This window comes from Humulus lupulus, chromosome 1, assembly GCF_963169125.1.
Source record: "Humulus lupulus chromosome 1, drHumLupu1.1, whole genome shotgun sequence".
In the NCBI taxonomy this organism is placed as follows: Eukaryota; Viridiplantae; Streptophyta; class Magnoliopsida; order Rosales; family Cannabaceae; genus Humulus; species Humulus lupulus.
The window spans coordinates 119,173,467-119,245,555 of NC_084793.1; positions in this window are offsets into that span (position 1 = coordinate 119,173,467).

Consider the following 72,089-nt stretch of genomic DNA (forward strand, 5'->3'; position numbering starts at 1 on the left):
TTTTAGGTTCTCGCTCATGTACAAACCCTCGACTGTGGCGGCCGAGCAGCTGACAATGTACACCCCGCACCCAGAGCTCTCTAACCCGTGGCCAATTCGTCTTACCCTTGCCTTTACCTGCACCACGTAGAACCCGTGATCCAAAGTCCAGCAAGAAAACATAGCATTTAAAAAACAGTCACTAATAATATCCAATTATTTCACCAGACATAACCAGGTACTCAACAGTGCACAATATTCACCCATTCAATGATAACATTCAACAAGCTAACAATCTGCTATTCAATTAACCAGCATATCATAATTATCATAATAATTACAATCAAATTACATGATAATTAGGGCCAACAACTTAGGCCGCACCTTCTGTTTATCCCACTGACTCCGGCCCGCTTAAACCGAGCTCAGTGCATAATAAGCTGTCCTCAGCTACGAGTGGCCGAGCCGCGCCCTGTGCGCATGTGTAAACTCTGGAGCTCTTAGGCCGCTCATTTACTATTTACATGGCGTGATACCATCCATTTACATTATACATGGCATAATACCATTCTTTCAAAGCATACAAAATAGGGAACCCTTAGTCCCATTATAAATCCACAACCGGGTGCAGTTTTCTTACCTTTAGTTCCAAGTGCTATAATTAGGAAAGACGACCCCCGAGCACGATCCTGCCCCGAGCCCAAGCGTACTCCTAGTCACAACTATGATAAAGGATTCCATTAATATTCGAGTAAAGGTTTCCGGATATGGTTATAGCTTCCGAGACATCGAATTCCACCAAACACGGTGGTGAATTCAATCTCGAGCACCCTAGGTTAGGTTCTCGCGCTTAAAACCACCACTTAGCCAAAAATGCCCTTTTAAGCTGCGGCCCTAAGAACTGGCGCTGCGGCCTGCCCCTAAAAATAGAGGCTAAGCCTCTCTAACCACAGACACGCGCTGCGGCCCTTCCCTGTGGCACCGCGGCGCTCTCTTTTTGGCAGAGCCTCCCTGGCTCCTTTGCTCCGTAGGGCCGCGGCATTCTAGAACAGAGCCGCGGCCTAGCCACGCGAACCCAGAAAAACCACCATTTTTAATATTCAAACCTCGCCCAAATCCACCCTAAAACATCCCAATAACCCAATTCAATTATAACAACTCTCTAACATGCTTCCAGCACCAATCTAGCCTAGAAACCCATCAAAACAACATTTCAATCTCTTGAACCCACACACTTAAGAACACTCAAACCAGCCATGAAAACACCAGAATTCAAACATTAAATCATAATTTCGAAGTTACCTTCACTGCAGAACAAATTCTCCAAGTTATTTCTGGGCTAACTCCCAAGTTCCTAACTTCAATCCAATCTTCAGTTTCAAAACCCACAAATCTCTTAGAATTCAAGCAAAGTCACATAATTCTAACCACCATACATAAAACTTAAAACTTACCTTAGACTCTAGTTAGTTCCCTAGCTTCCATCCACTGAGTTAATCCTCCAAATCCTCAGCTCAAATCACTGAATTCCAGCCAAGTCCCATTTGCTTTCAGAAGTTTTCCTTAAGAGAAAAGAAGAGAGAGAGAGAGAAGGGTCGGTTTAGCTTTTGTTCCACTGCTTTCTAAAATTTACTTAGTCTATCCTTAGGTACTTAAGTCAATCCCAAGGCTCAGGGTACCGAAAACGTCCCCGAGGGCAAAATGGAAAAATTCCCCAGTATTTCCACCTAGACTTCCTAACCTCAAATATATCTCCAATTATTTATATCCATAACCCGATAATCCAAATAATCGTCTAATTCCCAAAATACCCCTTGACTTGCCCCAAGTCAAGTACCGGGTCCCGTTGTGACTTTCCAGCTACTTGCTCCCTAGGATCGCCTCCTGCCGAAAGCTGCAAACACATATATCCACATAATAATGTGGTCTCAACATTTTTTTTTCACAAACTCACGTTTATGCCCTAACGGGCCAAAATTATAATTACCCAATACTCATAAACATGCATTTCACATAATCCTGCATAACACATCATTAATTCACATAGCTTCCAATTATGCCCTCCCGGCACACTAATAAAGGCCCTTAAGTCTTAGTAGTAATTTTGGGTCATTACAACTATCCCCTCCTTACACTAATTTCGTCCTCGAAATTTATTTGAACACATCAGACAGTAAACCTCTTACCTCTGACTATAATACCCAAGTTCCAACGCCTTTACTCTTAATCTTCAATAACACTCATGCGTGAGTAACAATCTTGTTCCACAAGATCTTGTCTGATAACTATACTTTCTTTATCTGTAGAAACTCCAGAGTCTGCTTAGTTCACAACAATTGCATCTTTGAATTATTCTCGCGACCAGAAATACTAACGAGTCATCACCCCTACCAGGGTGAGCTCAGCTTATAGGCCCCCGGCCTAAACCTTGGTACAACCTCAGAATTCCTGTCGAATCAGGAGTCAGAAGTCCCCTTTCTTTTACAGAACAACATACTTTCCCTTGTCTGCACTCACTTGGAGAGATACAAATCTCTCATCCTGGAACTTTGTATTCCAAGTTAACAATTTACAAGTTCCTATATCCTTTCAGATAGGTAGATACTCCTGCCTTAAGGATTCCAACAACCCCTTTGATCTTTCCCTGAACCAATACTAAATCGTAGTATCCACTATCTTTCATTTCTCTAGTTTATATAGCACTATTTCTTACCATATCCTATGCCGTGTCACCTTAGTTGTACTCCAGCATCCATCACCGTGACTGTTTCATCAAAGAGTATACTTCCCTTGACATAGATGTTAAGCCCTCAGATTGCTATCCTACTGCAATCAACCAGTAATTTTAGATTCCAACTCGGTTCTCTTCGTTCTCTGATCCCTTTTCAAAACTTGGAAAACTAATGGATCTCAACTTAGCATTAGCAATGCTCTACCCCATTACTAATTATACAAACCAAATTATGCTAACTCATTCAGCTGAATTAAAACTTTTTCCCCTGTTCAATCACCTTATTTATAGTTCAATGTGGTCCATTCCTATGATCCACCACCATATCACTTTACCTCTCCATATTCAAGTACACTGAATTATGTCCCCGCTCAAACCTTCCGGTACAACATACCCTAGGGAGGTAGAATGTTATCCATTCAGAATTCTCATCTCCACGCCAAATTTCTATCGGATCATTCGTCCGATCCTTGTACCCTAACTCATAATACCTTGACATGGTTCTCCCCTGTTTCCTCCTAACCATCACTTTTGATTTCGTTGTCCAAAGGAACACATACCTGCTCATTACCACACACTAAGGCTATACCAATCTCAATCATTACCTTGTCAAGTTCATTATAACCCATGACGTTCTTTTTAGCTGACACATATTTCCCAAATAAAAGATCCTCCTACAATCAAATCTTTCCCTCGTACAGCCGAGGATTCCCAACAACAACCATCTATCCATTATGTTTCACTAAATCTTGGTCTCAATGTTATCTTTCTTACAAATGACCAAATGCTCATTACCTTTCTCTATACATACCCTGCCTACCTACCACTTCTGGTATATCGACCATGTTCCCATTTTACCTACCGTGAGACGCGATCCATCCTCACATCAGCCTGAGTCTGGGCGTGCCCAACCTATGGTGCACCCTCATAGTATAACATCCTTATCATAGGTTAGGTCCTTTATGCTATCCCTCTATATTCAACCATAACACGCATATTCCTGCATCACCAAGTGCTAATCAACTCTTACCCTATCTTCTGAATTTTCAATCTGACATTATCCATTCGGTCTAATCTTCAATTTATACTGTTTCCTCTAATTTCTGGTGTAGCTGCCTGCGAAGTTACTTATGTGGTAGATGACACGCTTACCAGTCTTGTTGTGCTTCCTGTCCTTCAGACGTTCTTTGGTGGCTTCTTTATGACTTCAAACCAAATCTCTTCATACCTGTGGCACTATTCTGAATACCCCTGGCGAGACCAAACTGATACTTCATAGAGCCTTACCTGTGACCTTGCTTCCTTAGTGCTAACGTCTTCAGCGTAACAGTCACTCGCTTCTCACTTTGACTGGAGAGTAATCTGACATACCGCCCGTAAACCTGAAGGAGACTTGTCCATACCGCTCTTATATTTCCTGCTTGAAGAACTTACCTATGTAGCTGAAGCTTGAACCAGTAAAGAACCTTTGCTACCAATTCATCACACCCTCCCGGCACAAGTGGTAATTCCTTAATTGTCTCTTTTTCCTTGATCTCCAACTGGTAATAACCAGGTCGTAGATCAATTCCCAGAAACATTGTCCTGTTTTATAACCGAGCATGTAAAACTCTTCATTCTTAACAGACGATATCGACAATTCCCACAATATGATGCTTTGTCTAATCCGAGATCAAACTTCTTTAACTGCTTCAGTAATTCTTTTTGTCAACCAATACTATTTTTACACAACGTTCCTGATATCAAGCTTACCTGTAGTCCGACCTTGAAGTACACCCAATCTTTCCTTGTATCCCCATCTGGATTTCCTACTAGTCCACTTAATTTCCATCCAACCTAATTAAAGTACTCCAAATGTTACTCCTACAATCCATGGTTGTCTCTTAACAATTTAACTCTCACTACGAACCCCTTTAATACTCATATCCCAATTCCTCTTCAGAGGTTTCTAATTCCTCCTCAACAATACCAATGTCTCCAATCCCTCATATATTACCCTTGAGGCATGATCTCTATATCTGAACCTTTCCTGAAACATTCTCAACATCGAATTCCTCCAGCTCGTTATATAACCAAAAATGTGAACTATCCCGTCAACTGATTATCTCCGAGGAACTATCCTTGGGCTTCTAATGTAACAAGGTATTTCAGTTTTCTGTTCCCTAACCATGGGAAATCCATCCTAACATAGCAAATCACTCCATATAGAAGTCGTGCCCTCACTTAGCATCTTCCTAGGGGCGTCCCCTGTCTCTGGTGTAAACTAAATAACTTCATTGGTTCCCATCACTGTTCTGACATCTATCTTTGCAATCAATTCCCCTTCCTGTCAAGATTAAGTGACGCAGCACTACCTGGGGTTCTTCTACCTCGGTTGCCAAAAGTCGATCCTTACTAAATTCCATCAATGGAAGTATTACTTTTTGCATTTCTTGCCCTACAACATTCATGCTCTAACCTCCTTTCCCCAAATCACAACTATCATGGCCCTCATTTCCGCCTAAACACAGACGAAGATCTCATACATTGGAGCAACCCTGATACTCTGACCCATACCAGAGTTTGACCCTTAACTGAGACGTCATTTCCAACTACCTCCACCCGTACCAACCCTCCAAAATGAGTTACCCAACTCACAAAACTCATTGATATACATTATCGTTACCTTATCATTCCAAATCAAACTTATAAACCTATTAGTCTTCGTAACTCAGACTATGCCTTTATAAGCTCTTTTATCAAATCATCATCTGAGTTCCTTCCAACCCATTATGCCAATATCTCGGTCCGAATACCATTTCCTGGCATCCTTCTGCCACTAGTACTTAGCGCAACTCCTTATTTATGACCTCTCATCTTCATATACCCCAAGGAAGCTTTGCCCATCCAGTAACCAATTCTTAAACAAACCCGAATTTTCCTCCTCAAACCAGAGGTCAACGCCCTTTTTGGCCTTCCATTTAATACTCTTATCTGCATGTATCCTTATATTAAACCCATACCATTTACTCACATGCTAGCGAACATCTATGCGACTTTCAGAGGCAGATGGAGGCTTCCAACCCCAACTATCATCTGCAACCCTCCTGTAATCCAATGCCCAGTCTACTTAACCATTCTGAACGCAAAAAATTTGAATTCATCTGCCATTGCTGACTAAACTCCTCAGCCCTGAGATTCACACCCCGAACCAAACCATATCTAGGTCCAAATAACCACAATATTCATGCACACATAAAGCATAATAAACATTGATTCACAATTCTACGCATTTAGCTACCCAATTTATTACCACCATGTTTATTCACACTCTATCATGCTTCCTACAAGCCAATAAACAAGCAAAACATATAAATTCAATTCACACAATTAATCACATACAACCAGTATGCAAACCATTATCTGAACATTCATTCACATGCAATAGCAATGCTGATCAGCACGCCTCAATCTCATTACACAATAGTCAAGGGCCAAGCCCTATCAGTTCTCATGCTCCCTATGGTCATACAACATAATACATTCATATTTCAATCAAAAGCTTAAGCATATAATCTCATATATTCAATTACAGAACCCTGAGTCGAGCTTGTCTTTAGCAGCAAGTGTACATGTCCAGCCTATCTCCAGGAACCCTTAAACCTAGGACGCTCTGATACCAAGTTGTAACGCCCTGGATAACCAAGAGCGTTACACTGTGTGTTTGAAATAATGCAAGACCTGCTAATCAAGTCAATTGGTTTAAAATGTGAATCTAATGATACAAACAAGTTAGGTTTAAAAGATTTTAGTTATAAACGAACAATTTTCATTAAAATACATATTTGGTACATGGGATCCAAAATCAAGGTTTAAATATCGTAATTACAGAATTTCCAACACTAATAAATAACCAAGCCACTCTAATGGAAAAATACACATTTTAGGTTCTCGTTCTTGTACAAACCCTCGACCGTGGCGGCCGAGCAGCTGGCAATGTACACCCCGCCCCCAGAGCTCTCCAACCCATGGAAAACTCGTCTTACCCTTGCCTTTACCTGCACCACGTAGCACGAATTAGCCAAAGCCCAGCAAGAAAACATAGCATTTAAAACACAATCACTAATAATATCCAATTATTTCACCAGACATAACCAGGTACTCAACAGTGCACAACATTCACCCATTCAACGATAACATTCAACAAGCTAACAATCTGCTATTCAATTAACCAGCATATCATAATTATCATAATAATTACAATTAAATCACATGATAATTAGGGCCAAAATCTTAGGCCGCACCTTCTGTTTATCCCACTGATCAGATCCGCTTAAACCGAGCTTAGTGCATAATAAGTTGTCCTCAGCTACGAGTGGCCGAGCCGCGCCCTGTGCGCATGTGTAAACTCTGGCACTCTTAGGTCGCTCGTTTACTATTTACATGGTGTGATACCATCCATTTACATTATACATGGCATAATACCATTCTTTCAAAGCATACAAAATAGGGAACCCTTAGTCCCATTATAAATCCATAACCAGGTGCAGTTTTCTTACCTTTAGTTCCAAGTACTTTAATTAGGAAAGACGACCCCCGAGCACGATCCTGCCCCGAGCCCAAGCGTACACCTAGTCACAACCATGATAAAGGATTCCATTAATATTCGAGTAAAGGTTTCCGGATATGGTTCTAGCTTCTGAGACATCGAATTCCATCAAACACGGTGGTGAATTCGATCCCAAGCACCCTAGGTTAGGTTCCCGTGCTTAAAACCTCCACTTAGCCAAAAATGCCCTTTTGAGCTGCGGCCCTAAGAACTGGCGGTTCGGCCCGCCCCTAAAAACAGAGGCTAAGCCTCTCTGACCACAGACACGCGCCACGGCCCTTCCCTGTGGCGCCACGGCGCTCCCCTTTTGGCAGAGCCTCCCTGGCTCCTTTGCTCCGTAGGGTCGCGGCACTCTAGAACAGAGCCGCGGCCCAGCCCCGCGAACCCAGAAAAACCACCATTTTTAATATTCAAACCTCACCCAAATTCACCCTAAACCATCCCAATAACCCAATTCAATTATAACAACTCTCTAACATGCTTCCAGCACCAATCTAGCCTAGAAACCCATCAAAACAACATTTCAATCTCTTGAACCCACACACTCAAGAACACTCAAACCAGCCATGAAAACACCAGAATTTAAACATTAAATCATAATTTCGAACTTACCTTCACTGCAGAACAAATTCTCCAAGCTATTTCTGGGCTAACTCCCAAGTTCCTAGCTTCAATCCAATCTTCAGTTTCAAAACCCACAAATCTCTTAGAATTCAAGCAAAGTCACATAATTCTAACCACCATACACAAAACTTACAGCTTACCTTAGATTCTAGTTAGTTCCCTAGCTTCCACTGAGTTAATCCTCCAAATCCTCAGCTCAAATCACTGAATTCCAACCTAATCCACTTTACTTTCAGAAGTTTTCCTTAAGAGAAAATAAGAGAGAGAGAGAGAGAAGGGTCGGTTTAGCTTTTGTTCCACTGCTTTCTAAAATTTACTTAGTCTATCCTTAGGTACTTAAGTCAATCCCAAATCTCGAGGTGCCGAAAACGTCCCCGAGGGAATAATGGTAACATTCCCTAGTATTTCCATCTAGACTTCCTATCCTCAAATATATCTCCAATTATTTATTTCCATAACCTGATAATCCAAATAATCGTCTAATTCCCGTAATACCCCTTGACTTTCCCCAAGTCAAGTACCGGGTCCCGTTGTGACTTTCCCGCTACTTGCTCCCTAGGATCTCCTCCTGCAGAAAGCTGCAAACACATATATCCACATAATAATGTGGTCTCAATAGTTTTTTTTTTTTTTCACAAACTCATGTTTATGCCCTAACAGGCCAAAATTACAATTATTCCCTTACAACCAAACAGGGTATGCATGCTTACCTAATACTCATAAACATGCATTTCACATAATCATGCATAACACATCATTAATTCACATAGCTTCCAATTATTCTCTCCTGGCACACTAATCAAGGCCCTTAAGCCTTATTAGTAATTTTGGGTCATTACATTATGCAATACTATGAAATCATTTCTACCTTTTTTTCTAAAACCATTGCACCATAGATATATTTGCATACTTGAATTGTATAAGAACGCCCTAATCTATTTACTTGGGAAAAACGTCGCTCACCTCATATTTATTAGAAAAATATCATTTTAGAGAAAATGTTCGGTGGGGCCTTGATAAAGTGTGCAATTTTTGCCTATTGGTTTTAAAATAAAAATGTAGTGTCTCTATCTAGTCTTTGAAAAGAAAATAAAAATAATGAGTCTCACTGACATATGTAAAACATAAACCATAATATATAAGTTCATAATCTTTCTTAGCTCTCATCTTGATCATCAATCGCTCATAAGACACCCCGCGCCATACATGCCTAGACATCGGAAGTTCCCACAACATTGTGCATGCCAAGGAGAAGCCCTATTGCCTACCTGAAAGGTGAAAAGTAAGGGGGTGGTCTAAAAGCCCATTAAGAAAGTACAAACAAATGCAACAATTTCAAGAAATAACAAGGAAAACTACATAAGTATCGTAAAACTCATGGCATAACCATACCATATATATTTCATAATGATATCGTATCATATTTATAATCATATCGTATCATATCATATTGATAATCATAATCATACTTCATAATTCATGTGAGCATGGCACCCCTATTGTTTGTGTCACGTCGTAAGGTAACCAGCAAAAGCATAAACCGGTAAGACCTCAAATATGAGGTAAATAGGAACGTTGGTCCTCGAATAACCTCAACGTGTCTACCCTATGAGTAACGGCATATCCTTAGTAACTCATTTGTTGTGTCGTGTTTATTACGCTAATAACCTACTGCTTTTTCATACATCATACAAGCAGACATACAACAATCCATAACATAACATAGTAATTCATACTTTTCATAACACTTTAGCTTACCATAACTCATAATTTCCATAACACTATAACTTTTGCAACACAATAGTTCATACCTTTCATAACATGATTCATAGAAAATTCTAGCTAACGTCCTTACCTCAAGTCCAAGAAAAAATAAAGTGTGGGGTACTTCACAACGAGCCTAAAATCTCAATCAAGCGTTCGTCATAAAATCATCTAAGATTATACATTCCCAACATGCATACCCCACATGTGCATGGCTCATGCACACGTGGCACAAGTTGCACCACAATTCTATTCATACAAAAACGTCACATAAAATCATAAAAGAATAATGTCAATTCTACTAGGTAATTCTCAATGATTTTGAATCAGGAATTATGGATTTGATTAAATAACATATATTTGAATGTAAGAATAAACTTGCATGTAGCATGCATACGTTGGATGGTTCATAAAATTAGCGTTGAAGTTGATAAATTCTACAAGTTCATTTTATTGCCACTTTCTTAAAAATTCAACAAGAATTAGTTTACTAATTGTTAATATTATCATATTACCTCCTTAAGTCATAAGATTTTATTCTAGATTTTATTTCACAAAATTATTTATTTAATTAGCACCTAAGTCACATTTGTTTTTAAATAATAAAATTCCAACTATTATTTTAAATAAAAATAAAATATGACAACTTTTCTATTTCTCACAAAATAATTAATTTAACATAATTAATTAATTCTTAATAATAATAATATATTCTCATTTTCTTTATCAATGTTTCTAATTTAATAAATAGAATAAATAAACAATTTAACCTTTTAACAATTTAAGACTTTGAGGTCACCACATTTTACATCTAAGTTATAAAATTTTAAACAAAGTTGGAAAATCCTAACTATCAACCCATTTACCTAAATAAATTTCTTAGTCCTATTTTAAAAATAGTTTACTTAATTAATTACTTACAATAAAAAAAAACTGCATTAATAAAAATGAGAAATTACATTTTGTTTGAAAGTGTGGAAAAATGTATTTTTTTCATATATAAAGTATAAGACCTAAATTAATCAAACATATATTTTATATCTTTTATTTAAAAGAAACTTTTCTCAAGAAACTAAAGATCTCAGCAAGCATTTTATTACATTAATTCTTCTCCTTCTTTCCCTTCCTCTTTCTTCCTTTCTTCTTCTCTTTCTCTCTCTCTCTCTCTCTCTCTCTCTCTCTAGCCTCACGCCTCCCTTCTCTCTCTCTCTACAGTTGGCAGCCACAAATGGAGCTTTCAAGCTCCAACCTTTTCTATATAATTAACCCTAGAGGTTAACTATTAAGTCAATGGGAAAAAGGTAAGTTTCAAATTCTAATTTCCTTGATTTTTTGTCTTGGAATCAATTATAATAATGGTGACAATTAAAGGAAAGGTGTCAACATAACAAAAAGGGAAACTTCACAACCCTTACCCCATTCACACGCACACACCTCTCACTCTCTCTCCGACCAACACACACACCCACCCATAAATCATCCAAAGTCTACTTACTCAAAATGACTAAAGACAACTCATAGGAAAAATCAAATCTCACATTTCCCTACCATTATCTAATTTTCTAACTTTTAAAATAATAGAAATTGATCTAGGATTAGAAAGGTCATTTCTCTCTTCCTTTCCTGCTCTCTCATGCCACTCCTCTCTATTTCTTTCCTTTTATTTTTCTTCTTAATTAATTAAGTTAAATAAAAGAAAGACTAAAAATTATAAAAAGAAAATAATGCATGAGAAAAACTATTGCATGCTCACCATGCAACCATGCACGTGCACACACATAAGTGCTAGGGTGCATTTCTACTAACAATGCACCATGGTGCACACAACCAAAACTCAAGTACTCATTTACAATAAATTAAATAAATAAATTAACAAAATACAAACCATTTATTTTCTACCAAACAATTCAAATTCAATTAACACTTAACAATTTATAATTCAAACAAAGCACAAAATTTAATAAATAAAAAAAATTAGTGCGCTGCAAATCGTGATGATGGATTTTAGTGAATAGGCTTATGAGTGGAATGTATATGAATTCTATTTTCTCCAAAATGGAATTCAATAGTGAATTTCAAAAAGTTGAAGAAAAATGATTGAAAAAAAAAACTTTTGCAAAAAATACAAGTGTGGGAGAAATAAAAAGAACAAAGAAAAAGAGAAAAGGAAAATTTGTGCTTGGGATTGTTGGGAATATAAATGTAAGGGTCTAAAGTAGAAAAAAATATATGCTATGGTGTGATTTGAGCCTAAATGTATCTTTATCATCTAGCTCTAACCTTAGTCTTACATTACAAGCTTATAAAGACATTTTGATCCTTGATTATATTAGTGGAGAGTGATTGATTAGTGTCTATGGAGAGGATATTTTTTATTTAAAAATTTGTAGAAGAGACATTATTGATTCAAGCATAGCATGTATAAATTGATTTGGGAGCATGTGAGTTGGTAAATTTGATTGTGCATAAATATAAAAAGATCGATTTTAAGTGGTGACTGTACATTGAGTTGAAATTCTAAAGAGTGTGGAATTCAAATTTTTCCTAAAATTATTTGTTTGTGCAACTTTTGAGACAATCATCGCTTTCAGCAAAACTATTTCTTATGTGTTTAGTTTTTTATTAGTTGTTTTTGCTAAAGGACTAGCAAAGTCTAAGTGTGGGGGAATTCGATAAGGGCATTTTGGAATATATATTTTTGGTTCTTTCTCACTTAGATACTATTAATTCTAGTTTTTCTTCTTCTTAAACTCTATTATTTTGAATTAAGATTTTGATTATATTTGAGATTATGGAGTAGTTTCTTTCTAGGTTAAGGGTTATTTCAAAAACCTTGACATGATTTCTTGATTTCAATGATGATTATTATTTTTCTTATTCCTTGTTATTGAATTGCTTATATTCTTCCATGCTTAATTTTATGATTAATGTGAAATTTTGCTTAGATGGCTACTAATTAGGGTTTTGCATTGTTCAACTATCATCTTAGGGTTTCTATTCACCGAATCGTTTAAAACTCTAGGTTTTTGTGATAATTTGCAATTAAAGGTAATGTCAAATGTGCATGCAATTATGATGAAGAATATAACCTAAGTTAAATGAATTGCACACTTGTTGTTTTTGTTTCTTAGATTAACTCATCTCCACAGGAATTAATGTTTTTTCTAGATTAAATCGAAGGTGCTTTTCCATTAGGTTGTTTAGTAAAAATAATTTATTAAGAACGCTTCGCTTTAATAAAGTACACAAGGGAGATTCGGGATAATGACTAGTTATGTGTTAAATGTGGGGTTAATAATTTAATTTGGAATAGGGAATAATCGTAATCATTGTTAATTTTAAATGATTGTTGAATGTGGAGAATTAACTCTTAACTATTTCTTAAAATTGTTGTTATCGGTTCAATTGCTCATTCATTGCTTTATGTTATTTTCAATTTTGAAAATTTAAAATCCCCTTCTTCATTATTGTTTATAATTTTGAATAATAGTCCTTATGGGTTCGACCTTTGTTTGCCCATATATTAAACTAATTGGAAATATAAGAAATAAAATATAATTAAATTTGGTACGGATAACGACACGCACCAAGTTTTTTTCGCCGTTTCTGGGGATTATTTTAATTCTTTTTATTATTCATACTAACTAATTCTTTGTTGTTGGCAATTCTGGTGTGTATGTCTAACGACGATACTCAAGAAAGATTTTAAGAAATAAAGCAATATCTTGAGACAACGTCGTCCCACTCTTCTCCCAGTATCAATGGTAATCCACTCTTTCAACTCTCATGAAGAAAAGTTAATCCTATACAAGTGCCATTACCATCTGACGACAATTTTGACTCAGATTCATCAATTAAGTCTCATATAGCGATGGCTCAGGATAGGAGATTAAAAGAGTTAGTGGCGCCAGATCTAGACCATCAGCCTTTACGTATACAGTATTCAGCTCTGGATGTCAACTTTGAATTAAATTTAGGTCTCATTCACTTATTAACATCGTTCCATGGGCTGCCAAGAGAAGACCCGAACAAACACCTGATAGAGTTTCATATTGTTTGTTCTAGTATGAAACTAACTATGGTGCCATTGCATCGTTGTCAAGCGATGCATCGCCTGGGTCCAGGTGACGCATCGCCTGGGTGGTCCGTACAAGATCCTACAGTGACGTGTTTTGGCTCCAAAATTCAAATTAAAATGTTATAATCTCATTGGTTGAGTCTAATAAGGGTTCCTATACAATTTAGAGGGGTCATTTGAGCTTTGAATTGATCACTCACCTCTCTCTCTCTCTCTAAAAACATCTCTTTCTCTCTCTAGCTTTCAAGATTATTAGTTTTCTCCAAGATCTTCATCAAGAAAGTTTGACTTTTTTGAAGATTCAAGGCTGGTAAATCCCAATCTCATTCCATTATAGTAGCTTCAAGCAATCTCAAAGATGAGGCTGGGAATAGAGAATTTTGGACAAAAAATCTCAATTTGTGTCAAGTCTTTGTTACATTTTTTTATTCACATAAAATCATAGACTTGTGATTTTATGTAACCAAGGTTCTACAACTTAAAGGTTTATTCTACTACCTGTTCTTATTAGTGTTATTTTCCTATTATTATTCCTCCATTGATGAGTAGATTATCTTTTTTTTATTCTTTTCAATTGTAATACTCAAAGTTTTTTGTATAGCCATATCCCCAACAATAAAAAATATCTATCACAAAACCCTAATTTTGTCATCAAGATTGTCCATTTCTAAGGTTTATCTACTAACCAAGGCTATGGAGGAAAGCTCTTCAATCTCATCCCTTAAGTTCATGCCCCAAGATCTAGTGAGACTATATCGATTCAATGGTTTCAACTTTGTGCGATGGCAAGACAAGACCAAGTTTCTTCTCATAACTTTGAAAGTCTACTACATACTTGACAAAGACTTGAAGACTTTAAATGCTCCAAAGAATGATGACTCTCAAGAAATGATCAAAGAAAGGAAGAAGCGGGAAGAGGATGAGCTAATATGCCGAGACCATATTCTCAATGCTCTCTCGAATTGTCTCTATGGTCTTTACACCAACATTACATCGGCAAAGGAGATTTGGGAAACTCTTGAGAAAAAGTACAAAATCAAAGAAGAAGGTACTAAGAAATTCCTTATAACTCAATACATGGAATTTAAATTTTTTTGATGGAAAATCCCTACTCCCCCAAGTGCGTGAGTTGCAAGTTATTGTGAATAAATTATCTACACTTAAGATAACACAGCTAGAGTCCTTCATAGTGGGTGGGATCATAGCCAAGTTGCATCCATCTTGGAGGGGCTGCAGAAAGAGATTCTCCATAAGAATGAGGATATATATTTGGAGGAGATCCTAAAACACCTTAGGGTTGAAGAGGAGTCTTGTTCTAGAGACAAGGTTATGGAAGAGTCCAATGGTGGGACCTCTAAGGAAAATGCCATAGAGAAAACCTCTCAATCCAAGGGACAGACCCACAAGAAACCCTAATTGAAGAAGGAAAACCATTTAGCCCCAAAGAAGAATGAAGGGCAATTCAAGGGTGTGAGAGGCCATTGTTTTGTTTGTGGAAAGAGTGGCCACTTGGCTAGAGAATGCAAGTTCCAAAAGAATACTAACTTTGGATCCAAGGTCAACACAATTGAAGAAGAGTTGGTTGCAACCTTGAGTGAGGTAAATTCCATCCAATGAAAAGTACAAGGAAGGTGGTATGACACTTGTCTCACGATTCATGTAACTTATGGTAGAGGGTCTTCAAGACTTTTGAAGAATCTAAGGATGACCATGAAATCCAAATGGAGAATGAGCAGAGATCAAAATCCATGGGAAAAGGAAATGTTGATCTCTTGTTTACATCTTAAAAGAAGGTTCTTCTTACCAATGTGTTGTATGTTTTGGATATGAGTAGGAATCTTGTTAGTGGGAACTTGTTAAGCAAATCAGGCATCAAAGTGGTGTTTGAGTCCAATAAGCTAATTTTATCAATGGGGAACTAATTTTTTAGGAAAGGGTATGTATGTGATGGAATGATTAAATTGTGTACACAAAACTCAAGTTCTACCTATAATGGATCTTCATCTTCATGTTATATGTTTGTCTTTGATTCTATTACTTTATGGCAAAATAGACTTGCTCATATAGGTTATAGTACAATTAAAAGAGTTATCAATTGTGGTTTAATTGTATGCAATGATGTTGAGCATGATAAATGTGAATTATGTATTAAATCTAAGATGGTAAAGAAACATTATCCAAGTGTTGAAAGAGAAGATAGCTTGTTAGATTTGATACATAGTGATTTATGTGAATTGAATGGAATAATTACTAGGGGTGGACATAGGTAATTCATTACCTTTATTGATGATTGTTCTAGATTCGCATATATGTACTTGCTTAAGAGTAAGGATGAAGCCTTTAGCATGTTTTAAATCTATAAATTCAATGTTGAAAATTAATTGGAAAAGAACATTAAAGTTATTAGAAGTGATAGGGGCGGTGAATACTTTTCAAATGAATTCAATTTGTTTTGGGAAATGCATGGTATAATACATTAATGTACAGCCATTTATACACCCCAAAAAAATAGTATAGCGGAAAGAAAGAATAGAACATATGTTGAAATGATAAATGTTATGCAATTACATGCAAATTTGAGTTTTGCATTATGGGGAGAAGTCTTGCTATCCGCTTGTCATATTCTAAACTGAATTCCTCTAAAGAAGAATCAAATTTCACCATATGAGATATGGAAAGGAAAGAGACCTAACCTAGGGTATCTCAAAGTGGGGGGTGCCTTGCTTATTTTAAGAGCACAGAGCCTAAAAGGACCAAGTTGGGTCCAAGGGCCATTAAATGTGTATTTGTAGGCTATGCCTCAAATAGAAAGGTCTATAGGCTATTAGACTTGGAGTCTAATGTGATAATTGAATCAATAGAAGTTGAGTTCTTTGAGAATTTGTTGTATAGTGACAATAAGCCTCAAGAATCAATCTCATTAGAAGGAAATCAAGAGGAGTTACCTTCAATGGTTGTAGAGCAACTGAAATTTCCTAGAAAAAGCCAAAGGCTTAAAGAGATTGGATCACAAGACAAAAACTCTCAAGTGGAGACTCTTTACCTGGTAGAAGTAAATCACAAGGGAAACACTTGAAAGTATCTAATGGTACTTCAAGTAGAGGATGATCCTAAAGCATTCCAAGAAGCCATGTCCTCAAGGGACTCTACTTTTTGGATAAAGGCAATAAATGATGATATGGATTCAATTATGTCTAACCACACTTGGGAGATTATTGATCTGCTACAAGGATTAAAGCCAATAGGTTGTAAGTGGGTATTTAGAAGAAAATACAACACTAATGGGACCATTCAAACCTATAAAGGCAAGGTTGGTGGCCAAAGGATTTAGACAAAAGGAAGGCATACACTATTTGGACACCTATGCACTGGTAGCAAGGAAAACTTCAATAAAAGTGTTGTTTTCCTTATCATCAATACACAATCTATATGTTCATCAAATGGATGTCAAAATGACATTCCTAAATGGTAATCTTGATGAGGAGGTTTGTATGGAACAACCGGAAGGGTTTGTTCTAAAGGGAAATGAACATAAGGTGTGTATACTTGTTAAATCATTATATGGTTTATTATAAGCACCAAAACAATGGCATGACAAGTTTGATGAAGTCATTGTTTCAGATGGGTTTAGACACAATAGTGCAAACAAGTGCTTATATTCTAAGACTTGTGATGACTAGGTCATCTTAGAATATAAGCACTTAGAATATTCCTTTGCTCAAGCTCATTATTTTTGAGAAGATGTTTGACAAGTTTAGTCATCATATTATCAAAGAGGAAAACACACCCTTTGATTCAAGACTAAATCTTAAAAAGAATGAAGGGAGAACGCTGGCTCAACTAGATTATGCAAGTGCAATTAGGAGTTTGATGTATAAAGAGTATGCAAGTGCAATTGGGAGTTTGATGTATGTTTCACATTTTACTAGAGCGGATATTGCATTTGTGGTTAGTAAAGGAGTTTGATGTATGTTTCACATTGTACTAGAGCGGATATTGCATTTGTGGTTAGTAAACTAAGTATATTTACTAACAATCCAAGTATCAAACATTGGAAGGACGTAGAAAGAGTTTGTGGATATCTCAAAATGACCAAAGAATTTTGCCTCCAATATTCTAAGTTTCCTAAGATACTTGAAGGATATTCCAACACAAGTTGGATATCTGGTGTATGGGATAATCTCTTCACAACTGGTTGGGTGTTCACCCTTGGTGGGAGTGTTGTTTCTTGGGAATCTAAGAAGCAAACATGTATATATCAGACAATCACGGAGTCTAATTTTGTAGCTCTAGTGGCAACCGGCAAAGAGCCCAAGTGGCTAAGAAATCTCATGATCGAGATACCCAAAACCACAATTGATATATCGACGATCTCAATACATTGTGATAATCAAGCCACTTTTATTAGAGCTTCCAATTAGATATACAATGGGAAGTCTAGACATATAAGTCTAAGACATGACTACTTGAGAGAATTGATTGATAAGAGTGTCATATAAATTTTGTATGTCAAATCATGTGAGAACTTAGCAAAACCATTTACCAAACATATAGGGAGATATTTAGTAAGTTCTACAAATAGAGGGATAGGACTAAAACTCCTTGACCAATATATTCCTCAATGATGGTAACCCAACTCAAAGCTTGTATACATCAAGTGTAGAGTTCAATTGGTAAGAACAAAGTGTGATAAGGGAATAGTTTACAATATTGACGACTTAAAAGTCTCATCTAGGATAAATTAATGTTGGTTGCTACTGGACATGAGGGAGAAACCATATGCTTTTAATGAAATTTAGTTGAAGAGCAACAAGCATCTGTAAAGGTAGCAAAGATGTTGTAATAATTTCACCTATGTGAACCTAGAGGTGGTTCTGCCTCTCAAGAGAGTAGGAGTTTTCTCTCGGATGGTTCATGAATGGATAAGCACAAGACTATGAAAAGTGTTGAGCACGAAAAGTGGAAAATACATGAGTAATCTGGTAGAGGTGTGTGAGACATTACCAATTTTTATCACTAGGAATGTTGGGTTCAATCTTTTAAGAATACCTTATCATTTTGATAGAAGCTTTGTAGTGTTTTCACTAAGATAAAGTTCAAACCCAAAAGGTACTTCATCATTCAGGCTAGAGGAAGAGGATGTATTTAACCAAGTGGGGGATTGTTATGATTGGTTAAATACATAGTGAATTTGGTTAGGCACAAAGAGGTGCAAAAACCATAACTATTTCACTGAAGTCAACATGTGCGAGTTGAATTTTGGTATAGGCATCTATAAATTATCCTTTTGGGTCCAAAGTGTTTTCTTGGAGTATATAAAAGTACCCAAAAAAATTGGAGGCATTTGGGGATGTTTTGAGACAAGTTTTGGGGCGCCAAGTCATAGAGACCTGGAGGCGACGCATCGCCGGTCTCTAAAAGCACTAAACAAGCGACACATCACCTGCATGGTGGCAATGCATCGCTTTCCAAGCATCGCGTCGCCTAGGCGGTTCATACAGTGACTTGTTTTGGATCCAAAATTCAAATTAAAATGCTATAATCTCATTGGTTGAGTTTAATGAGGGTTTCTATACTATTTAAAGGGTCATTTGAGTTTTGGAGAATTGATCACTCACCTCTCCCTCTCTCTCTCTCTCTCTCTCTCTCTCTCTCTCTCAACATTACTAGTTTTATCCAATATCTTTATCAAGAAACTTGACTTGTTTGAAGATTCAAGGCTTGTAAATCTCAATCTCATTCTATTGTATTAGCTTCAAGCAATCTCAAAGGGGAGGCTAAGAATATAGAATTTTGGACAACAAATCTCAATTTATGTCAAGCCTTTGTTACATTTGTTGATTCACATAAAATCATAAACTTGTGATTTTATGTAACCAAGGTTCTACAACTTAAAGGTCTATTCCATTACTTGTTCTCATTTGTGTTATTTCCCTTGTGTTATTCCTCCATTGAAGAGTAGATCATCTTTGGTTTATTCTTTTGAATTGTAATATTCAAAGTTTTTTTGATAGTCACACCCCCAACAATGACTACCTATCCTCCTGCACCGACTTGGCTCCAACCATATCCGCCTCTAGTACCAATGATGCAAACTGATGAAGGGGAGGGTGATGTTGAAGATTGGGAGAAAATTTCTGATGAGTTAGGATTGCTACAATTGAGGGAGTTTTATTTTCCTTATCTTTTTAATAATTTTCATTGAGAAAAATGTCATGTTTTAGTGTGGGGGAAGGGAAAACTACCTGTTTATTTTTATTTGTTATTTTTTTAGGTGTTATTTGTGTTTGTGTTGTGTTTAGTTGTTTTTTTTTATTTTAGTTATTTTTTTTAGGTTATGATAAGCATGGTTAAGTTGAAAGTAGTGTGTAGATGATCAAAATTTCAATTGTGATGAAAATAATTCTAGAAAATTGATGAGTTCTACATGAATTGTGTGCTTAACTCTTGTTTTGGTTGCTACTTAAACTTGAACTTAGATTTTTCAAATTACAAACACAATTGGATTTACCTTTTTACTAGTACTTGGAGAGATTTATGAATGATATTATATATAGTCTCGGCCACTCTAGAAACCATTGATTAATAACTTGAGGCAAAATTATAAGTGCACATGGTTAGGGATATGATTTAGGCAAATTTCTTTGGATCGAATGAGGTTTTCAAGCCTCCCCTTATATTTTTTTCTGTAGTTTCCCATTTTGAGCCATAATGAATAGTCTTCTTCTTTTGTTCTTATGACCTTATGCAATACTTTGAAATCATTTTTACCCTTTTTCTAAAACCATTGCACCATAGATATATTTGCATGCTTGAATTGTGATGATGGATTTTAGTGATTGAGGAATATTTGTTAGGATGTTAAATAGGGTTATGAGTGGAATGTATATGATTTCTATTTTTTCCAAAATGAAATTCAATAGTGAATTGAAAAAAATTGAAAGAAAAAAAAAGATTGAAATTTTTATTTTTTGCAAAAATGCAAGTGTGGGGGAAATAGAAAGATCAAAGAAAAAGTGAAAAGGAAAATTTGTGCTTGGTGTGATTTATCTATCTTTCTCATGGACCTCTAACCTTAGTCTTACATTACAGGACTATAAAGACATTTTGATCCTTGATTATGTGTGCTGACATTAGTGGAGAGTGATTTATTAGTGTCTATGAAGTGGATGCTTTTCATTTAAACATTTGTACAAGAGACATTGTTGATTCAAGCATGGCATGTATAAATTGATTTGGGTTCATGTTAGTTGGTAAATTTTATTGTGCATAAATATAAAAAGATCGAGTTTAAGTGGTGTCTGTACATGGAGTTGAAATTATAAGGAGTGTGGAATTTAGATTTTTCCTAACATTATTTGTTTCTGTAATTTTTGAGACAATCATCGCTTTCAACAAAACCATTGCTTATGTGTTTAGTTTTTTATTAGTTGTTTTTGTTAAGGGACTAGAAAAGTATAATTGTTGGGGAATTTGATAAGGGAATTTTAGAATATATATTTTTGGTTCTTTCTCACTTAGATACTGTTGATTCTTAGTGTTTCATGTATTTTCAACTTTGTTTTATGAGTCTTTGATTTTTTGGCCACAATAAATTTTATGAGAGTAAATTTATAAACTTTGTGCAATTTATGGTTAGATGAATGATGAGAGACAAGAAGACTCAAGAAAATGAAGTTTAGAAGAAGTTTAAAGTTTTTTGGAAGTCCCTAAACCCAAGAGTCGAGACTGGAGCGAAAGAAATTTAGGCAGCGACCTAAGAATTGACTAAAAATAAAAAATGTGTGAGGTCACGATGGACACATTCTAAGCCGCGACCTAGGAGGATTTCAAGCTCTAAGGCCACGATGATGGATTTTGCAGGTCGCGACCTGAGCTCGTGATTTTTCCATTCGGATGTTGAGGTTGCATCGATGAACATCCTAGGGTGTGGCCTGCAATGCTTTTTTAAGATTTTGAATTTTAAAATTTAAATGTAATTAAAGGGCATATAAAAGGGTTTTGAAGATAAATTCTAGAAATTTTAATTACGTTTCTTAGAGACTTAAGCTCATAGAGAACTTGAGAGAGAAGGAGAATTTTTCATCATCTACATCAATATTCTAGTTTTTCTTCTTCTTCTTAAACTCTATTATTTTGATTATGTTTGAGATTATGGAGTAGTTTCTTTCTCGATTAAGGGTTATTTCGAAACCCTAGACATGATTTCTTGATTTCAATGATGATTATTATTTTTCTTATTTCTTGATATTGAATTTCTTATATTCTTCCATGCTTAATTTTATGATTAATGTGAAATCTAGCTTAGATGGCTACTAAGCAGGGTCCTACATTGCATCGATTTGGCATCAAAAAAGGATTTTTTTTCCAAAAATCAAGTTTTCACGATTGCATCACAAAAGCATCGAAACACCATCAATTTTTCATCGAAAAAATATTGTTTTAGCTAAAAAAAAACAAGTTTTCATGATTGCATCGCAAAAGCATCAAAACACCATCAATTTTGCATCAAAACACCATTGATTTTGCATCGAAAAAGCATCGTTTTGGCCAAAAATCAAAGTTTCATGAATTCGGTCAGGTCCACAGATGGTGCTACTAGAGCTGCAGGTTGAACAGATGGCACTTCAACGTCAGGGGTGGTTGTAGTTTCAGACCTTTTGGAGGCACCCTTTCCTCTGCCTCTTCCTCTTCCCCTTCCTCCTCTTCCTCTGGTTGACATGATGAAGCTCTAAGGCAATCGTAGGAAAATCATAAGGAAGGAACATTGCATATTGGTTTGATAGATATTGCAAAATCATATATTCAAACCACATCATTTAGAGTTTGCAACAAAATATCCATAGCATTCAAAACATTTAAATTATTCCAAAATTAAACAATCCCAAAAACTGTTTAATTAACCAAAACATAAATCCTTTAAGGTCGTAGAAAATTATTATTATTCCATCTTATTTATTAGCACCCCATGCGACGATTATGCAATAGAACTCTAGTCCTCAACAGTGGACTCGTCCTCTGAATTGTAATCAAAGACGTTTTCAGGAATGTGGAAATAGTCGGGAGTGCTCGCCATTATCTCCATCCTCGCGGTCAGACGTGGTATGGCTCGAATTACTTCTTCAACTGCCAATTCTCCTTCCTCGTCATGTACCGTCTCTAAACACTCCTCCAGTTCCCCATCATCCGTCTTTACTAGCACCAACTCCAGACGACTAAACTCATAGTACCCTAGAAATTCATGAATTGTGTAATCCATGGTGCTAAACTCCAGGTCTTGTTGTTCAACAAGGTTCCATGATTGATCCCACTGAAGAAAGGCCTCCGAGTATATCGACAATGCTTCCTTCATGACCCAATGTTGCTCAATGGGCCATAGTAAGGCTCCCCTTTTATTCATCATCCCTTGGATGCGATCACAGACCTTCTTTGTCGTTTTCAAGGCTGTTATGCGCCGATCGTAAGGGTCCTCGTCAAGCTGGACTTTAGGAATCGCGCAGATCTCCTTAAGCAATTGTTTCTTAGTCATTTTCAATACAGGAGGCATCTTACTACTGCAGTTATGAAACTATACAAAATTAAATAAAACAGAAGCAAGTAATAACACATAAACAAGTACTTACGACGCGGTGAGGTGAGATTTTCCCGTCTTTAGCGTGTATGGGGGGTCCTTGGTAAACATGGACGACCGTCTCTAATACCATTTGTAAAAACGCCCTAAACTAGTACTTAATAAAACATTCACGTTTTCATTGGTTTATAAAAGAAAGCCACTTATTATAAAGGTCTCAGTGGAGTCTTGTTTAAAATATGCAAGTTGGGCCCAATAGTTTTAAAAGAAAATATCAGTTTTTTTATGCAAAGTTCAAAAAAAAACAACCAATAATTCAAGTCCCGCTGATAAGTTTAAAAAGTCTCATAAAACATAACATTATTAAAATGGCATCTTTAAGTGATCGTTTTTCGTCCATAGGATGCGCCACACCACACACACCAGGACGACAGAACTTCCCACATCACCACGCGTGCCACATAGAAAACCTATTTGCTACCTGGAAGGGAAAGTAAGGGGGTGAGCTAAAAGCCCAGTGAGGAAGTACAAGCAACAAGCAAGTAAGATACAACAATTTACAAACACTATCATTCATCTTTATACATCATAGCATCATCATAAAATTGGCATCAATATCATAAACATAAACATATTGCCACCGACATTTCATAAGCATCATAACATCATAACAAAATCATAAACAACACCAGACATCATAACACATTCATAAACAAAACATCATAACATAACCATAAACATCACCAGACATCATAACACATTCATAAACAATTCCTTGTGAACATGGCCCGCTAACTTGTCAATGCCACCCTTTGAGGTAAACAAAAGTCTCTGGTCCTTGAATAACCTCGGCGCGTCCGCCCATGGAGTTACGTCTTCATATCCTTAGTAACTCGGGTTACATCTTCTTTATCCTTAGCAACCCATTTTGATGTGTCGCGTTCATCACGCTAACATCCATTCATACCATACAATATTCATACAAGCCAACATATCATCACATTATGGCATTCATAATTCATAACATTTCATTCACACAACAGTCTTACCATTCATAATATAACAATCATAAATTCTATCTAACTTCCTTACCTCAAGTCCAAGCTAAGTAAACCACAACTTCTCAACGAGCCTATACCATAATCAAAACGACATTCCTTAGCTTCACATAATTACTAATTTGCGCTTTCATATAATTCATGTGTGCATGAGCCATGCACACATAGTAAGAATTACACACAACATACAAATATACTTAATTACACATAAAGTCATAAAAAAGAATAATGCTCATTCTACCTACTTTGCGTGCATGATCTTTCTATAAAAACTACATGGTTGAAAAATATACATGATTTTGGACGTAAAAGTGAATTTGCATGTAACATGCATACGTGGGAACGTTGCGTAATTGTGGCGTTTAAAACGATAATTCTACGCGTCTTACTTCTATCATTTTAAAATTAATAGACTTGTAACATGCTTTGTTTACCATTATTTATCTTCTTAAAATTACTAGGTTGATTAAATCTCTCAAGACATTATTTTTATTTCATAAAATAATTTTATTTAGCTTTAAAAAAATATGTGATAAATCTATTTATTATTTTCAAATTACAAAGAAATAACAAGGCTTGGAATTTATTTAAAATACCTATGATTACCATGTTTCCTTAGAAAAATCAATTTAATATTAATTAATTGTGTTACTTAAATGATGTGAGAAAAATATATATTTTAAGTGTGGAAAAATATATTTTACTTGAATTATTTTAAGGCTTAATTTTATGTAACATAAATTCATAAGTGGCAATTAAATAATTATTTTAAACCTTTTAAACTAAACTTTCAGCAACCATTTAATTTCTTTACAAATCACAAATAAATTAAATTCAATATTTTTCTTAATCAAAATAAAGAAAAATCATAACTATTAAAATATAAACTCATACCATATTAAAAATATCATTTTTAATATTACCATAGTTTAAGATTTCTAATTTATCTTAAATACTAATCAAATTCCTCTTATTAAAACACATTTCACATTTTTACAAAAAAAAATTCCAGCAATCAAATTTATCATTAAAATCACAATTTTCATTTTTTTAAAATTCATATTTTCATCAAAATATATAAAAAAAAAATATGTAGGTATTTATTTACACACAATATCATTGCAAAGCATGATTAAATTTCACATTAAATTTCTTAAAACATCAAAACACTTGCAAACTTTATTTGAGCACTCAAAACATTAATCTCATCATGAACAACATCATTTTTGCACAAAATCAGCAAGCACATTAAATCATAAAATTCATTATTTTCATTATATTCACAAAATTCATGCTTATTTATGCACAATATTTCAACACAAACCCTAGCATGCTTCTAACCTCTTTATCCATTTTAATCACACCATGAGTATACAATAATTCATCATTCACCTTAGAACTTATTCACAAGTCATGAACAAATAACAACCATTGATCTTGTGTTAAATATATCCTCAATACATTATTACCATGCAATTATTCCAAAGATCACAACCATCATAACTTCATACAAGATCTTGCCACAACCTATCATGTTTCTAAAATTTTCATTGACATAAAACATAATAAAAATAATCATCATGCTTTTGAATATCACCTTTAGGCCGAAACACATTTAATAAAAAAAAATAACCCATTCTTTTCATTCATTTAAATATTCATCATCACTACACATATTCTTAATACACAACCATAAAAATCAACCCAAACAACATAAACCCATGCCCATGCCTAGGTCTATTTTCCCATGCATCAAAATATAGGAAAAACATTTCATCAACACAACACATTATCCTATTTAAAAACACACCACTTTCAGCCATAATCTCTCCAAAACATCAATCATCAAATACCAATAACCCAAAAGATTGAGGGAAAAATTTCAATACCTCTCTTGATTGTAAAATCAAGAACACACTAGGACCACCTCCTTGCTAAAACCCTAGAGGTTTTCTTTTGAAAAATCAAGATGGAGAAGAAGTGGAACAACAAGTCAAAAACAACTCAATAAACGTACTAAAAATTTAAAAGAAAGAAAAACATAAGCAAAATCAAGACCATACCTTAAGATTGATCCTTTCTCCTTCTCCTTCTTCTTCTTCTTCCTTTCTTTCTTCTTCTCCTTCTCTCTCTATCACGCCACACTCTCTCTCTCTATTCTCTCTCTAGGTCACGGCAGCCAAGAGCAAAAATGCTCTTCCAATATTCCCATTCCCTCTTAACCTAATCCTCTCATAATGACCAAATAAAAAGAAAAGGGTAAGTTTCCTTTCTCCTTTTTATTTTCTCTTAATTTTCTTATTATTTTCTTTTATGATAGTTGATATAGAAGATAAATGGTGATCACATTCCAATCCTAAAATAGCTAGCTTCTTCAAATTTTGATTTTATTTCCTTAGAAAATAAATGGAAAATCAATCCCTTTCCCACTACACACTACACGTCCACCATTGCTTACCCATTCTTTTATTTTATTTTTTTCAATTAAATCAATTAAAATCTAATAAAAGGAAATATAAGGTGTGTAGAAAATCTACACATGTGTACCATGCTACCATGCACTAGCACACACTAAATCACTAGGGTGCATCACTATCTACCATGCACCTTAGTGCATTCAACCAAATCTCACATAATCACATTTTTAAAATAAAAATATATATATCATTTAACAAGTAATTTCACAAAAATATTCTACAAACAATTCTAACAATTAAATAAAATATCAAACAATCAAATAAAACAAACAACAACTAAATAAAATAAACAACATTTAAATAAAAAAATTCATCACACTTAACACTTAAATAAAATAAATCAAAAAAATTTAATAAACTAAAAAAAAATTTGGTGCACTACACTATGCAGCTTGCTAACCGAAGGGTACAGAGGATACTGGTGGATAAGGGAAGCTCCTTAAATGTGTTTTTCAGGTCGACCTTAGAAAAGATGGGATAATCCATAACCGATTTGAAGGCAACCTCAATGACTCTATACGAATTTTCAAGGGAAGGAACGGGGGTCATAGGGACGATCAGACTAGTGGTTACGCTGGGAGAAGAGGCACGAACTGTCTCTAAAATACTTGAGTTCATGGTAATCGATTGTCCGACCGCGTATAACGCGATTTTGGGACATCCCATGCAGATGGCTTTTGAGGCCATCACCTTGATCCGAGACTTGGCAATGAAACTCCCCCCAACCTCGAGGATATGCACAATAAAAGGGACACCAGTGTTGGGAATTGTGCCCTAAAAGCATATGTAGTAGACATTGTTTTAAGAAATAAATAAATAAATTGAATTTGCCATGCATATATTTTATGGACTATATTATTCTGTGATAATATTAAGTAAATATCAGAAAAAATTCTAAGTTCATATATGTGATCTCAACCACGTATTAGTACAGGAGGATTGTGTTTGAGATAAATGAACTTAAATAGTTCGCAGTAAAATAAAGTTATGGAATCTTTAGATTAATTACTGCAAGTGCGATCCACTGGTATTATGAATACATGTGATCAAGATCCGGATTACAAGTGTAGGAAGACACTTTAGTGGAGGTACTGTATATATTAGAGAATATATAGAACTAGACCAGATATGTTTATTAATACTTAATTAAATACCGTTTCGAAGTATTAATTAACTATATCAATTGATGATCATATACAAATAGATCTTAATCCTGAAGTTACTATGAACTCCTATTTATTTTATATGAGTTCTTTGATTCACTCATTAGGGTTCGTCAGAATGATTAGGCTAGAAACTTTTGTTTTGGGAACTCATTAATGTAAATGGATGGGGACATAGTATACAGATATGGAATCTATACATTCTCGTAAGAGATTGAATAATGGTTCTCTTAAGGGTTGACTTTTGGGACTGAAAGGTTATTGAGCTCAAATTCATAATTTAGTTATGAATTAACCTTCACTAGTAAAGTCAATGGTACTTAAGGAAACAAGATATAATTAAAAGGGTAAAACGATAATTTTATTCCCAGTTAATTATGAATCATTATTAGAGGGTTAATTTGTATGTAATGATTATATCAATGGATGCCTTATTGTTATAAAGTACTCAATAAATGAAATGTCTATAATTACAAGAGTGCAGTCTTATATTTATAGTGGAGTAATCATGAAATTAATAAATTAAGATTATTTAATTAAAGAGTTTAATTAATAATCACAAATTTATTGGATCTGGAATTGTAGGTCCATAGGTCCCCACAGCGGCTCTATCAACACTATTCAAGGCAAGAGTTTATATAAAGGGTAAAATGGTAAAAAGACATATTTAAGAGGAAATTTGTTCTTCGATCCAAATATGCAATTATGTGATAATAGTGATTAATTAATTAATTAATTACAAATTAGTTGTAATTATCAAAATTATATAAATAATTAAGTTATTATAATTTTCGAAATTATAATAAAATAAATATTTTATTTTCGAAATTAGTATTTAATTAAAATTAGTTTTAATTAATTACTATAATTAATTAAATATCTTTATTTGAGTGGGAGATAATAATCTGATAAGTTAAAATTGGATTTGAATTTAAAAGATTAATATTTATTCAAATAATTAATTATATGTGATAATTACTTAAAAAGATAATAGATTCAAATTTGAATTAATTATCAGGTTGTTGAATTTTATCTGATAAGGTAGTTAGAATAAATAATTAAATAATTGTGGAAAAAGTAAATATCCCTAATTTATAGGGTGTTGCACGACACACACAGTCCCTGGACTGTGTGTGGTATGCAGCTATATAAAAATCAAGGATAGATTTTTCACTTTTATTTAATGGAAAATTTAAAAGTTAGTTTTTGATATTTTCATTAATAAGATAATTATTTAATTAAAAGATAAATTGTAAATTGGTTACATATTCATTTTTTGAATTTAAATCTATTCCCTATAAGTTAGACTTATCAGAAAATAAATAAGATACTGAATTTATTCACTCTAAGAAAAAGAGTGATATTTTTCTATCTCTCCCTGAAAAAGATACAAAACAAATCTCAGGTCTATTCTCTTGATCTCATGTGTTGAGTACATCAAGCTGAATCAGAAATATTCCATCATTTATTCTCTAAGTGCCCACACACTTCTTGAGGTGTAGATAACATTGCGGAAGACCTTGGTGTGAGTACCTAGGAACAGCTTGGATAGGAAGATGTTTATTTTACGAAAAGATAGTAAGGACACTTGATAGGCATCAAGAGGTATGTTCTTTATTCTTTTCTTATTTATGATTAATGTATGTATATTATTGGATTCGCATATTTAAAGGTAGTTTAAATATGTTACAAAAAAAAAAAATTGTACACTGGGCCAACCCATCACTATTCTGCTGCGTATTAGGAAACCTGTTCGTAACAACCAGCTCGCTGCCAGAGAATGCTATAGCATCACTATGAAGGGAAAATCACAACCCGGGCAGTAGGCGATGGTCATAAGTGAAGGAGGTGAGGAGTCCCAGGTAATGGACGTCCTGGGCTATTCAAGTAAAATTTCGAGGACAAAATTTCGGGTTATTGGGTAATGGGAATGAATATTTGATGATATATTGGGAGTTAGTGAGATCAGGAGGGAATTCTGGGGATTTTGACTATTTGGCCCACAGGGACGTTTTGGGTACCCCGAGCATTTGGATTGGCTTAAGGTTACTTAAGCTTGGAGTAACCTGACATAATAGATAAAAAGTGAACATACGATTCTCTCTCTCCCGTTCTCTCATTTGGCGTTTAATAGCGTTTTCGAAGGAAACTCAAGTTTTAGGACTTGGATTCAAGCAAGGTTAGAGCCATAATAATTCTACGGAAGATTAGAAGCTTGTTAGCTGGAGGATTTAGTGAGAAACAAAATAATCAGAGGAAATTTAAGCTTTGAATTTCCGAGTTTCTGTTTCCTAAAGTTTCTTAAGTTTTGAATTTGGATTCTATGTTTTGATGAGTTTTTGAGTTGTTTGAAGCTTGGGTTTTGATGGTTTTCGGCCATTGAGATGGTTGGGAAGTTTATTTTTGGGATTTATATATGTTTGGATAGGTTTATGGAGGGTTTTGAGATGGGAAAAACAGAGAAAATGGTTGGGTTTGAGGTCGGGACACGACCTTGTTCTTTGGCACCGCGACTCATGTAAACCCAGGGCCAGGAAGGGTTCTGTCAAAGAGGTGCGCCGCGACTCTCAGGGGCAAATCGTGGCCCGCATCTCCTTCCAACCAGGGGGAGGATGTCTGTTTGGGAGCACGCCGCGACCCCAGGGGCAAGTTGCGACTCTCTTGAGCATTTTGTCCATGTTGGGTTTTTGGTAATGGAAACTTAAACCTAAGGGTTCGGGATCGATCTTACTACCCAGTTTAGTAGGATTCGACGTCCCAGAGGCTAAGACTCGATTCAGAAGCCTTTATTAACTCATTTTTTATGGGATTCTATATTATGGTTGTGGCTAGGTTATTACTAGGGGCTCGGAATCAGGATTGTGCTCGAGGGTCATTTATTGGTAACATGTGCTTGGACCAAAGGTAAGAAAACTACACCCATTATGTGATACATGTGACATACATGATTAGGGCTTAGCCCGAATGCTGAATATAGTTTTGATTGGGCATTGGCCCCTATAAATGCGCATGATTATGATTATGCCTGTAATTATTGATGAAGCATGTTGAGTGCTCTATTTATGGATATTTGTTATATGATGAATGCATGTTGACATTATATACTTGAGAAAAGCATTAACTTATCAGTCTAGGTCATAAATAGCGCTGAGCGCTGGTCGAAAAGCATTGACTTATTAGTCAAGGTCAGCAATAGCGTTGAGCACTGGTTGAAAAGCATTGACTTATTAGTCAAGGACAACAATAGCGTGCTGAGCGCTGATCGGTTTGGTTAGGCTAACCAGAAGCGCCAGGTACGCTTAAACAGAGGATTAGACTAAGGGACCGGGGTGACTTATTAGTCTCGTATCCTAGCATTGACTTATTAGTTAAGAACGGCCTTAGCACATTGTGTGCACGTCGGCGCCAGGTACGCTTATACAAAGGATAGGGCTAAGGGCCCCAGGGTGACTTATTAGTCCCATATCCTAGCATTGATTTATCAGTCAAGGTCGACAATACCGCCGAGCGCTACTCGTAAAACATTGACTTATTAGTCAAGGACAGCATTAGCATGTTGAGTGTAGGTTGTAAGGCATTGAATTATTAGTCAACAATGGCATTAGCACGGTGAGTGTTGGTCGTAAAGCATTGACTTATTATTCAAGGACGGCATTAACACACTGAGTGTTGGTCGTAAGGCTTTGACTTATTAGTCAAGCATGGCGATAGCACGCTGAGTGCTGGTCCATATGATTTAGCCTAACCAAGAGCGCATTATACGCTTGACTGACCTATCAGTCGGGGAAAACTCAGCGTTAGGTACGCCAGATCAACTCCAAAGCTGGTTATACAAAGGATAGAGCAAAGGGCACTGGGGTTACTCATTAGTCCTGTAACGCCCTACTTCCTTAGAGTCGTTACCAAGTGAGTTTTAAAAGAAAACTCTGTGCAATTAACTCGCTAACCGAGATTTTGAAACGAAAGTGTGACTAATTAAAAGTTAAGGCTGTAATCTTTGAAAATGCATTGTTTCAATAAAAACTTCTAGTATTAAACATTTGGGATCCCAAAATAAGGTTTGAAAACTATTTACATCTTGAAATAAGTTTACAGTTGATCAGTTCTAAAAATCATAGATTATTACAGCCATTTTCGAATAAACCCCCAACCAAAGCAGTCGGGCAGGCCAAACATGTACGCGTCGCTTCACGCTCTCCGTACTCATGGCTGGTTGACTCAATCTTTGCCCTTACCTGCAACACAGAGCACCCATGAGCCGAAGCCCAGCAAGAAAACTCATGCAGTACATAACATATGCAAATTATACAGTTAATCATACCAGATAGTCCACAGATAAACAAGTCAACCATTAGACTAAGCAAACACGGCCGTGCCGCCCCAGAAACCTTACCAAAGCCTGGGGTCTCGGTCCTTACCGTAAGGATATCACATTTATCCACTGGGTCCGACCCTGACTATAAGCATCCCAGGTGCTAAGTGCTACTTCCGGCCCCACTGCCGTTCTCGGCTCCATTGCCGTTCTCGGCTCCGCGCCGTATCATTCAACTATAATCACAGATAGTCTAACTCAAATAACATTTGAACATATATACCAATTCAATAAAGTCTACACCCTAACATATAATGCAATATAGGGTCGTGCCCTGCAATCACACTATGGGCCCATGCCCTATCCTACGAGTGTTATAGTTTTCTTACCTGTATTCCGAGCTTTCCGATGCACCAAGGTCACAAGCACAGTCCTCTAGCACGAGCCTCCCCGAAATCCTAGTCACAACACATAAAACACTTTCAATACTAACCGAGCCCAAGACCACTTCCCGGGACCAATCCCGCACTCCCGGGACCTCTAAATCCATAAAACAAAACATCGGAACCATCCCCCGTGTCCCCGGGCAAAAGCCCTAAACCCAACTTTTTGACTGCCAAAATGGCCTAGGGCCGCGGCACTCCCTTCAAGGGCCACGGCGCCCAGCGGCTTGGCCCCCATCCTGAAGCATCCTCGCGCCGCAGCGCCTAAGAACAGGGCAGCGGCGCTCCATCGCGAACCCAGATTTTCTGGGTTTTCCCATGCGTTTTTCCCGAGCTTCAACCTCTCCAAATCACCCCAAACAAATACCTCAACCCCAAAATCAAATCAAAACCTCATATAAACCATCTAACAACCCATAAACTCTAGATTCAAGCTCAAAACACAAACATACCCAACAATCCACCCTTAGATTGCAAAATCAGCAACTTCAAACTAAAACTTTAAAAACTTAACTCAAGCTTTAAATTTCACAAATCAAAACAGAAAGAACTCTTAAATATGCATAAAATCCTTACCTTAAGTAGAGAATTCACCCAAAAGCCTCCTTGATCTCCTCCTAAACTCCCACTTCAGCCCATTTTTCTCTTCTTCTTCTTCTTCTTCTTCTTCTTCTTCTTCTTCTTCTCATTGCCCTAACTTTCCTTCTCTTTATTTTTAACAAAGCCATCAAATAACCCAAATGCCCAAACCGTGTACCCTATAATCCCAGCTGAAAATTGTCTAAACCCCTTGCCAAATGACCATGCTACCCCTCCAAATAATCCTTTCCCAACTAAGTCCTCAAGGGCACTCTAGTCCTTTCACTAATATTTCAATTCTACCATTTTCCAACTAAACTTGTTACTCACAGCAGTAACTAATGGTTACCCAGGTTACTCAATCACCAATAACCATTACCCGCTAAATCTCAACTTAACCATAGAATTCCCAAGGTACCCCTAGGCTCCTCCCGAGCCGAGTATAGTAATCCCGTTGTGGCTTTTAAGTTAATTTGCTCTCTAGGACCGGCTCGGCATGTGCATCACAATAAAAACACCACACTCACGTGGTACAATTCACAGAATACAATTATCACATATATGCCCTCAGCGGGCTAAAATTACCAATTTACCCCTATCATGCAAACGGGGTCCACATGCATATTTATTTCACCTAACATGCATACTAACCACGTAGTCATGCATCTCGAATGTTCAATTAGTCATATAACATGCTTTAAATCATAATCATGCATTTAACTCATAAAATCGCACATAAATCCTAACATGCCCTCCTGGCACACTAATCAAGGCCCTTAAGCCTTATTAGCGATTTTGGGTCGTTACAAGTCCCATATCCTAGGGCATTGAGCCAATATGATTCCATAATCATGTATTTTGGGCATTGGGCCCCGATATGATTCATTGATCATTAATCTAGGGCAATTGGTCCCATACGAAACTGTAGTCATTTATATTAATGGTATGCATGCATGAGTAGGGTTATTACTGCTAGTCATGCTTATTATGACTTGGTAATATTTTAAAACTGCTTATTATCATGTTTAAGTTTTCTTGTTGAGCCTTGGCTCACAGGTGCTATATGGTGTAGGAAAAGTGAAAAGAAAGTTGGACCATCCTTGAGTTGGAGAGTGTTGACTGTCTTTTTAGCCAACGACGTGAGAACGTCAAATACGACAAGCCTTCAAGAGAATGTAAACGACAACAGACAGTTTATGAACAGAAAGATAAACAACACAAGAGATTTTATAGTGGTTCAGCCCCGATTTTCGGTAATAGCCTAATCCACTTAGAGTTGTGATTAATAGATGTATACTCAAGATCAGATGGACTGAGCCAACTGAGTTTCTTCAGTACAGATTGTGAAAATACAAGAGTTCTCTCAAATATCAGCACTTTCTCTCTCTAGAATACACAGACCCAATTTTCTCTCTCTAGAAAGAAAAGGCAGCAGAAAACCCAAAACCTCTCTCATCCCATAAGCCCCCTATTTATAGGCTTAGGGTCATACATACAGTATCCCCAAGAACCGGGATATTTTATTATATTTATTACATTTAAATTACAAAGAAACATTCAAAATTCAAAATGTAACAAACCCCCCATTTGTGGGAAGAATGAGAGATTCCCGCATATGTTGTTGAAGTTGTTTCTGGGGACCTTGACTTAGTCTCCTTTAGCTAGTTGATCCACCTCCTACTGACTACTCATGCAAGTGTTGGTCGGACGTGCATGGTGGTAGGACATGTTTTTGTGGGTTGAACGTGCATGGTGGTAGGATATGCACTTTTCTCCTCTAACATAACACTCTCCTCTAGCATGCCATGTTTCTCCTTGAACCAATCCCCTTGGCTTCTCCTCGGACCAAGGTGGTCCGAGGCATCCTCCTTGACACCTTACCTTGGACAAGTTCAAGGCATTCTCCTTTAGCATCTCCCAAGCATGTCCGATCGAACATTGTGTAGGCTCTTCTTGTCAAAATCTAAGTCCCCATTCTTGACTTGCATGGGACTCCTCCTCCTTAGCTACTTACCTTGGACACGTTCGAGCCAACACTTAGGAAACATTATGAGGCTTACCTCAAACACACCCTTGGAGTCTCCTAGGACCACATCCTCCTTGGGGTCTCCTAGGACCAATTTCTCCTTGGGGTCTCCTAAGACCACTTTCTTGAGTTCTCCTCGGACCTCATCCTTGGGTTCTCCTAGGATCACTTTCTTGAGTTCTCCTCGGACCTCATCCTTGGGTTCTCCTAGGATCACTCTCTTGGGGTCTCCTAGGACCACTCTCTTGGGGTCTCCTAGGACCACATCCTCCTTGGGGTCTCCTAGGACCACTCCCCTTAGCTCTCCTAGAATGCATTCTCCTTAGCCTCCTAGGATGCATTCTCCTATTTTTTGGGTATAACAGAGAGCTTAGGTGACGATGTGTACATATGCAGTTGCTCGACCACCACAGCCGAGGGTTTAAAGAGGAACTAGGGTCAAACCCTATTTTGTCTCTTAGGTCGGCAGGTTGTAATTGTAACGTCCCAAATTTCCTAATAAGGCTTAGGGCCTTTATTAGGGGGCCAAAATAGAAAATTATGGAATTATGTGACTATATGATATTTATGTGTATTATTATGTGATTATGCAAATAATATTATAATATGACTTGATATGAATGTTTAGGTGTCTTAAATATGCATGTGGGCCCATTTCTGTTTAATTGGGCAATTTTCATAATTTGGCCCGTTATGGGTATATTTGACATATATGTGGTATGTGTGTGGTACTACATTACTATGTGAATATGTTTTGGTTACTCGGCACAAGACGATCCTAGGGAGCAAGCTAGTGGGAAAGTCACAACGGGACCCATACTTGGCTCAGAGTAAGTCAAGGGGTATTTTGGGTATTTAGCACATTACCGGGATATTGGGTAATGGGAATAAATATTTGATGATAAATTGGGAGTTAGTGAGATCAGGGAGAAATTCTGAGAATTTTTTACAATTTTACCCCGGGGGTGTTTTTGGGACCCCGATCATTAGGATTTGTTTGAGGTTACTTAAGCTTGAAGTAACCTGTCAAAAATAAAAAAAAAACATTTGGAACGTTCTTTCTCTCTCCCGTTCCCTTTTCGACACCGTTCACATCTTCGAAAGAAACTCAAGTTTTAGGACTCGGATTCAATCAAGGATCGAGGCATAGCGATTCTAGGGAAGATTAGAAGCTTTTTAGCCGATGGATTTATTTGGGAAACGACTCAATCAGAGGTAATTCAAGTTTTAAGTTTTTGAGTTTTTAAGCTTTGATTGGATTTTATGTTTTGATGAGTTTTTGGATGGATTGAGACTTGGGTTTTCATGGTTTTGGGAAATTAGGATGTTTGGGAGCTTTGATTTCGGGATTTGGATGTGTTTGGATAGGTTTTTGGAGGATTTTATATGAGAAAAACCGTAGGAATTGGTTGGTTTCATGGTCAAGTCGCGACCTGGATGAACCAGGAGCTAGGAGGGCTCTACCTGGGGGGCGCACCGCGACCCAAGAGGGGCCAAGTCGCGGCCCGCACCCTGAAGCCCAGGCAGAGGCTCTCTGTCTTGGGGGCAAGTCGCGACTAGCCTGTGAATTTTTGCCCAGAATTGGTTTTTAGTTGTGAGAACTTAACTCTAAGGGCCTGGGATCAATCCTTGTACCTAGTTGAGTAGGATTCGACGTCCCGGAGGCTAAGATTTGGTCCGGAAGTATTTATTTACTCATTTTTTATGGGGTTTTATATTATGGTTGTGACTAGGTTATCGCTAGGGGCTTGGAAATAGGATCATGCTTGAGGGTCATTTGTTGGTAACCTGTGCTTGGACCAAATGTAAGAAAACTAGACCCAGTATGTGATGCATGCGATACATGTGATTAGGGCATGACATGAATATTGAATATGGAATTGATCAGAGCTTGAGTCTCTGTAAATGTGCATGATCATAATTATGCTGGTGATTGTTGAGTAAGCATGTCGAATGCCCTATATTTGGATATTTGACATATGATATATGCCTGGTTGCATTGCTTACTTGTGAGTGGCACTGGCTCATTAGTCAGAAACGGCATTGGTGTTAGTACTAGTCGTGAAGTATTGACTTATTAGTCATGATCGACAATAGTACTGAGCGCTGGTCGTATGGAATTAACCTACGAGTCAAGAGCGGCGTTAGCATATTGAACGCAGAGCCAAAATGATTAGATCTAATCAACATGACCATTCAATGCTTGACCGACCCTAAGGTTGAAGAAAACTAAATCACTTGTCTAGTCTAAAGGCTAGTTACATAGAGCCAGTGCCAAAAGGCTCAGGTGACTAAAGCGTCGCATGGCTTAGGGTGCAGAGCCCCAGAGTGTGACTCATTAGTCACCTACCCAGAGATAGACTCAATAGTCATCTAATCAGGGCGCAGATCCCCAGAGATAGACTCATTAGTCATCTATTCAGGGTGCAAGACCCCATAATCATTTATTTGGACTTGCCTGCATGCATGAATAGAGTTATTACTGCTAGGCATGCTTATTATGGTTTGATGACATATTATTAACTGCTTATGAGAATGTGTTTGAGTTTTCTTGCTGAGCCTCGGCTCACGGGTAAAGGAAAAAGAAAGTTGGACCATCCTTGAGTTGAAGAGCTTAGGTGACGATGTGTACATATGCGGCTGCTCGACCACCACGGCTGAGGTTTTAAAGAGGAACTAGGGTTAAACCCTATTTTGCCGCTTAGATCAGCTGGTTGTAAGTCTTTTATTGTAATTAACCTTTAAAATATATTTTGGGATCCCAATGTATACAATAAATTTTTTAGTGAAACATTGTATCTTTGACCAAAATTTTCAACCCTAACCCATTAATCACACTTAGTTACACGATTATGGCCAAATGACTCGGCTAGCAAGTTTAGCACTGTTTAAAATGCACAACATAACGGTCCCTGGGTAGTAGAGCGTTACGGTAATTCTTTTATTGTAATTAAACTTTTAAATGTATTTTCGGATCTCATGTATACAGTAAACATTTTAGAGAAATGTTTATATCTTTGACCAAAAAATTTAACCCTAAACCGGTAATCACGTTAGTTACACGATTATGGCCAAATGACTCGTTTAGCGAGTTTAACACTATTTAAAATACATAGTGTAACGATCCCTGGGTAGTAGGGAGTTACAACTTGGTATCAGAGCGTGCCAAGGTTAAGGGTTCCTGAAGACAAGCTGGGCATGTACACTTGTCACTAAAGACAAGCTCCACTCAGGGTATGGTGACTATTTATGTGGTTATGTGTTTAACTTCTTAAATGAAATATAAATGCTTTACCTACATGCCTTATTAGGAAGCATGAGATTCTGATAGGGCCTGGCCCTTAACTATTGATATGATTATTTGATTACCTGCTCAGTGAATATGTGAATGCTTTATCTGCATGCTAGAGTTAAGAGGATGAGATTATGTTGTAAGAGCAAGGGTTATTGATTGATGCATGAATGTTGTGGGCATGTATTTTAGTACCACAGTGGTATGTAAATGTGGTGTTGTGTGATTGTTCCCGTGGGGAAGGCTTTTGAACGTGCTCATCATGCTTAATGGGTCACATTATTGACTGTAGACTAATAAGAGGTTATGTACCCAAGGCATTTAATGGGACTCGATGGTGTTTATAATAAGGCTGGGAATTACAGCCATGGCCTAAGCCCTCTACCTGCCCCTCAAAATTGGCAGCAGGTGTTTACAGATATGAAACTAAGATTGCAGAGGCAAGAGGAAAAGATCAGATGTTTAAAATAGTAGGTTCTATCAGGGAACACATCTTCCTTTGCTATGCTAGGAGTGGCACCAATGTTGGCTCAACCTTGGGTTAAGAATAGGTGGGAATTGTTTTTGTGAAAGATTCCAGGAATATTATCCTCTAGTTTTTGAAAAATCCCTAGATCCATTCAGATCTGAGCAATGGATGGGCATGATTAGTTCCAACATCGACAATATGGGGGTGGTAGGTCACGATAGGGTGATTTGTGCTACGTATGTGTTGCGGGAATATTCCCGGACGTGGTGGGAAGTGGTATCCCAGACATATGATACAACTGTGATGAATTGGAAAGAGTTTAGGCAGTTGTTTAATGAGAGATATTATTGTGATGCAGTTAAGACTGCAAAGGCAAATGAATTTTTGAATCTGGTTCAGGGAAATGCAATAGTAACAGAGTATGTTAACAAATTCGATTGGTTCATAGCTAGTAGTCAAAGGTGGTTCTGTTGGAGATTTGTTACAGACGGTTGACATCATCTTTTTATAAGAAAAAATGGTCAACATGCCTTGAAACCAGTGTTGCATATTTTCAGGTTCAAAAACCAAGGATTTGAAAAAGTCATCGGTGTGTAATTCACCAATAAACATTCTATGAATAAAAAATACAAATATTATTATATTTAGAAAAATAAATATCAAAGTTTCATAAATTAAACATGATGCATGAGCACAATTAAAACACATAAAATAAAGTTTAATTTCCACGATAAAACTTTCTAACAATTAAAGTGCCACATTAGGGTCGGTCAAATTAATCTTAGAGAATTTATAAGACATTCTTATCTTTATTGTTTAAAACCTAAAATAACTCATTATTTTCTCTTTTAAACATTAAAGTACCGCTTAGTTTGGTCAAGTTATGATTATCCACTGCAAAAGCTTAATCATAACTTTGTGAGTGTAACTCATTATTTCGGAGTTCATGACTTAACTTAGGACATGCCGCCTTAGGGTTGGTCAAACCTAAAATACATCATTAGTTCCAATATGTGTAAGAAATATAACCTTGCTATTGACATGTCTAGACACCTTCCTTAGGGGGACGGAAACAAAGCTGTCGCGAGGCGCTATTCATAACTCACGGTGTTATATTAATATTGGAGACCACGGGTTATGTTGAGTTATCAACCCTCTCCCACTCACTATTTTGAAATAAGTGTTTTTATCCTAATTAATTCCAAATTAATTATAGATTCTTTAAACTTTATGAATATAATTAAAATTGGTAAGAAAACATGTTTCTAGGTCCATATCCAATTTTAAATTACCAATTATATTCATCTAAACTTTACTAAAAAACAATTTTAAAATAAAGTTCGTTTAAAGAAATTAAGTCATAAAGACTTAAAAAAAACTGGTGTGATATTTTACCAAGTTTTCAAAAGAATAAAACTAAGTAATTTATATGCAATTGGTTTCGCAAAACAAATCATATAAACATATAGGACAATCCTAATAATCATGTTTCTACTAATGAGATGCATGATAATAACTGTGTGGGTTTTTTATGTATGGCACAAAATGCATGAATATATTATCAATCACACAAAAATAATTATTTAAATAAATAAACAATAAATGTTGAACCAGGTGCTTTTGGGTATTTCTAATTTTACAACCTCTTTATAAAATTAAAATAAAATAAAAACCGCCTAGATCTCCATCGGGCTTCTTCACTTTACTTTCGATAGGATATGTGTCGTTGGTCCATAATAATAATAAGAAAACAATTTTATAATTATCTTGATTAATTAAAACAAAACTTTTAAATAAGGGAATATACTCATTTGGTACCCTATGTTTTTGCAAAGTATTATTTTGGTACCCTCTGTTTTCAATAATGCTCATATGGTACCCTGTATTTTAAAATCGTACATATTTGGTACCCTAAAGTCAGATTTGATAGATAAAATTTTGTTAATTTAATCAAACTGCTGTCAATTATGTAAGTTACAAATTTAAATTTAATTACATAATTACATATAAATGATGACAGTTTGATCATATTGACAAAATTTTATCTATCAAATCTGAGTTTAGGGTACCAAATACGTACGATTTTAAAATACAGGGTACCATATGAGCATTATTGAAAACAGAGGGTACCAAAATGATACTTTACAAAAACACAGGGTACCAAATAAGTATATTCCCTTTAAATAATCATAATTTTATTTTCCACTAATTAAAACAACTTTTAATTAAAAAAACATAAATGAATTTAATTAAAATCTGTTATTTTGAAAAATAAAATTTTAAATAAGATATTCAAAAAGGTTTGTTAGGATAACAAAAATATCTCATTATTTAAATATCAAATTTCTAACTAATAGGATATTTAACATTTTAAAATAATAAAATATAACAGATTAATTTCAAAAAAATAAAAAATATATATATGAACCAGTAAGACGGGGACACGTGGCACTGAAAAGTGCTATCGGGGCCCACTGTACGGACGAGTCTGTACGACATCCCCGGCAGTGGCTCAGAGGATGGCCTCGGAGGAACGGTGGATGAATTCTGAATCCCGGACTCCGTTTTGACTTTGTGTGATCGGAATTACAATTTTATGGTTTCAAAAACCAAATAAAACTACATAAATCCTATGCCCCTTAATGGCTTACACAATGATCTAATCATAAACAAATCCTAACCCAAAAATACCATACAATTAACGATTCAACATTCTCATGCATTCAATCATATTAAGCCATCCAGTCATTCATCATAAATAAATAAATGTATAAATCTAAACCCACACAGATTCAATATATATATGTGAAGATGGCTCTGGTACCATTTGTTGGTTTTTATAGATCAAATCAGAGATTATACGCTTCGGAACAACAATCAAAATTGTTAATTTAACCCCACAAGATTTCTAGATCTACTTCTTCACATACATATATATATATTGAATCAAAGAGATGAATATAAAATTACCTCAAGTCCTTCCTTGCTACTATCTTTTTCTACGGTAAAATCCTTAAGTTCTCACACCAAGATCTTCCAAAATGTTCTCAACACACAAATAACGAGTGTGGGCTTGTTATACAAAACAATAGGCAAAATCTATTTATCAGATGTTCTCAACACATGAAATCTGATAAAGTTTTGACCTAAATTTGTGAAGAACAGTGACCTATGCTTGTAGCACTGTTCTATTTCTCTCAGGGAGATTTCACGATATATTTTCTATCTCTGAAAAGTCTCACTCTGGAAAAACTGATCTCCTTTATTTAATATATCCAATATATATTAAAATAAATGATATTAGTTATTTTAAATACTTTAAAAATAACTAATCAGTTATAGGATTTTTGTTTAAATAATAATATTTTAATCATATTAAAATATCTCATTATTTATTTAATATTTAAATAACTAAAATTGTTGAACTAAGATTCCTCTGGAATCTTCTTGTGCGTGTAGCACAGTGTCTGTGCACTGTGCTACACGCCCAACCCATGCCAGGGAGGGCATGTGTTTTTCCCAAAAAAAATTCATCATTATTTAAATACCAAAATTCCCAAAAATAAATTAATTCAAAATTAATTATATTTTTGTTAAATCAAATAATTAATTAATTACACATAATTATACAATAATTATGTTTAGTGCATAGAAAACTATTTTACTTATCAAATAAGTCATTTGCCCATTTTTGTATTTATCTTTGTCAGTGTTTGTTTGAGCCATTTCGGGGACCATAGACCTATAACATTAAGCTCCAATAAATTAAAACTAAATAATTAAACTCTTTAATCAAAATAGTTAATTTATTAATTCTGATATTTCTCCACTATAAATTCATAATTGAACTCTTTATGTTATAGATATACTTTTACAGAAATCTTATTTTAAATTGTCCATTGATATAACCATCTTATAATAGTTCAACCCTCTAATTAATTGGTTCATAAATTAGAATGGAAGAATTACCATTTTACCTTTTTAATTTACTTCTTATTCCTTTAGTGCCATTAATTTACTAGTGAATAATTAATCTATAATCTAATTATAGATTTGAGCTCAAAATCATTCAGTTCCAGAATTAACCCTTAAGGGAACCAATAAACGATCTGTTAGGAAATATTGTATTCTGTATTGTTGATACATGTTCCCAGCCATCCATGATATTAAATCTCCAAAAAAAAAGTCATTATCCTCAATCTATGAAGAGACCTTAACGAATGAATCAAAAGATTTAATAAACATAAACAGGAGTTCATGAACACTCAGGATTTAGGTTGATCTATAAATGATCATCATTTATGATATGAATTACAAATCTTTATTATTAAATGGTTTTTGGATAAAGACTTTTATTCATATTGGTCCCTGTCATAAATAATCATATTATATAAAGCACCTTTACCAAGATGTCGTACCACATCAATAATCTGAATCTAGATTATTTGTATCAACATGATACTCAGTAAACCATACTTACAACCCTAATTAAAGAATTCCATAACTTCAATTTGTTGTTGATTATTTTTATTCATTCATGTAATCTTAATTCTCTCGTACTAATACAAGATCACAGTCTCAATAATGAATATGAAATTTTTCTGATATTTACAAAGAAAATTATTCAAACAATACTTTAATAATCTAAATATAACAATAATAGACCATTGTATTTATTTATTCATTGGAATAATAAATGTCTTTTACATGCTTTTAGGACATACTCCTAACAGAAGACAGCTTCTCGTATCAGTTTTGGGTATTATGAGTTTTATTCATGCCTATTGGATTGGTTAATGCTCTGGTAGCACTTATGGAATAGATGAACAAGGTGTTCAAGGATTATTTGAATTGGTTTGTGATCGTCTTTATCAACGACATTGTAATATACTCTCAGTTAGAGATTGACCAAGGCCAAGGAATGCCTTAGAGTTTAGGAGTTTCTTTGGAATGGCATAGTAGTACATGTGTTTTGTGGAACAGTTTTGAGAATTGGTATCTCATTGACAGAAAAGGCGATTGCCTATGCAACACATCAGTCGAATGATATGACCAGAACTAGAGTAGAGTTACTGGTGGGCTAGTTGGCCAACATTACGCTTGAGTTTACTCTTGTAGAGAGGATCGAAGGAAAAATAGTTGGGTGACCCGTAAATGGGAAGGATTGAGGGGAATGTCTTAGTTGGATTAGCTAAGGAATATGTAGTGTCAAGAATGCGTTTATTGAGGTATAAGGATCGGACTTGGGATCCGATGGACACTGGGATTAAACAAGAGATTCTGGATGAAACTCATACTACCCCTTATTCTCTTCATCCAGGCATCATGAAGATTGACCAGGATTTGAAAGTTTTATATTGGTGGTCTAGGATGGAGACAGACGTAATTGAGTATGTGGCAAAGTGCCTGACCTGTTAGCAGGTCAAGGCAGAGTATCAGAAAATAGTAAGGCCATTACAACCTTTATGTATCCCAAAGTGGAAGTGGGATGACATCACGATGGATTTTGTGATGGGGTTGCCCAGGATAGTGGGCCAGTGTAAGTCAATTTGGGTTACTATGGAGCGGTATTTGAAGTCAGCTCGATTTTCATCAATGAGGATGCATAATACAGTTGACCAGTATGTAGATCTGTGTGAGAGAGAGAGAGAGATAGTACGCCTTCTTGGGAATTTGAGGTCTATCCTGATGGATAGGGACCCTGTATGTACTTCCAACTTTTGGGAAAGGTTACAGAAGGAGATGAGTATACAGCTAGAGTTCAGTACAACTTATTATCCTCATACTGATGGTAAATCAGAGAGGGGTATTTAGATATTAGAGAAAATGTTGAGAGCGTGTGATTGGACTTTGAAGGGTCCTGGAATGAATAAATGCCTCTAATAAAGTCTTCCTATAATGATAGCTACCAATTGATTATTAGAGTGGAACCATATGAGATGTTGTATGGTAGGAAGTATAGATCGCTCATTCACTGTGATGAGATGGGTGAGAGAAAGTATTTGGGTCCTGAGGTAATTCAGAGGACCACTGAGGCTATTGAAAAGATTAAAGCTCGGATGCTCGCTTCTCAAAATAGCTAGAAAAGTTATGTTAATTTGAAATGATGGAACGTGGAGTTCCAAGTGGAAGACTATGTCTTCCTTAGAGTATCACCATGGAAAGGGGTGAGGAGATAAAGGAAAGTTGAGCTCTAGATTTGTAGGATCGTTTGAAATCCTGGATAGGATCGGTCAGGTGGCCTATAGATTGGCCTTATCTTCGGCACTGTTAGCCGTATGCAATGTATTTCATATTTCCATGTTGAGGAAACATGTGTAACGCCCTGGATAGCCAAGACCGCTACACTGTGTACTTATAAAGGTGCAGGACTTGCTAATCAAGTCATTTAGTTAAAAATGTGTCACTGAAACCATTACTGTGCTAGGGTTAAAAGATTTTGGTCTCGAAAGATACATTTCATATAACTAAATATTTGTATACATGGGATCCCAAAAGGAACAGTGTTTAAAAAGTCAGTTTACAAAATTTCCAAAGTACAAACAACCACCAGCCACTCTAAGGGAAAAATAGACGTTTACGGTTCTCCTGTTCCTGTCTCCCCCTCAACCGTGGCGGCTGAGCAGTTGATCATGTACATTATGCTCTCAGAGCTCTCCGAATCAGGGCTAATCAAGCTTGCCCTTGCCTTTACCTGCACCACGAAGCACCCGTGAGCCAAGGCCTAGCAAGAAAACATAACATTATATAACAAACAATCATAACAATTGAATAACCCTTTAAGCATGATCATACACTTAACATACCACATTAATCACATAGCACGTAGAAACAACCAAAGATTCAGCTAATCAACATTCAGCTACTCAACATGACAAATTCACCAATCAATAATAACAATCAAATCACATGATAATCAGGGTCGACACCTTAGGTCGCACCCTCTGTTTACCTCACTGACTCCGGCCCGCTTAAACTGAGCTCAGTGCATAATAAGCTGTCCTCAGCTACCAGTGGTCGAGCCACGCCCTGTGTGCTAATGTAAACTCCGGCACTCTTAGGCCGCATATTTACTATTTACATGGCATAATACCATTCTCTATAAAGCATGCAAAATAGGGAACCCTTAGTCCCATTATAAATCCACAACCAGGTGCAGTTTTCTTACCTTTAGTTTCCAAGTGTACTGGTTACGCGAGATGCCTCTTGAACACGATCCATTTCCCGAGCCCCTAGCTTATACCTAGTCACAACCAAGATAAGGGATACCATTAATAATTGTAAAAGGGCTTCTAGATAAGGTTCTAGTCTCCAGAACACTGAATTCCACCAAGCACGGTAGTAGATTCAATCCCGAGCACCCTAGGTTAAATTCCCATGCTTAAAATCCCAAAATCCCAAATTCCCTTAAGGGTCGCGGCTCAAGCTTCCTATGTCGCGGCTTAGCCCCCAAACAGAACCCATCCACGCTTAGAACCAGACACAGGCCGCGGCCCTACATAGCCCATGTCGCAGCCCGCCCTTCTACTCCAACATTCACCAGCTTCAAAGGGTTGCGGCTCACCAAGAACTATGCCGCGGCCTGACCCCTTCGAACCCATAAAAACCTCCATTTTTAACTCCAAAACCTCACTCAAAAAAATTCAACACCATCCCAATAACATACCACAATTATCACAAACATCCCTACATGATTTCAAAGGCACAAGCCAGCAGAAACCTAATCTAAAAACTCATCAAAACACCTTTTCAATTTCTGAAACTCTCACACTCAAGAACACTAAAACCAGTCATAAAACTCATAACTCAAGCATTAAAACATGAATTGGAGCTTACCTCGATTGAAGACTCAATCCTCCAAGCAATTACTGAGTTATCACCCAAGCTTTCTTCCTCAATTCAACCTTGAAGTTAAGAACCTAAAAACTCTTAGAAACCAGCCCCAAAATTATATAATCAACTGATCAAGAATGCATTTCAGTGCTTACCTCAGTTCCTAGTTAGGTTCTTACCTTCCACTGAGTTAATCCATCAAATCCACCACCCAAATCTCTATGTTCCAGCCTAATTTCCTTTAGTTTTTATGAAATTTCCTTGAGAGAGAAAGGGAAGGGTTGGTTTAGCCTTTTGATTCTACTGTTTTCTAAAGTTCCCTAGTCTATCCTTAAGCAATTAAATCTATGCCAAGGCTCAGGGTGCCGGAAACCTCCCCGAGGGCAAAATGGTAAAATTCCCCAGTATTCCCACCTAAGCTTCCTAACCTCAAATATATCTCAAATTATTTGTTTCCATAACCCGATAACCTAAATAACCATCCAATACCTGAAATACCCCTTGACTTGCCCAAAGTCAAGTATTAAGCCCCGTTGTGACTTTCCCGCTAACTAGCTCCCTAGGATCGCCTCAAGTCGCATACTACAGATTTACCCACATAATAATGTGGTTCTCACAATTATAGCATATAATTACATTTACATTCATATAGCCATACAAGCATGCTTATTATATAATCACGCATTAAACTAATAAATTCACACATAAACCAATTATGCCCTCCCGGCACACTAATCAAGGCCCTTAAGCCATATTAGTGATTTTGGGTCGTTACAACATGTATTAGATGAGACTCATGTGTTGATATATGAGGATCTAGAACTGAAGGTGGAGTTATCCTATGAGGAATAGCCAATTCAGATTTTAACAGAAAGAACAGGGTTCTGAGGAACAAAACTATACTTTTGGTTAAGGTATTATACATAAATAGTAAGGTCTAGGGAGCGACCTGGGAACTGGAATCAGATATGCGAGATCTATATCCCAGGCTATTCAGGTAAAATTTTGAGGATTAAATTCCTGTAAGGAAGGGATAGTTGTAACATCCCAAACTACCTAATAAGGCTTAGGGCCTTGATTAGGGGGACAGGATGGAAAATTATGAAATTATGTGATTATATGATATATATATGTGTGTATCATTATATGATTATGTGAGTTATATTATAATATGACTTGATATGCATGCTTAGGTGTATTAAATATGCATGTGGGCCCATTTATGATTAAAAGGGCAATTTTCATAATTTGGCCCGTTATGGGTATATTTGGCATATATGTGATATATGTGTGAGACCACATTATTGATATATTTGGGTTACTTGGCATGAGACGATCCTAGGAAGCAAGCTAGTGGGAAAGTCACAACGGGATTAATATTTGACTCGGTGTGAGTCAAGGGGTATATTGAGTATTTAGTACATTACTCGGTTATTGGGTAATGGAAATGAATATTTGATGATATATTGGAAGTTAGTGAGATTAGGGGGGAATTCTGGGAATTTTGACTATTTGGCCCCTGGGGACGTTTTGGGTACCCCGAGCATTTGGATTTGCTTGAGGTTACTTAAGCTTGAAGTAACCTTACAGAATAAATAAAAAGAGAACGTACAAGTCTCTCTCCCTCGTTCTCTCATTTGGTGTTCGATATCATTTTCGAAGGAAACTCGAGTTTTAGGACTCGGATTCAAGCAAGGTTAGAGTCATAACAATTCTAGGGAAGATTAGAAGCTTGATAATCGGAGGATTTAGCGAGGAATGACATAACCAGAGGTAATCTAAGCTTTGAATTTCTGAGTTTCTGTTTCCTAAAGTTTCTTAAGTTTTGAATTTGGATTCTATGTTTTGATGAGTTTTTGAGTTGTTTGAAGCTTGGGTTTTGATGGTTTTGGGCCATTGAGATGTTTGGGAACTTTTTTTTTTGGGATTTGGATATGTTTGGATAGGTTTATGGAGGGTTTTGAGATGGGAAAAATGGAGAAAATGGCTGGGTTTGAGGTCGGGTTGCGGCCTTGTTCTTGGGTGTCGCAACTAATGTGAACCCAGGGCTAGGAAGGGTTTTGTCTAAGAGGCGCGCTGCGACTCTCAGGGGCAAGTTGCAGCCCATGTCTCCTTCCAGCCAGGGAAAGGTTGTCTGTCTGGGAGGCGCATCGCGACCCCTAGGGTCAAGTCGCGGCCCGCCTGAGCATTTTGGCCAGGTTGGGTTTATGGTGATGGAAACTTAAACCTAAGGGCTCGGGATCGATCTTACTACCCAGTTTGGTAGGATTCAACGTCCCGGAGGCTAGAACTTGGTCTGGAAGCCTTTATTTACTCGTTTTTAATGGGATTCTATACTATGGTTGTGGCTAGGTTATCGCTAGGGGCTCGGAATCAGGATCGTGCTCAAGGGTCGTTTATTGTTAACCTATGCTTGGACCAAAGGTAAGAAAAGTGCACCCAGTATGTGATACATGTGACATACATGATTAGGGCTTGGCCCGAATGCTGAATATAGTTTTGATTGGGCATTGACCCTTGTAAATGCGCATGATTATGATTATGCCTATAATTATTGATGAAGCATGTTGAGTGCTCTATTTATGAATATTTGTTAAATGATGAATACATGTTGGCATTATATACTTGAGAAAAGAATTGACTTATCAGTTAAGGCCAGCAATAGCGCTGAGCGCTGGTTGAAAAGCATTGACTTATTAGTCAAGCTCAGCAATAGCGTTGAGCGAGTCAAGGATGACAATACCGCGCTAAGAGCTAGTCATTTTGGTTAGGCTAACCAAAAGCGTCGAGTACGCTTAAACAGAGGATAGGACTAAGGGACCGGGGTGACTTATTAGTCCCATATCCTAGCATTGACTTATTAGTCAAGAACAACCTTAGCAAGTTGAGTGTTGGTTAGCGCCAGGTACGTTTATACAGAGGATAGGGCTAAGGGCCCCGGGGTGACTTATTAGTCCCATATCCTAGCATTGACTTATTAGACAAGGTTGACAATAGCGTCGAGCGCTGGTCGTAAAGCATTGACTTATTAGCGTAGAGGATAGGACTAAGGAACCGGGGTGACTTATTAGTCCCATATCCTAGCATTGACTTATTTGTCAAGAACAACCTTAGCAAGTTGTGTGTTGGTTTGCGCCAGGTACGCTTATACAGAGGATAGGGCTAAGGGCCCCGGGGTGACTTATTAGTCCCATATCCTAGCATTGACTTATTAGACAAGGTCGACAATAGCGTCGAGCGCTGGTCATAAAGCATTGACTTATTAGTCAAGGACGGCATTGGCATGGTGAGTGTTGGTCGTAAGGCATTGACTTATTAGTCAGCTATGGCATTAGCACAGTGAGTGATGGTCGTAAAGCATTGACTTATTAGTCAAGGACGACATTAACACACTGAGTGTTGGTCGTAAGGCTTTGACTTATTAGTCAAGCATGACGATAGCGCACTAAACGCTGGTCCATATGATTTAGCCTAACCAGGAGCGCATTATACACTTGACCGACATATCGGTCGAGGAAAACTCAGCGTCAGGTACGCTAGATCAGCTCCAAAGCTGGTTATACAGAGGACAAGGCAAAGGGCCCGGGATGACTCATTACTCCCACATCCTAGGGCGTTGAGCTAGTATGATTCCATAATCATTTATTTTTGGCATTGGGTCCCGATATGATTCATTGATCATTTATCTAGGGCAATTGGTCCCATATGACATTATAGTCATTTATATGAATGGTATGCATGCATGAGTAGGGTTATTACTAGTAGGCATACTTATTCTGATTTGGTAATATGTTATAACTGCTTACGAGAATGTTTAAGTTTTCTTGCTGAGCCTTGGCTCACGGGTGCTATATGGTGTAGGTAAAGGGAAAAGAAAGCTATACCATCCTTGAGTTGGAGAGCTTAGGTGACGATGTATACATATGCAGCTGCTCGACCACCACAATCGAGGGTTTAAAGAGGAACTATGATCAAACCCTATTTCGCCGCTTAGGTTGGCAGGTTTTAATTCTTTTATTATAATTAACCTTTTAAATGTATTTTGGGATCCAATGTATACAATAAACATTTTAGTGAAACGTTTATATTTTTTACCAAAAATTTTCACCCTAAATTGTTATTCACGTTTAGTTACATGATTATGGCCAAATGACTCGTTTAGCAAGCTTAGCACTATATAAAATACATAGTGTAACGGTCCCTGGGTAGGAGGGAGTTACACTAACCCCGTGTTGGTCCCGAAGCCAAACGGGAAATGGAGAACTTGTATCGATTTCTACGACCTCAACAAGGCTTGTCCTAAGGATTGTTTCCCACTACCAAGAATTGATCAAGTGGTAGAAGCCACGGGTGGTCACGAACTTATGTCTTTCATGGATGCGTATTATCGATATAAACAAATCGCAATGAACCCTACAAACCAAGAGCATACCAGTTTCATGACCGAGCATAACGTATATTGCTACAAAGTTATGCCATTCGAGCTGAAAAATGCTAGGCTACATACCAACGGTTGGTCAACAAAATGTTTGCTAACCAGATCGGGAGAAACATGGAGGTGTATGTCGATGATATGCTGGTCAAATCAAAGACTACCAGTAACCATGTATCCGACCTGGAAGAATGTTTTGGCATATTGAGAAAGTATGACATTGAGTTGAATCCCCAGAAGTGCACTTTCGGAGTTGCGTCAGGAAAGTTTCTGGGGTTTATAGTCAACACAAGGGGGTTTATAGTCAACACAAGGGGGTTAGAGGCGAATCTAGAAAAAATCAGGTCATTGTTAGAAATGCCTTCGCCCAGGTCACATAAGGAAGTACAAAGCCTAACTGGAAAGGTGGCGGCTCTAAACCGCTTCGTTTCAAAAGCCAATAACAAGTGTTTACCCTTCTACAACTTGCTCAGGGGAAACAAGAAATTTGAATGGACCGAAGAATGTGAACGGACATTTCGCGACCTGAAAACACACCTAGCTGAACCCCCCGTACTATCAAAACAGACATCCAGAGAATGTCTGTTCCTTTCCCTAGTCGTGACAGAAAACATGATCAGCACTGTGTTAGTTCGAGAAGAAAATCGGGCGTAGAAACCCATATATTATGTAAGTAAGAGGCTTCCCGGAGCTGAATCACGATACCCATTGATAGAAAAGCTTGCGTTCTGTCTCATTTTGGCTTCAAGGAAGCTTAGGCCATACTTCCATTCCCATTCTATTCACGTCTTAACCAACCAACCTTTAAGGCATGTTTTACAAAAGCCTGAAACGTCAGGATGTCTATTAAAATGGGCCATCGAACTTAGCCAGTTCGAGATATTATACATGCCACAAATGGCAATCAAGAACCAAGCCCATGCTGATTTTGTGGCTGAGTTCACAAGTTTTCAGGATAAGCTAATAAGAGAGTCGGTGCAGGAATTATGGAAAAATTTTGTTGATGGATCGTCTAACAAAAATGGATCGAGAGATGGGATAATCTTAATCTCACCTGAAGGACATTGGTTCCATACAACCCTTAGGTTCAGGTTTGAAGCATCCAACAAAAAAGCGGAATATGAGGCCCTACTGGCAGGGCTAAGGGTGGCAAAAGAGCTCAAGGTAAAAGTCATCCAATGTTATACTGATACTCAGCTTGTGGTTAATCAGATATTGGGGAAATACCAAGCTCAAGGCATCAAGATGGCCGCCTATTTGGCTAAGGTAAAGGCGAGTTACCTAAGTTCGAGTTTAGCTCCTTTGAGAAAGTACCCCGTGAGAAGAATTCCAACGATGATGCTCTGGCATGACTCGTTACCACCAAAGAGGCAAATACATTGAATGTGGTTTCGGTGGAGTTCTTGGAAAGCTCGAGTATAACAACAGGAATGGTTGAGGTCAGAATGATTGACATAAAACTGACATGGATGACTCCCATAGTGGAGTACCTCACAATCGGAGGGCTACCTAATGATAGGAAGGAGGCAAGAAAGTTGTTGTATCAAGCTCCACGGTATGTCATGATTGAGGGGTTCCTATATCGACAAGGGCATTCATTGCCACTCCTGCCTGAGGAATCACAGACTATTTTGCAAGAAATATAGAAAGGCTTCTGCGAAGACCATGCTAGGGGGCAAAACCTAGCTCTAAAGATATTGAGACAGAGCTATTTTTGGCCCACTTTGACAAAGGACTCGATCTCATATGTGCAAAAGTGTGACAAATGCCAACGCTTTGTCATAGTTTTCCGAGCTTCTCTCCAGTCGAGCTAACCATGATCTCATCCTCTTGGCCATTTCCAGCATGGGGGATTAACTTTATTGGTTCCCTGCCAACAGGAAAATGAGGATTTCGTTATGCAGTAGTCGCAATCGATTATTTCATGAAGTGGGTAGAGGCTGAACCTTTGGCAACCATCACCTCGAAGGGAGTCCTGGATTTTGTTCTGAAGAATATCGTATGTTGATTTGGACTCCCTAAAAGGATTGTATCAGACAACGGGACTCAATTCGATAGTGATATCTTCACAGACTTTTTTGAAAAATATGACATAACCAAGAGTTTCTCGTTGGTAGCGTACCCACAAGCCAATGGGCAGGTCGAAGCCGTAAACAAAACCTTGAAGATAAGCTTGAAGAAAAGACTAGATGAGGCCAAGGGATTATGGCCCAAGAAGCTCCCACAAGTACTCTGGGCCTCTCGGACCTCACATAGAACCTCCACAGGACATACCCCTTTTTCCCTAACCTTTGGAAGCGAGGTTATGCTCCCTATTGAGGCGATGGTGACGACCCACAGACAGAAGACTTTTGATCAGGATCATAACCATGAGTTACTTAGTGCATCCCTCGATCTAATCAAAGAAAAACGAGAAGCATCACAATTACAGCTCGCCCATTATCAACGAAGATCACTCGTTATTTCAATTCAAAGGTTAAGGGTCGCAGACTCGGATTAGGCGATCTGGTTCTCCGAAGGGTCTTTTTATCAAATAAAGATCTCAAGGACAGTGTGTTAGGGCCAAACTAGGAAGGACCATATCAGATTGTGGAGATCTTGCGTGAAGGAACTTTCAAGCTAGCCCGGTTGAGTGGAGAAATAGTTCCTCAGACTTGGAATGCCCTACACTTAAAAAAATATTATCAATAGTTTTGTTGTTTTTAATGTTTTCGGAATTACCATTTATGTAAGGCTTATCTATAAAAGTCATTTCATTTTAATAGCTGTTGAATTATTAAGTAACCAATTTTTTCGTTTTGATTATCACGAGCTCATTTTGTAAAAGCAACCAAGAACATTTATACATTCTGGTTGCTTAGGGGGCACATGACCGAAGAGAGCTTTGAAGAGAGTTCAGCTTATTCAGATAAAGAATAAAACTTAGAGTTTGGGAAAAATTGATTATTCAACGGCCCTTTGAAGCTCGGATTTTCAAAACTCCTAACGCGAACTAAGTTTAAGAAACCTCTAACAATAAAACCCCGGATACAACCAGATCTGATGCCTGATTCCTAACAGGTATAAAGCTACTAGGCCTATTGAAAACCTTGGCCATAAGCAAGTTTGAGGCCTGATTCCTAACAGGTATGATGCAAATAAGTGAGCAAAATCTTAGGATACAACTAAGATGTTGATAAAATCTATCTCATTCTAAAGTCAACCCCTAAGATTTAGAATGTACAAGAATCTAAGGATTCATAGACATGAGAAAATAATAGACTAAGGGAAATACAAACAGATCACAAGTTAGATGTATATTCAAAAAATATATATTGTCATCTCAAGGAGAAAAACCTCGACTTGAGCCCAAAGGCAATTGTTTTGGTCCCAAGGGACTTAATTATAGAAGCTAAATATAAAAATAATGAGTCACTGAGGTCCGTCAGCTCGCTCTAGTGAAGTCACCTCCTCACCATCTGTTGGTAAAACTTATACACGTTCTTGTTTATTTTTATGTAAATCTGATAACTCTTGAATAAAGAGTTATTTCATGTGCTTTTGAACTTATAATTGTGGAAAAATCGTGGGCGATATTAGTTTATTTTTAGTTTTTGTGGCTAACTTTGGTGTTTTTATTATCTTAATTAAGTTTAATTATTTTTGTAGTTTTTAATATCTAATGGGTTAAAGGTAGTAGTTTCATGGATAAATATTTGCACAAAGAATGAACTAACAAGTGAAACTATCTAAATTGAATTTTTTATGGCTGAATTATCAGGTTTTGCAGCAGCAAACAGATTTTGCTGAAGCATTTTGATCAGGCAGTTTTTGGACACATAGAACACGTGGCAAGTCAATGGGTGAGCTGGAATATTGGCTGAGATGGCAAGTACAGTAAGCATCAGTCAACATTTGGGAGAAAATGACAAAAGAAAAGAGGAACTCACGTTTTTTTAGAAGAAAGGGGAAATATTGTACTTTTGGGGCTAAAGGAGGAAACCTAGATGATACTTAGAGATGCATCAGCCAAAAGAAAAAGGAGGCAGCCATTTTTGGAAAGGAAAAACCAGCAAGAAGAAGGAAATAAACCCAGAAATCAGCAAGGAAAGAGGAAGACGAAAAAGAGAGCTCAAGCATCAATTGGATTTGTTCCTTCTTCCATTTATATACTTCATTTTTATATTTTCTGAGTTGATTTCTAAATCTGAATATTATGGGCTGTTTTGATTGTGGATTAATGTTTATTAACTCAGCCATGAACTAATTTTTAGATGGCTTGAATTGTTGATGAATCCTATGTTATAGTTTAGCAATTTCTTGCACTTTATTTTAGTAAAATCTCTCTTGTTCATTCAAGTGTGCTTGATTTGATTTCTTATTGTTGTTTGGCCAGCAATGGAAATATATTTAATTATGTTTAATGCTAGAAAGATTAAATGTAATGGGAAAAACTTGGATGACACAAGTCATAATCTAGGTAAGGTTATGTTAGTAAGTAACAAGGGATGTGTTATTTGCCTTGTGTAACTTTTGAGAATTAAACTTTGAATTGCATTCTTAAATCTGATTTTGCATATGAATATGTTTAATTAGGTAAAAGAATTAATGTCATAAAATTTGGGAAAGTTTTATGAGTGTTTAAATGAATTCTTGTTAACCTGGGAGTTTTGCTAGAATATTGTTGCCGCAATTTGTTCAGGATGATTAATATAGGGGAATGCAATAATTCAAGTCCATTTTACAATCCATATATTTCTCTCAATTTTCTTGTTCAGTTCAGTTTTAATTTCAGTATTTCCATCTTTTTAATATTTTGTTTAGCCTAAAAACAACCAATTTGATTTTTAGTACTTTTAAGTTGTTTAGTAATTGTTTTGCTTATTTTTCTAATTTGCAATCCCTGTGGAGACGATCTACTTATCATTATATTACTTGTGTGATTACGGCACTTGCGTATTTAAAATAAAATATTAAATTTATCACAACAAAATCATATGTTAAACATATTAATATAAGATAACCTAGAACATGTTTCAAAAATTGAATTCATACAGAGATAATAATAATAAGAATACTTACATTATAGTGCAACAAGATGATTGAGTCATTCCTTCAATTTCTCTAACCCTTGTATCATTTCCATTGCAGGGTATCACCAAGAGAATGAACCGTTCTTCAATTTTCTTCACAGCCTTCTAAAGTATCCTTAGAATCACCTAGACTAGGGTGGGTGTGGATGCTGGAAATTCTACACCGGTAAAAGACCCACATCTCATGTCTAAAGTCCCTGGGAGGTCCAAAACAACTATGTCTGAAGTCCCTTTGATCCCTCAAAGCAGTGCTCAAACACTATGAGGGTGGACACATGAAATGAAGCATAGGCTAATAATGCATAAGCCTCACTCAATACCAGCTGCCTTGGGTGAGCTAATTCTGGGTGCGCCTCGCGTGGATCAACCTTGCTCTAAATGACCACTTCGCCTTGGACACCCACAAGCGTCTTGCGCGCCCCTGGCGCCTCACGAGGCTTCATCGCCTCGCGCGCCCATGGCGCCTCGCGGACTCCTAGTGCCTCACCAACGTCTCGCGCACCCCAGGCACCTCGCGAGGCTTCGTCTTCTCGCGCACCCATGGCGCCTAGCGCGCCCCAGGCACCTTGCGAGGCTTCATCATCTCGCGCGCCCATGGTGCCTCACAAACACCTTGCGCACCCCAGGTGCCTCGCGAGGCCTCTTCGCCTCGCGAGTGCATATAGCACCTCACGCCTCACGGGTGCATATGTTGCTAGGACCTTCCTACGTCCATGAGAAACATTGAACCTCGCCTCTGAGCATCCATGAAAAGGCCCTACATCACAAGAGAGGGCCAACCAAGTATGTCGTTCAAGGTAGCCCACAAGAGACAAGAAGTATGAACAAGGTACCTCTATATAGGTACATACATGGCTGCATGGATCAATGTACAGACTTGACACCTGTACCCGACAAGTAATGGTGGTAGGGGTAGTACGAGGAGTGGTAGCACAACCTCCACGCCTCTGACATGCGCCAGAGCCGACCACGGCTCTCACAACACCACTACACCACTACACCTAATACCACTCTCCTGACACCATACTTGTATGCAATCTGGTCCCCTAGACCACAATGTATCAAGGGCCATTAGAGCCCACTATAAAGGGAACCCCATTTGGACATTGTGGGGGGTCTGAAAAAACACTGTAGCTTGAGAGAACAAAGGAATACAAGTTATTTTCCCCATTTTCTTCTGCAACTATTTTCTAAGTTTCTAAGTTTCTGATTATATAGATGAAGTTCTTCATTGATAAGCAATAGACTTTGATTTTTCTAACTTAACTTCGTTGACGAGTTCTCACCGTCAATAGTTTGGCGCCGTCTGTGGGAAGGATAAGTGCCAAGCCACTGTTCTTCCATTAACTCCAACATAAAGAGATGCCAAGATGCTCTAAGAAACTGAGAGAGCCACGTGAGGTGGAGGTCCACCTTGATGGAGACCAGCTGAAGGCCTCCATGAAGAATCCCTCTCCACCCAGAAATGTGGAGGCCCCAAAGGAGCCCGAGGTCCATGAAGATGGGAGGGAGGCCTCATCCCCAGTCGTCCAACCTAATGAGAATCGTCCATAGTCGGCTACCGCCCCTGCAAGGGATGCCGGTGAGTTCTCGCTCCCAAGACCGCCGCAGGTGCCGAACTCGGGCCAGCAAGATCCAGGCCCATTGACGCGCAGACTTGACAAGCATCCCCGGGTCCATTCCGTGAGCTCGGGTTCTAAATCTTGATTTTACGAAGAAGAGATACGCGAACCAAAGGCTATAAACCACCTTGGAGAACATGCAAGAGGTGTTAAATGGCCTATTACTAGGAAAATCGAGCATACCTCTACCTAGGCAAAAAGAGAAAGGACAAGAGGGGGTAGAAACCACAATGCCAGTGGATGATGGGAGAACTCGGCTCTCTACCAGTAATATCCCCCAGATGAAACAGCTCGAACGTCCTGGACCGCCTGAGTAGCCCAAGAGGCAAAAGCAGAGGAATAATGTTAACCCACGTAGTGAAGTCGAGGTCACGTCAAAGGAAACGCCCCCAGACTTGCGAGAAGAGCTCAATAAGAGAAGGGCAGATAAAAGGACCACACCTCCTATGGCACCCTGGGAGGACAAAGGAAAAGGAAAGGTCAACCCGTCCACATTGAGAGACTTCTTGAATGAAAGGAGTCAAGACCTAGACACCGAAATGAGGAGCCTCCGAAGCAAGGTCATCACCGCATCTGGAGGACAAGCAATTGGGGACGAGTTCGACCACGAATCTCCCTTCATTAAGGAAATCCAGGCCATCTGGCTCCCAGCCAACTTCAAGGAGCCTCTTATGACCCCATATGAAGGAAACACAAACCCCAAGTATCATCTGGACGTATTTAACGATCTAATGAAGTTAAGGGGGATTAGTAGCGGAGCTAGGTGTCATTGCTTTGCTATCACCTTGAAAGGACCTGCGTACAAATGGTTCAAAAGACTTAGACCAAGGTCCATCAGATCTTGGCAACAATTTTTTGATGAGTTTCTCCAACAACACCACGTCGTGCATGATTACACAATGTCGGGCACCAGCCTTGCTAACGTAAAGCAAGGAGAAAATGAGAGTCTAATGAGCTACATTCACAGGTTCAATATGGAGGCGGCCAAGGTAGGGAGCTTGACCCGCAGAGAGCCAAAAATGGCCATCACGACCAGAGTGCGCTCGGGAAGCAAGTTATGGGATAACATGCTCAAGAGAGAGGTCACAGATTTGGATGATTTCTACGAGCGGGCGCAAAAATACATTCACGTAGAGGATGGTCATGAGAGCCTTAAGGCTGGAAAAGTTCGATCCCCACCAAAACCCTCAATCCGGGAGAACCAAAGCGGTGCAAAGAAGAAGAGGGTCTATGAAGGAACAAGGGAGGATCGGCCACGGAGGCCCCAGCGCACGGACGAGTGCAGCAAGGCCCCTACACCTTTTACACTGATCTCACCCACGTGAGGGAGCATATTTTCATCACGAATGAAAACCATGTCCCTTTCAGAAGGCCCCCGCCGATGAAAAAAGACCGGTCAAAAAGAGAGCCCAATAAATACTTCCAGTACCATAAAGATATCAGCCACACCACCGCATAATGCAATCATTTGAAAGTAGAAATCGAAGAGCTTATACGCAGGGGACATTTGGGCAGATACGTCCGAAAAGAGAACCAAAGGCCAGAAGAAAGGGCATCCTCACAGCGGGCACGAGAAGTAGCCCCAGAGGTGCAGGGAGAGATTAGGACCATCTTCGGAGGACCAGAATTCGAAGGTGAATCAAGGAAAGGGCGAGACAAATATGCCAGGGGGGCTAGACGAAGTCCACCCCCATGCGTCTTAAGTTTGGAGCAACGTCCCTCGAAGAATTTTAAGGGTGAGAATGACTCGATAACCTTCACCGAAGAAGACACACGGGGTGTACATTTCCCCCATAATGACCCTTTGGTATTGACTGTCCAGCTTGAAAACATGAGGGTGCATCGGGTCTTAGTGGATAACGGAAGCTCTGTGGACATCCTATATCGCCCAACTTTGGAGAAAATGGGATTAAACATCTGGCACCTAAAACATTGCAGTACCTCTCTATATGGATTTACAGGAGATTCAATACCGCCCCTAGGGGAAATTTAGTTAGCCCTCACCATGGGAGAACAACCCAGACAAAATACCATAAAGGCCAACTTTGTCGTGGTAGATTGCACCTCAGCCTTCAATGCGGTATTAGGGAGACCCTCCCTAAGAGAATTGAAGGTGATAACTTCTGTGTACCACTTAGCTATGAAATTCCCAACTCCCGAGGGAATAGCAAGTGTGAAAGGAGAGCATAAGGAAGTGAGGGAATGCTATAATGCATCTCTTCGCACGGCCATGAAGCCTTCGGTGCCTATGGCAATGGTTGTGCATGAAGGCACAAACCCACACAAGTTGGACCCATGAGTCGCGGAGGAACCTAGAGTCGAACCGGTAAAAGAGTTGGAAGAAGTCACAGTCATGAATGAACTGTTGAGAATGTGGAAGGTAAGGAAAAACCTTATGGGTGATGTGAAGGAGAAGCTGGTAGAATTCTTGAAAGCCAACCTCGACGTATTCGCCTGGAGTCACAAGGACATGGTAGGGATAGACCCAACGGTCATGTGCCACCACCTGAACATCGACCCAAAAGCAAGGCCTGTGAGGCAGAAAAGGAGAGCGCTGGACCCAGAGAGATACGCGGCCCTAAGAGAGAAGATTGACAAGTTGAAGGCAAATGGGTTTATCTGAGAGGCATTCTACCCACTGTGGATATCAAACCCAATGTTAGTCCCAAAGTCCAACGGAAAGTGGAGGACTTGTATGGGATTTACTAACCTCAATAAGGCCTGCCCTAAGGACAGCTTCCCGCTTCCTAGGATAGACCAGTTAGTAGATGCCATAGTGGGGCACGATCTACTTAGCTTCATGGATGCATATTCCGGGTACAACCAAATACCCATGAACCCAGCCGATGAAGAGCACGCTTCGTTCATAACAGACAAGGGGCTTTATTGCTACAAAGTGATGCCTTTTGGTTTAAAGAACGCATGTGCTACTTATCAAAGGCTGGTGAATAGAATGTTTGCAAATCAAATAGGAAGGAATATGGAAGTATACGTGGACGATATGTTGGTAAAGACAATGAAGGCAGAAGAGCTCACAAACGATCTCATGGAGATGTTCGACACCCTCCGAAAGTTCAGAATGAAGCTAAACCCGCTCAAGTGCACCTTCGGAGTTTCATCAAGAAAGTTCCTGGGTTTTATGGTGAATTCCAAAGGTATCAAGGCTAACCCTGAAAAAATCAAGGCATTGCTGGAAATGAGCCCACCACGAAGTAAGAAGGAGGTGCAGTGCTTAACAGGGAGAGTAGCAGCCCTCAAGGTCCACTTACAAATGCCTCCCTTTCTTCAACATCCTAAAAGGGAGCAAAAAGTTTGCTTGGGATGATGAGTGCCAGGAAGCCTTCACCAAGCTAAAGGAACACCTTGGAAAACCACCCCTTTTGGCCAAGCCAGAAAAGGGGGAAAAGTTATATTTGTATCTAGCTGTATCAGAGCATGCTATAAGTGCCGCCTTGGTCAAAGGAGAAAAGAAGCATCAACAGGCCGTGTACTATGTGAGCAAACGGTTGGTAGACGTAGAAGCTCGGTACCCAGAAATAGAGAAGTTATCATATGCCTTGATAGTGGCTTCTAGAAAGCTAAGACCCTATTTTCATGCTCATGCCATCGAGGTGCTCACCAATACCCCTTTACGTCAAGTCTTGCACAAGTCAGAAACTTCAGGAAGATTGTTAAAATGGTCAATTAAATTGAGTCAATTTGACATCACTTACACCCCAAGGATCTCAATCAACAGGCAGGTGTTTGCAAACTTTATAGTCGAGTTTGTACACCGACCCCAGGAGGAGGGAGAAGTAGAAGAGAATGAATCGGTGCATGAAGGGGAAGAACACCCTGAAGAATGGAGTCTCCATGTAGACGGGGCATCTAACGAAGGAGGAGTCGGCACTGGCATAGTAATGACGGGACCTGAGGGGCACAAGATGTATTGCGCCTTAAGATTCAGATTCGAAGCTTCAAACAATGAAGAAGAGTATGAGGCACATTTGGCTGGCCTGCGGCTAGCTAAGGAGTTAATGGTAACCCACTTGCATGTCTTTAGCGACTCACAGGTGGTGGTGTTTCAGGTGAAGGGTGAATATCAAGCTAGAGGCCCAAAAATGGCTGCATATCTTGCCAAGGTGAGGGGGTATTTGGATCAGTTCAAAAAATGCACCATAGAACAAATCCCAAGGGAGCAAAACACAAATGTTGATGCACTCGCAAAACTCGCCTCTACTCGAGATGAAGACATGCTTGAGTCCATCCTGGTCGAATACCTCTCCAAGCCGAGCATATCCAAAGAAATGATCCATATGGTCAATAGCCCAGGGAGTCATGGTTCGCACCCATTGCAAAGTACTTAACTGACGGGGTCTTGCCTTTGGACAAAAAAGGTGCCCGTAGGCTGACTTACAAAGCTGTCCAATACACCCTAGTAGACGGGGTCTTATATAAGAGAGGCTTCTCTACCCCGCTCCTAGAGTGCGTAAATAAGGAAGAGGCTTTAAAAATTCTACAAGAGATTCATGAGGGGGAATGTGGAAATAATGCTAGGGGGCAGTCCACGGCAAAAAAGGCCATCCGCCAAGGGTACTATTGGCCTACCATGGAAAAGGATGAGAGCGATTTCGCGAAAAGGTGTGACAAGTGCCTGAGGCATGCAAACTACCCCAGACAGCCACCAAATGAGCTGGTGAGCATGACCAGTCCGTGACCCTTCGCTGTGTGGGGGATTGACTTGATTGGAGCATTGCCAGCAGGAAGAGGAGGAGAAAAATAAGCGGTGGTAGCAGTCGATTATTTTACTAAGTGGGTGGAAGCAGAACCTCTAGTCAACATAACGGCTAAGCAAATCACCACCTTCGTCAACAAATTTATCGTCTGCAGGTTTGGAGTACCCTAAAAGATATTCTCCAACAATGGGACGCAATTTGAAGGAGGAGTATTCGAGGAATATTGCAGGGAAAAATAAATCAAGAGGAGTTTCTCCGCTGTAGTGCACCCACAAGCCAATGGACAAGTGGAGGTCATCAACAAGATCCTAAAAAGGAACCTGAAAACAAAGTTGGAGAAGTTGAAAGGGGCCTGGGTCGAAGAACTTCCCAATGTGCTTTGGGCCTACAGGACCATACCTCGTTCCACCACGGGAGAGACGCCTTTTGCCTTGGCCAATGGCTGCAATGCTGTCCTTCCATTAGAAATGAAGATTAACTCCATCCACACACAAGTGTATGATGACCAGGCCAATATCGCAGCATTGGCCGGGAATTTGGACCTGTTGGAAGCTAAGAGAGACAGGGCACAACTGAGGCTAGCCACATATCAGCAACGAGCTGCGAGATTCTATAATTCGACGGTGCGAGAGAGAGCTTTCAGAGTTGGAGACCTAGCGTTGCAAAAAGTCCTGCCCAACACTCAAGATCCGAGCGCGGGTGTGTTAGGAGCAAACTGGGAAGGACCCTATCAAGTTGCCCAGGTTATGCCCCCTAACACCTACAAGCTCGCATGCATGGATGTTACCATGGTACCTAGAGCAAGGAACACGAAGCATCTAAAAAAATATTATCAGTGAGACCCCCATGTCTGAGGCAAGAGTGTTATTGTTCTAACGTGCAAGTCTAATGTAATAGCTATGATGTAGGAGGCTAAATTAGATTCCTTAATATGTTGTAAGAACGAAGTCACATTAAGTTACCATGTATTTCACCTGCTTATAATGAATATGATGTGACATTAGACAAACATGTAGTAAAAGTTATTATTTAACCAAGATGATTACCGAGATGCATGAATGGAATGATCAAAGTGCTTGCCAAGATAAATCTCGCCAACCACTTGGGGGGCAGAATATATAGCAAAGAGGAGGGTCCTAAAAGGACCCCCTCTATCAGGAGGATCCTAAAAGGACCCCTCATCCTAAGAGGACCACTTATCAGGAGGATCCTAAAAGGACCCCTTATATCAGGATCCTAAAAGGACCCCCCCCCCCCCCTTACAAATAAAGAAGAAGACCTTGTAAGGAATCGCTTGAGTTCACAAGGATTAGCTACCCTTATGAACACCAAGGAGGTCAAAAGGTCCTACAAGAAAAGCATCCTAATAAGAGTAAATGCTTCCACAAAAGGAAGTGCCTTAGGAGAAGCACCCACCAATAAGCCTAGAGCGGCCACCAAGCCATCTAGCCAAAAAGGGTCCTAAAAGAGACCCTTGCAAAAATAGTATTATGAATAACGACGAGAAGGACGCTTCTCGCAAAAGATAATAAGCGCACACAAAAATATATAAAAGGATAACTAGAACCCAAGGGGTCAATATATCCTTATAGGTACAATCAAGAGGTACCAAAGAGGGACCTATTGAACCCCTTCGCGTGGGCTCCAAAGGACATCAAGCCTGATAAGTAAAAAAGAGAACCTATCGAACCCCATTGTGCAAGCTCAAAAGGACCTCTAACATAGAGGAATAGAGATGAATGATCACATATGTATATATATATATATATAAAAAAAAAAAAAGAGTTTTGATAATGTAACAGGACTTCGAGAAATTACAAGCAAAATAAGGCTCAAATGAGCATAAAACCACATTGAACTGAAACGGCAAAAATTGTAGAATGATAATCTCAAGGCCTTCTGCCGTAGGCGTTCCACTCAGCCGCCCTGGCAACGGCATGCTCACCAGAGGAAAAATCAAAGTTTTGATTTTGCCTCCATATCTCCATAGAGGGTGCACTCTATGGATCTATACGCAATATCAGCCTTATCCCTCTAAGGAAGCGACCCTCCCCTGCAACGTTGCGATGGTAGCCTTTGCACCCTCAAGGTCGGCCTCCAAGCAAGTGACCTTCTCATGCAGCATCACGACCTTGGCAATTGCCTTCTTCTTCTTTTTTATGATGAAGAGGCCTTTGTCAGGGCCTTCTCTAGCTTAAGTTTGGTTTCAGAAAGCTCCCTCTCAAGCCCCTAGACCTGGACCTGGACTGTAAGACAGTCCTTTTCAGCATTCGACGCGGAGAGGTCCTGAGCGGAGTTGGAAACTGAGCCGAGTTGGCAAATCGCTGAGCCACTGTATAGGTCTGTGCAAGAAAAATAACAATAACGATGATAAGCAAAAAAAAGGAGAGAGAAAAGGGATAAGGCCGATGTAAGATGCATGAACTCACCCAAGTGGCGGAATGCACAAGAGTCTCCCCGAGCTCCGACATGGAAAAATTCTCAAGACCTCTCCAATCATCCTCAACAAGATCTGTGGCGACCTAGACATACTGTTTCCCATAAGAGGCCACCATGCGGCCCACCCAGGGTGCCCCTTCCGAGCCAAGGGCTCTTGGATAGGTATGGACAGATGACCCGCTCGCCGAAGGAGGAGGGGCGCAAGAAGATTGGAAAAATGAGCCCCTAATGGACCAGGATTAAGGGAAGCCTGATGGAAAGCATCGAAGTCCTCCGAATAGGGATAGACGAAGCCCCTCGGCATGGCATGCAGATCGTGGGAGTGGGAGGCCATGTCATGGTTTGTAGGGGATAAAGGAGGGCACCCCCTGGGAGACAAAGATGGTCGGTGGGGTTGCCTGTGTCATGGGGAGACCCCCTCTGACACACACTCTACCTCACCCCCATCCGAGTGAGGTTCAGCCAAAACAGCCTTTTTCTTCCCCTTAGAAATAGTCCACAACAACTCAGGCTCAAAAACTGGGGATAGCTGGTAATGGTTGAGGTTGGTCACGGTGAAGAGACGTACACCCATTTTTTCGGCAGGGTCAACCTTGAGAAATTTATCCATTGCATCCGCCTCTGACCCGAGAACTTCAGGCACGGCAAAATTCTATGCACAATCAACACAGTTGCCGACACGAACATAAGTTGCAAAACAGTAAGTTCCAAAACATAAAAAATAAATAAAAACTTGAAGTACTTACTAGGAGTTGAGCGAAAGTGCTCACGAACAGAGAGGGGACCCTTCACAAAGAAGAAGTCCTGCTTCCAAGACCTTGGGTTGGATATAGAACCCTCTATCAAGGAGACCGAAGAACTGGCTTTTTGCAGGAAATAAAAGCCTTTGGATTTAGGAGAGGGCATGAGGTTGTACATGAAATGCACCTCTTGGGCCGTGGGAGCACGCCCATATCGCTCCATATACGCAATAAAGAGGCAAATCAAGGTCAGCCAGCTGTTGGGCGCCAACTGGAGCGGAGCAAGGTCAAAATTGTTGAGAACCATGACGAAAAACAGGTGTAATGAAATTGTGCCACCCGCTTTCAAGATATGCTCGGTCATGGCCACATAACCCGGACTTGGGCGATCAGCCCGACACTTGTTCGAAGGAACGTATAATATGTATTCCGGGCTAGCACGATAGTTCTCCACTAATTCCAACAATTTATTTTCAAACACATGGGGCACTAGGGTGGATGCAAACAGGGGGCCAGTGTCTTGATTCTCAGCGACCACCTGTCGTCGTGCTCTCTTCAGCATATCTGCAAAACCAAAATAAAAAGGTGAGTTGGAAACAGGGCACTTTACCCTCCATTTTTTCTTCCTAGCAAGGGTTTTCCATCGAGGAACCGAGTGTGAAAGCACTACGCAAGGTTAGACCGAGAACAAGGGTTGAGGAGAAGACGGGACAACCCCATGACAGTCATTAGGGGAAAACAGGGTAGGAGGCTCAGGCGGGAGATTTCCCTCCATAAACTCCAGCTCCATCTGCAAATCTAAAAGGGTCACCCTAAGGTTCGATATATGGTCGTTAAGGTCAAGGGGAAAAGATACTCCGTCTCCCCTCAAAACTGAGTCTATTTCGCTCTCTACCACCCAGATTTTATGTCTAAGTTCAACCATGTGCTCAAGATGATGAATACGAGCCTGCCTCAAGGTATTGATGCATGTCGTATTGCGTACCAAATTTAACAAATATTTTATTTACTCTAAAACCAATTATTTAGTATAACGGCAAATAGAGGTCGAACCCAAGTAAACTATATTCAGTTTATTATTCACAAAAGCTTAACAAAGTTAAATTGGAAAGGGGGGTTTTGGAAAGTAAAAGTAAAAACAAGAATTATAAAAACAATTAATAGCAAGAAGAGATTAACAACGATTTTAAAGACAGTTAAGAATTATTTTCCACCTCAGACAATCATGCATGAATATCAATAATGAATATTATTCCGATTCCCAATTAAACTATTAACCCTGTAGATAACGCTTAAGCAGTCAATTATCCCAATCTCCCTATCACAATCAATTACGGCTAAGCGCTCAATAATCAATTCTTTTTACCAAACAACAAACCTATTAAGCATACGGTTCATTCAATTTGGGAAAAGCATTAACAACAGTGGAGATAGGTTAATCTAGGCAATAAATCAATGAAGCATTTAATTCATTTAACCTAGGTTCTATTCTTCATCACAATCAACAATGTTTTTGACCACATCATCAATTGCAATTTATCACAAACACTTAGAATCCTAAACTATTAGGTGAATAGAAATTCTAAGATGACAGTAAAATAATGCAAGCCCTAATTAGTTGTACACCCTAACAAGGAATCACAATATTTCATACAATAGGCATAGAAGAATAGAAGCAATTTAACATTATGGAAATCAAGAACAATATTCACATCTCAAATCAAACATTCATGTCTGGGTTTTGAATAACCCTTAACCTAAAAAAAACTTAGCCAACAATCATGATTGAAAACATAACCAGAATCAAAGAATAAAAGAGTTTAGAGAAGAAGAAAACTATTGAAAAGGTTGACTGCGATCCTCCTTCTTCTCCTCCGCTCTCTCTGTGTTCCTCTCTCTAAAATCGTGTATCTCAAACTTAATTCACGATTTTGACCTAATCCCCCTTTTATTTCCCGTCTAAAAATTAAGAAAAATCGAATTTGGATTTGAATTTTAACGCGTGCCGCAGCAGCCATATTTCCTTGCCGCGGCACGAGGCTTCAGATATGCGATATGGGCTTTGCGTGCCGCGGTATGCAACTTTCCTTGCCGCGGCACGAGACTCTCTGTTTCTCTTGTAGAGGCAGGGACTTTTCTCTGTAGCGGCAAGGACCTTTCTGATTTACCTCGTAGCGGCAGGGACTTTTCCCTGTAGCGGCAAGCTCTCAGATTTCTGTACTTTTGTTCTTTTCTCGATTTTTCTCCTCTTTAACACTTTACTCTAATGGTTAGAATCCTACAAAATCATCATTCAACCAAAAATCATCAAAAATATACAATTATCCTTAAAAATAATAATTTAGATTAAATGAATCAAATTAACAAAACGATTCTAACTATCCCCAAGCACACTACTTATGAACACAAAATCTGATAAGTAGAAAGGTAAACTTTATACAAAAATATACTTATCAAATTCCCCCACACTTAAACTTTGCTAGTCCCTTAGCAAACCCACTAGACTCTAAACAAAACTAAAAACTAACACAGAGGCGGTCTCACTGAATACAATGATTGTCTCAGAGAATTTCACTAAAATATTATGCTATAGTGACTTTGAATTTCATAACCATCAGATTTTCAACTCCCAAATTGATGAACCACTTGAAATTTGTCTTAAACCACAAGTTATAACAGTCATACTTACCAGTTCACTTGAATCAAGATGAATTTATACATGTTTTATTCAAATTTTTTAAGCAAACTAGCCCCTCATCAGAAAATGAATATATATATAAAGGGCAACCACTCCATAGACACTAACCAATTACTCTCCACTAATATAAACACACAGAATCAAGAATCAAAAGGTCTTTATCAGCTTATAATGGATGGCTAGGGTACAGGGTAGATGAGAAAGATACATTTTAGGCTCATATTGCACCATAGCATACCTAATATATACTTTTTCTATTTCTACTTTGGATCTTCTTCAACAATTCCCTCATAAACTTCATACATTGTTGATCTCTCTATTTTCCCCCACACTTATTTTCATGCAAGAAAACAAATTTCTTTTCTTTTTCTCTTTTTTGCTTTTAACATATTTCGTGGGGATAAATAGGAGATCTTTACACTTATAACCACATCATATACAGAAACTCTTACTATACTTCTTTTTTTTTTTTTTTTTTCTCTTCTCTTTTTTTTTCAGATAATCTCTCATCCCATAGTAGAAATTTAACTAGCTAAGCCATGGTGCAATGGGTTATCAACACAGATAAAGAAAAAGAAAGAAGTTTAGGGTTAAGTAATGAGTTTTCATTGAGAAAAAAAAATATATGGTCAATAAGGCTCAAAACAGGGAACTAAGGATACATTATTGATAAGGTAGGCTTGAAAGGCTCAAACGATCCAAAGAAATTGCCTTTATCATTTTCCTAATTCTGTGCACTTATGATTTCGCCTCAAGCAATTAACTAGTGTGTTCTAGAGTGGCGGGGGCTAAGTTGTATATATCTATATTTCTTTCTTATTTTGTTTTTTTTTCGACATGCATAAATTATTCCTAAAATAAGTAAATAAGTAAATCTACTGTAATAAATCGCTATTTAAATCACAAATTCAAGTAGTCATCAAAACAGGAGTCAATCACACGAATCATAATCTATCCATCATCTTCTAGCATTCAAGTTTAGTGTCACTCATAAACTCATCATCGACCATTGCATTCAATAAAACCAGCCCAAGACACAAGACAAAACAACACACACACAAACACTTATAAATAAAGACAATTAACCAGACAAACAATAACAATTTGTTACCCGTCCCCCACACTTAAATTGAACATTGTCCTCAATGGAGATAAGTACAAATTGAGACAAGAACAGTAAATAAAAGAAAAATAAGAAAAGAAAATAAAAGAAAAATAAGAAAATACGAAAAAAGAAAACTCCCTCATCAGTTGCGACTAAAAGTGTCATCCTCATCATAGTTGAACTCCTCTGTGCCAGCTGCTTCATCAGCATCTCCATATTCCTGAGTGTTACTCGGCTGTACTGGAACAGCTGGAGGATAAGGTGGCAACCAATTTGGGGCCGGTGGGAATGCAGACATATCCGCCCCTAAATAGGTTTGCTGCATCCTGAAGCATAGGTCTTGATAAGCAGCAATCTCCATCATCCGTTGGTTGTGGGCCACCATTTCATCATGATATGCTCGCATGTCAATGCGAGCTCGGTAAAGTTCCGTCTCCATGGCGGCAACCCGATCAGTAAGTGACCTGGATCGGCCTGTGTGAGGCTGCACAGGTGCATGTGAAGAAGATGCAGGTTGCTCAGAAGATGTGGCTGCGGGTTTATCAAACCGCTGAATAGTATTCCTGTCAATGATATGCATTGGGTTTATGACCTCTTCATTATCATTCCAGTGCACACCAGCTTTCTTGCATAAGTCTGTGATTAATGAAGGATGGTAGAACCCGTACTGTGTGCTAGCCATACTCTTCAGAATAGAGGCGTGAATGATCTTGCCAACGTCAATAGTCTCGTTGGTCATAATAGCCCTCAACAAATTCCCACAGGCCAAATCAACTGTTCCAAAATGTTTTGTTGGGAATAGTTTTGCCCCAACAAAACGATGCCATGCCTTAAGTTCATAGTCCATATACTTGGACTCCAGTTTGTGTGACAAGGCATTCTCTGTCGCCCTCCACCGTGCTCCTTGAATGCCAATAGCTTGGATAATGGCATTAGGGTCCAGATTTGATTCAGAAGCATTAAATTCGTCATTGGGAATGTCTAGCAAGCCATAGTAACGGTTAATGGCAGAGGCAGAATAGGTAACGGAAACACCCCTAACCATTACCTGTAAATTCTTGTGGTCGATTGCATTAGCATAGAACTCATGAACAATCGAAACAACCGCGGGCTGTGGTTGGGCACACAGTCTTTGCCAACCCCTCTGCTCGATGATACTCATCAACCTTGGGTAAGGATGATGCATGTCTAGATCAAAGCCCCGTTCTGCCACCCATGCCTTCTTCTTATCAATGGCATCCTTGTAGCTTTCAAACACTTCTTTTGAAGTGAATTTCTTTGCATCATACTTGACTTTGGCTGTGGTAGACGGGCCTGCATGGTCAGTGCGTGATCTCTTGCTCAACATTATATCACAGGCAATAATTGAGGATTAACGCCTTCAAAGTGGTAATGAGTAATAATTAATGGCACAGCACAAAGCAGAAGATGTAACACGCTCAAATCTGACTATTCAACTCACTGTGGCATTTCATCGAACATGTAGAGTGCACAGTTTAAACTTCAGAGATCACAAGTGTATGGCTTGATCAACTACCCCCAAGATGTAGATACACTCAATATACAAGCATTTTGACCACAGAAATTAAAATCAAAGAAGGAGATCCAACAAAACCCGTCCACTCTCACAGGAAATAGAAGTTGATAAACCTCAATCAAAGCTTGCAAATAGAGAAAAATACCTTGAATCCAACCCAAAAATGATGCAAATGTGCTTGATGATGCTTGATCCCTTGCAAAGACTTCCAAATGAGTAGGAATTGAAGAGAAGAAGAATGGGTGGCAAATGATTTGGTTTTAAGGAATGGGTATGGGTATAATGAAGGATGGGTAGATGGGTATGATGAATGAAGATGGTGAGGGAGAATGGGAAAATGATGAGGGTATTTAAGGAATGGGAGAATGGTGAGAATGATGAGAGTCTTTAGGATTGAAAATGGTGTTTAGGGCTTAAGAGAAGAAGAAGAAGAAGAAGAATAGAGAAGGGGGGAATCGGTTTGTATTTAGGAGAAGGGTGAAGGAATTGTGAAAAGGGAAAGAAAATAGGCATTTAAGCAGTTACTGGGCTCGTGCCGCGGCAGGGAGTTTTACGTGCCGCGGCACATAAGGCTCGGTTTTGGGGGTTCTGCACGTGCCGCGGCAAGCACTTTTCTGTGCCGCGGCAGACTTCTCTCGGCCTGGGGGTGTGCATAGCATGCCGCGGCAGGCAATTTTCTGTGCCGCGACACAGTGGTCTCGGGTTCGGGCCTTCGTATTGTGCCGCGGCAAGACTTTTATGT